The sequence below is a fragment of the Zea mays genome, chromosome 8 (genome assembly GCF_902167145.1).
Source record: "Zea mays cultivar B73 chromosome 8, Zm-B73-REFERENCE-NAM-5.0, whole genome shotgun sequence".
In the NCBI taxonomy this organism is placed as follows: domain Eukaryota; kingdom Viridiplantae; phylum Streptophyta; class Magnoliopsida; order Poales; family Poaceae; genus Zea; species Zea mays.
The window spans coordinates 137,610,205-137,679,680 of record NC_050103.1 but is presented as its reverse complement, the minus strand read 5'-3'; the positions used below and the strand labels follow the sequence as shown (position 1 = coordinate 137,679,680).

The window sequence follows — 69,476 nt, the reverse complement described above, 5'->3', positions numbered from 1 at the left end:
AGCTGGGAAGGACCCTTCAAGGTGATGGAAATATGCCGACCCGGGTGTGTCTGCCTTGCCACAACAGAAGGAGTGCCTCTTCCCAATCCCTGGAATATAGAGCATCTACGTAAATTCTATCCATAATAGCAAAACTGGGGGGTTGAGTTTTCTTCCTTCATAACTAGGTTACACATATGTGTACGTCAATTTGGTGAGGCCCGCCCTTGTAAGCCCGTATGTTGGTCTACACCCATGTATATCGAGTCATAAGGAAAGGATTTACCCCCTGGATGTGCTTTTGTGATGGTTTTATTCTACTTCGGTTTACATGCATTATTTTTATCTAACCCACCCATACAGTTTCCCACCCTTGCTGGTATGATGACATTCGAATTGAGTAGTCAGGCTTGCAGTTCAAGACCCCTTTACTGCTACAGGGGGTCTAGCAACCTGCGGACTAGTTCTAGAGAATGGGCGCTCGCCTCCTAGAGGGGTCCAGAGTTGTGTAGCCACTTAGCATGGTTCCGTACCCTAAGCCTGCACGCTCTACCACTCTGCAACGGGCACCCTAGTATTTGGAACTGTGATCCTATGGGTCCGGGCATACGGCTTGGCTTCCCAGGCTAAATTCTGCAGGTCCTGTTGCATGAATCAAAGGATGGCAGATACCAGACGATGGGTCCTATGGGTGTGCTCCTAACACTTCAAAGCCGAAGTTGTGTGCAGGTCCAGGTCCCAGTCCAGTAGTAGGTAGTCTCAAACTGTAGAGACTACCTCCTGGGGACCGGACCACCAATTTTATCTTTGGTATACTGGTATCCAGCCTTGACACGTCGAGCCTACCTCCCAGGGGACCAAGTACCAAGGGGAAGTTGATGACGCCACACACAGTAAGGACAAATAACATACAGATAAGTTTAAGTTCCAATGCTACCTCATTAGCAGTTCTTAGAATATCTTACAAAATCAAAAGTTATTACAGCCGCTTCCCAGTGGAACCCTTGCTTTGACTCTATAGGTCGTCGACAGGACCGCGCTGGAAGCGCTCGGCCACCAGCTCCACGGTGTCTTGTACACTCTCCCGGGCGGCGTCTTCTGTGGCGGCTACCGGACCAGCGATCACCGGCGCCAAGGATATGGCAGGGTCATGACTCCGGAAGCACGTCAGGACGTATTCAACCACCACCCGGCAGAGCTTGCCGCCCTCTTCCTCCAGGCAGGCCCCGAGGATCTGATCCAGGTGCCGGAGGCGATCGGCAGCAGAGTCCAGCACCGGAAGCGCATCGGAGATCGACGCTGGCAGCTCCGACACTAGGATGGGGCTCATCCCTAGCGGCACCAGTGTCGTGCTTGCCTCGCCGGCCCACGTGACAATACGCTGGACCCCGACGCGGTGCTCTGCTTGGAGATCTTCAAGGGCCTTCCTGGTGGCCTCCATCGCCTGAGGACCCGGCGCCACCTGCGCTGCATTGAACTGGCGGATCTGCTCCTCCAGCTTCCTCTCTTTCTCCTCTGCCTCGAGCTCATGCTCGGCCAGCAACTCGCCCCGCCGGGTGAGCATTTCTTCCCTGAAGAAGAGATCCGTCTCTCGCCTGGTGAGGTCCGTCTCCCGCCTGTCCAAGGACTGCTTCTTCGCCTTAAGGTTCTCCTCGGCGAGGGCGGCGTCGCTGGCCTTGCCCTCAAGCTCTTGCTGCCACTTTTGCAGCCTCTTCACAGCCTTGACCTGCTGGGCCCGCTGGGCTTCCAGAGTCTGGTCCAGGGCGTTCAGCTTGGCCTAGTACTCTATTGTGAGGGCCTCCCGCTGGGTCACGGCCTCCTCCCTCTTGGTCACCTTCTTCTCCCACCGAGATGCCTCTAGCTCCCTGGCGCACACCCTCTGGAGGTCCCTCTTGTACTCCTTGTGGTCCCACTCAAGTTGGGACCGCTCGGAGATGAATTGACGGGACGTCGTCCTGGTGCGCTCCTCTAGTTGGGTGCACCAGTCACTGAGGCGCTGGTGCTCAGCCTCAAGCACCTCCCACTCCCGCAAGATTACTGTCCCAGTGTCACTAAGGACCTGGTGAGCACGGGACAACATGCGAGGGAGGGGGACTGGCGCCGCTTCTTGTTCAGCACCCGACTGGAGTCGCCGCCCGAACACCACCTCCATCTCCTCCGGAGCAAGCGGGGGGTTGGAGCTGGACGCACCTCCTACGTCACCCCCAGGGTCGGGAGTGGGCGCGGATCCCCCAGCTGGGACCTCCTCCGTCGCTGCTACGCCACCCGACGCTGGTGTCGCTGCCACCGGATCCCCGACTAGGGCATGGGAAGCCGCTGGCTGTCTTGGCAGCAGCTGGGGGCGGACCGCCGGCACCACCCTCAGCATATTCTTGTTGCTGAGAGCCATACCCGTCGGTGGGCCTGGTATCTTGCGGAGGAGGTGTAACCTTGGGAGCAGAGGGGGAAGAAGCCCTGGCAAACAGATGATGGGTTAAGACTTGTCGGCATGATGATTAGGCTCAAAGAAAAAGGGACTACACTTACTTGGGGCCCTGGACTTTCCAGTGACCCTAGAAGCGAGGCGATCGCTGCTCCTGCTGCTGCTGCTGTTGCGGCTGCTGCGGCTGTTGCTGTTGCTGCTGGTGGTGTCCCTAGGGGTGATCACCACCAGATGGTGGTGGTGGCGGCGGGACCGGAGGACTTACGCGCCTCTGCGCGTCGTGGGCCTAAGAGTTGGCCTCCTCGGCCCCACCTGCAGTCCTCTGGCGCTTCTATGGGGGCTCCGAAGCGAGCGACTCATCAGCGCGACGCAGCCTGTGTCGCCTCTCCTCCTCCGACCCCCTGGAGCTACATGGGGTAGAGGCACCGCTTGTAGCCCCTTTGCCCTTGTCCAAGGGGCTGGGGGCCACGGCAGGGTTGGCGCTGCGAGCTACACCGGCGGGCTGGGGACCTCCAACTGGTGCATCGGAGATCCGGATCCCGCGGTGGGGGTCCTGGCCTCCGGTCTGGCGAACTGCCACGCCGCTGTCGTCAAGGGTCGGCAGCGTGGCCAAGATCGCCGTCCTCAGGCCTGGGTCGTCGCAGAGCGCAGGGATGTTCTGGGGGAGTGTCAGGGACTCAGGGCAAAAGTTTCCCAGTAATCCCTCCCACCAGGACTGCCAGCTCGTCCTAGGATAGATCGGTGCCCGGCCCGCGCTGGATCCTGTCGATGTCATTCGGGCCGGTGAACCACCAGCACAGGCGCGGTCTCCTCTGCAGCGGCGCGATCCGGTGCTTCATGAGATCGTCGACCACGTGCATCGATGTCAAGCCGCCCGTAGCCAAGCCCTTGATCCTGTCCAATACGGGCAGGAACTCCGGAGAGAGGGACAGCTTGGTCCTCCACTACTTGCGGTCGAGCGCTGGCCATCGCTCGGCAGGACGAGGCGGTCGTTGGCCTCGGCGCTGGCAATCACCCAGTCGCTGCGCCAATTTTCCCACCTCGCACCGCCAAAGGTGGGGATGTAGACGACGGCTGGATCTGGCCTCGTCTGGAAGTAGTAGGCACCGATGTGGTCCCTAGTCTTCCCGGACTTGACCAGCACGAAGAAGTAGCGAAAGAGGGAAGTACAGGGGGCCACACCTACGAACATCTCGCAGAGGTGGACGAAGATGGCTGCCTGGAGGACGGAGTGGGGCGTGAGGTGTTGAAGCTGAAGCCCTAACTCCTCCAGCAGCAACAGAAAGAAGGGCGAGATCAGTAGCGCCAACCCGCAGGAGATGTAGGAGGTGATCAGCACGAACTCCCCAGCGGCGAGATCGCCAAGGGGGACAGTGCCGGCGCGGATTCTTCCAGCGAGCCCTAGCGCGCTCCACCTAAGCAGGTCGTGCACCAGGTTGAGCGCCTCCTCAGACTAAAAGCGATCAGGATGACCAAGCGAAGCCATGGCGCGTGCGGCGGCGCGGGCGTGGAACAGAGGAGCAAGAAGGCAAAGGGGTGCAGGCGATTGGGAGAGAATGCGAAAAGGTAACTGCTGCACGCGGGGTGAATCCTTTTTCAAGGAAACCTGAGTCCTTGTTCAGGGAAACCTTTCCGCACGCCCCTGAAACGCCGCAGGAAATCCCGCCCGACGCGCACCTAGGACCCAGGCAACCCACTTTATGACACAGGGGCCCGGGTCCATAAGTCATACAGGTTGTGTGCCGGATTTTGGGTGCGGAAAGAGCGAACCGTCGCACAAACCTCCACGCGCGATAGCGCACCTCCTCGGGGCCGCTGCAGAAGACAAAACGTTATGCAGCGGCAACGAGGTGTCCCACGCGTGGCCCGACGAAACCACCAGGCGTGGGGCCGAGGGTCAGTCAGTCACGGAGACAGATATGGCAGTTGACGTGACTGAAGGTGGATTGACAGTGGGCGCGTCAGAAGACGCGCTAAAACGTCGCGCCAATCACCGATCAGGTCATGTTGAGGCAAAGTACAAGCTTTGGCCCCACCTGCAGGCTCGCATCCTCCCCTGAGGTGGGCCCGGGGGCCACTGTCGGTACCCTGAAACTAGGGTACCCCTTACTATCGTATAAAGACGCAGTACCCATGCGGCTATCTTTAGTCGCGTGGTAAAAGAGTTGTATGTGGGACCAGGCCATGACTCGCCCCAGCCTCGGGCGACTACTCTGGGCCAGCAACAGCGCATGACCCAACCACATGGGTGGGTCCGGGGCCGCCACGTGTCCAGAGAAAGTGATATACTCCAAGGCATCAACAGTGAGTCTGAACCCCCATGGGAAGGTGTCGAACCCCTGGATATACAGTCTGGACCTCCAAGTTTGGTCTAGGACCCCCACATGTACGGACCGGACCCCTGGAATGGGATCCGGACCCCCCCCCCCCCCCCCCCCCCCCCGTATGGGGTCCAGGCCGCCCACAGCAGGGTCCAAAGGTTCCAGGACAAAACACACCCGGACCTTAATCAGGGCCCAGGCAGGGGTCCGGTGCTGACACGTGTCCAGACCTAGTTTGGTGGGATCCGGACCTATCCGCATACACTCCTGCTCCCCGCTCAGGCGGAGATCCGATGCTGCCATGTGGCATACTGCACGCGGCGTAAGCCAGCGGGCGGAACCTAGCATGACGCCTCTAGGCTACGCGCGCCTTCGCATTCATTACGGATAAGACATGCGCCTGTCCATTCCACTGACAGGCAGCGTGCTCAGTCCATGATACGTGGGCTGTGCAGTTACTCACACGTTACCATATCGAGGGCAATGACTCACAGTTACTCCCGCGTTACCAGGAAAAGGGTTACTACCTACCAATGTTGCATGGACTGCAGCCATCATGACTCCCGCTGATTACTCATACGTTACTCTGTCAGCATTAGTTATTCACATAATGTATTTCTTCCATTATGCTCCTGGGCCCGCATGTCGGGGCTCAGCATCCTTGTATGTGCCTCCCTTAAAATATAAAAGGGAAGGCACACAACGTTACAAAGGACACGCTCTACATACTCAATACAATTTACACACAATGGAGGTAGGGTATTACGCTCTGGCGGCCTAAACCACTATAATCCCTCGTGTCCTCTTGTGTTCACCCCGAATTCACCAAACAGGCAACCGCTTAGGCCCCCTCCTCGTCTTAGGATTAGGGCGGGTGCATTCCGCCACCCGGCCGAAGGATTTTCCCCTCTGACAGTAGCCAAAAACCTTATGATATAAAATACTATGTTTTTTCTATAAACCATGTTGTTCTCTAGAAACTATAAAAGAATACTTTGCTTTCAAATAGGACCTAAGTATATCTAGCCTAGCACTACCTCTACCATAGAAAGCAAAGAAGTTCTTGTAAAAGTTCACCTTTATATTTATCATACCTTGGTGGACTTCCACTTGAACAGACCATCTAGAACTCCAGCTTTTTCTGTTTCTTTGATTTGCTACAACTTGAAAGTATGTTGTGCTTCTATCCCCCCACAAACATTTAAACATACCTAGATCTTTGTCTACCTTTAGTTTCCTCTTCCAATCCCCAAATATTACCAATTTCTTTAGTTGTGTGTTGCATTCTAGTTGTTTCATCCTTAGTTAACTCTCAAATAACTCTTAAAATTCATAGATAATATCTTGACTATTACATTCCTCAACAAAACAAACTTTCTATCTATTTAACTCTATTGATCATCGAACATCTAAATAATATTTTTAGAATTCTTACCTTATATTACCAAATTAAAAGTCCCTAGTTCAGTTTTGGTAATTAAGAGACAACCTAGATGGACTGATATGTGTTCGATATGAGCTATACATGTGTTTAGTCCATAGGTACACTAGTATGAGTAACATAAGCCATGATGAAGAAATGGCTTGGATTTATTGTAATGCGCAACTAGTGTGAATGAGGAGCTCATTGCATATGAGATATGGTATGAAGTTATATGGCTAGGTGGAGAAGATAAAGGGACATGGTTTGGCTATGAAGAACCAGATTGCTAGGTGCAATGATGAAGAGCAAGCAGAGTTACGATTGATGAACCAATAAGAACATGCGATGACATAAAGTGGGTCATGACATCTATGAGGTATCGATCCATGGAAGACTTATGTTGATTACAAGTGGCTTGATGGATGTTAGATGCTTGTGTCGCATCACAAATAGTGGAGATTGAAATGGAATGTGCAATACAAAGATATATTTATAGAGTATTTCATTTCATCGATCAAAGGTTGTACAGAGAAGTGCTTGATTGGATTTATGATAGATCTTTGTACTATTAATACGAGCACATTTATTTTTATATTGGTCATTTAGTGTTACTTGAGTGATCTAGCATTATATATGTTGCTAGGATCGAGTGATGGTTGAACAGTGTACAAAAAACCTTTGTGAAAATGCTAACATACACTTAAGGCGATGGTTGTTCTATGGGTCAATATTTGTGGTTAGCATATTTTCAAATGTCTAAAAATAACTTTTAAATAGTTGAACTTGGAGGCAATCGTGGAAAAAGGTGGTGGATAATGACCATGAAGGGTTGCCCTAGAGAGCTGCCTTTTGAGGGCTTATAGTCCTCTAGTCTAGAATTTTCGAGGCCCGTAGAGAATTTTCGAACATGAATTTATGTTGGGCGCATGGCCTCTAACCTAGAAGTTCCATGTTTGAGGCCCAATTTGCAAATAGGCATTTCTATCATCCGCACATGCCACCCCAAAATTTCTAGCACGCTAATTGGTCGTTGATCAAACCCATTATCCATTCACCGAGCATGCCAAGATGTTCTAAACCTCAAAATTTCCAAGGTTTAGGACGCGTTGGGCTGGATCGTTAACCAAGTGCATGCAGGTGGTGCCTCTACCTTCTCAGGTCAACCATTGGACCAGTGTTAATGAGGGCAGGTAGGTCAGGACAATTTATGGCAGTGCACTAGTTGTGGCAAGACAACTATGGGCACAAGTGTTGTCCCTAAAAGGGTCATGATACCCAAGAGGGTGAATTGAGCTTCTTTAAAATTTATTAAAAACCTTAACTGGTGGTAATCTTGGGTTTGTCTTAATGGAGATTAAGTGGTGATCAAACCACTTAACATCAAGATAAAATTCATTATGTCAATTTATCTTCCTTTTGGTTTACAATTTCATAATACAAGGTTGTATTTAGTTATTTACTTGTTTATATACTTGTCCTTATGTTTTTTCCCTTGTAGCTAGTTTATACTTTTATAGTTAACTAGTTATTTGCCTAGCTTGTGTAGCCAAGTACAGATAGCTCTCTAGTTTAGCTTGTATAGTTTTGTTAGCGAGTAATGTTAATGTGTCTTTGTTCGCTTTGATCACTAATATGTGTAGGAGGTCCTGCCGTGCTTGGAGTGCTAGTTCCTTAACTTCCAAGAGTCTCTGGGGTCCGTCGTAAGTTGCATGTTTTGGTGTTGTGTATGTGTCACACCCGGTTTTTAGAAGGCAAACCGAATGCGAACCATGTACGTGCCAGGATCAGTTATTCACGTACACAGCAGTTACATAATATGGACATCATCACACAGTGCTCAAATAGTATTAAAAGGGGAAATAATAGTCGATTACATCATACGTCTGAGACGTCCATATAGTTCTTACAATAAATCAAAGTGCGGAAAAGAAACGTAGATAACGCGGCCTTCACAGGCAGCCGACTGGGGGTTGCCGCTAACCCACACCTAGAACTCGTCGTAATCTTGGAACTCCTGGAAGTCTCCTTCCACAGCTTCATCTTCGCCTGAGCAGTGGTTGCAATGCTGACAACCTGGGGGGGGTTTGGTGTGTAGAGCAAGGGTGAGTACACATCAACATACTCAGCAAGCATCCCGTTTGGCTGTAGTGGACTAGCTTTATGTGGGGATAAGTCAAGCAGTTGCTTTTAGTTGGTCAGATTATTACTTACTAGTAGAGAGCCAAGTTTTAGCATTAACCCAAGTTATTAACCCAAACGTACTCCTTTCCAAACGGAAAGAGTACCACTTACCAGCACCATAATCATAATCAAAACCATCAATTCTCATATCCACCTGTACCGAAGTATCTCTGATCAAGTACCACTAATCACTGGAGCTCCCTTGGCCGCTCATAACCGTGAGCACGGCTGATATATCAGTTTCATAACACTCTGCAGAGGTTGTGCACTTTACCCACAAGCCGTGATTCCCTCTTGCCTCGGGCCGATCAAACCCTTAAACACTACCAAGGTGAATAGGCAGGGTTTCACTACGTAGCCTTTACAAAGATTCCCCGGGGCTGTAGCCACCCGTTAGGTTTCCTAAATGCACCGCACTCCTCCCCAAGGGGCGAACCCAAACTTGGCAGAGCGAGCCGCATACACCGAGCCCCATTGACGGCACGACGGCTAAGTGAACTACATCCCGGATCCTCTAATTATTCAGCTAAGGGCACCCCATTCCACCCTCATGGTTGCACTGTTTTCCCGGGCGGTCATCCATAGAACAGGTCCTTACGGAGAGGCACTCGAGAAACCGCTCGAGTCCCCTTGAAAACCACAAGTATAATCATAAAGAAGAACGGGAAAACAGCGTATCATAGATAATCACATCATGTTCATTGATTAGAGTTGAGCAATAGCATCAGACTAAGTAGTAATAATCCGACCCAAATAGGTAAACAAGGACATGGATAACAAAAGCTAGTCAATCCTTAGGTATAAATGTGTAATGCGGGAGGTGAATTAAAGAATGAATAGGACAGAGATAGGTCAAAGGACACTTGCCTCCACCAACCGACTGCTGCTCAGGGGCTTCTCCTGCGAATTCCTCGGGCTCTTCGACCGGATCGTTCTCTATGCGAGCGCAAACATACATACATCCATCCACATATTTAATACAAAAGAACAGTACACCATACAAGATAACAAATAAAGTGAATATGCACCAAGTATGACATTCGATAACGCATTTGTTATGGTTAGAAAGAAACGGGAAAGGTCTCGCAGGGGGTTAAATCTTATGCACTAATGACACAATTGGTTTTTTAACAAAATAATTCTGTTATATATATTTATATATACTAATGGAAACCTAATCACTTTTAGTTGATCAACATTGCACAGGGTAAACAATTAACTACGTGAATCAATAACATAACGGAATTTTAAATTAAACTTCCTATTTTCCCATAGCATGAACAGTGATTAGCCTACTTAAAATACAGTAATTATGATCACAGAAAGTAAATAAAATAAAATAAAAAAAATAAAAAAAAACAGAGGGGGGGGGCGGTTGAACCGGCCCTAGGGGCGGTTGAACCGGCCCTAGGCGGGGCGCGCAGGGGCGGCCGAGCCGGGGCGGCTGAGCCGGCGGCGGGCGGCCGGGCTGGCGAGGGCGGGCGGCGCAGGGGGCGGCCGAGCCGGCCGAGCAGGGGGGCGGGGCGGCCGAGCCGCTGGGCGCGCAGGGGCGCGGGGCAGGGCGCGGGGCGGCCGAGCGGCCGAGCCGGCCATGGGGGCGCGCGCGGGGGGGGGGGGGGGGCGGCCGGGCTGGCCAGGCGGCCGAGCCGGGGGCGCGCTGGGGGGCCGGGGGCGCGGCCAAGGGGCCGAGCGGGCGAGGGGAAGGGGAGGGAGGAGAGGGGGAGGGAGGAGAGGGGGAGGGGGAGGGGGCTCACCGGCGGGGATCGACGGCGAGGGGCGGCCGGCGGCAGGGGGCGGCGCGGCGGCCTAGGGTAGGGGGCAGGGGCGGCGGCGGCTTAGGGTGAGGGAGAGAAAATGAGAGAAAATGAGAGGGAGGGAGAGAGAATTGGGAAAAATAGAGGGGGTGGGGGGGCGGCTTGGGCCAATTGGGCCCAAGGGGGGGCGCCAGGGGGCGGCTGGGCCGGCCGGGGTCGGCCCAGGGCGCGGGAGAGAGAGAAAGGGGAGAGAGAAAGAGAGAGAAAGAAAGATAAAAGATTTTCCGCTTGTTCTCGAAATCCGATCTTTTAGATGAATGCGATTGCACTTTCAAACAACCAAAAATGCAAGGGCGGCATGGTGCATCAAACAACATAAAGTATTTAGGGTTTTTTTATACCTACGGGAATTCCAAACCGAATCCCGCTAAACTTTGAAAAAGGTCAAGGTTTAGCGAGGGGAAAAAGAAAAGGGAAAGGTAACGCCCGAATTTTGGCGAGTAAAGAAAAGAAAAAAAATTCAACTGCAAAATTCGGGGCGTTACAAACCTATCCCCCTTAAAAGAATCTCGCCCTCGAGATTCAGGGCTGGCTAGCAAAGAGCTCCGGGTACTTGGCCATCAGATCATCTTCACGCTCCCAGGTTGCTTCTTCCTCAGAGTGGTGACTCCATCTGACCTTGCACATTCTGACGGTCTGCCTTCGGGTGACTCTATCTGCAACCTCAAGGATCTGAGCTGGCTTCTCAATATAGGTCAAGTCCTCCTGGACTTCAAGACCTTCCACTGGCAACTGCTCTTCTGGCACACGCAAGCACTTCTTCAACTGAGACACATGAAAGACATTATGCACAGCAGACAAATTCTCTGGCAGGCTGAGCTGATAAGCCACTTCTCCACGCTTTGAGAGAATTTGATACGGACCAATGTAGCGGGGTGCTAGCTTGCCTTTCACTCCGAATCTTCTGACTCCTCTGATCGGTGACACTTTCAGATAGACAAAATCTCCGACTTCAAAACTCAGCTCTCTTCTTCTTGTGTCTGCATAGCTTCGCTGCCTTGATTGCGCTATCTTCAGATTCTCTCGGACCATCTTGATGTTCTCTTCGGCTTCAAGCAAAATATCTGGCCCAAACACCTGCTTCTCTCCAGGCTGATCCCATTGCAACGGAGTTCTGCAACTCCTTCCATAGAGCGCCTGAAACGGTGACATCTTCAAACTGGCCTGGTAACTGTTGTTATAGGAAAACTCCGCATAAGGCAATCGCTTGTCCCATCCGGACTGATCTTGCAACGCACAGGCTCTCAACATATCAACCGCCCCCCCCCTCTGTTTTTTTTATTTTTTTTATTTTTATTTTATTTACTTTCTGTGATCATAATTACTGTATTTTAAGTAGGCTAATCACTGTTCATGCTATGGGAAAATAGGAAGTTTAATTTAAAATTCCGTTATGCTATTGATTCACGTAGTTAATTGTTTACCCTGTGCAATGTTGATCAACTAAAAGTGATTAGGTTTCCATTAGTATATATAAATATATATAACAGAATTATTTTGTTAAAAAAACCAATTGTGTCATTAGTGCATAAGATTTAACCCCCTGCGAGACCTTTCCCGTTTCTTTCTAACCATAACAAATGCGTTGTCAAATGTCATACTTGATGCATATTCACTTTATTTGTTATCTTGTATGGTGTACTGTTCTTTTGTATTAAATATGTGGATGGATGTATGTATGTTTGCGCTCGCATAGAGAACGATCCGGTCGAAGAGCCCGAGGAATTCGCAGGAGAAGCCCCTGAGCAGCAGTCGGTTGGTGGAGGCAAGTGTCCTTTGACCTATCTCTGTCCTATTCATTCTTTAATTCACCTCCCGCATTACACATTTATACCTAAGGATTGACTAGCTTTTGTTATCCATGTCCTTGTTTACCTATTTGGGTCGGATTATTACTACTTAGTCTGATGCTATTGCTCAACTCTAATCAATGAACATGATGTGATTATCTATGATACGCTGTTTTCCCGTTCTTCTTTATGATTATACTTGTGGTTTTCAAGGGGACTCGAGCGGTTTCTCGAGTGCCTCTCCGTAAGGACCTGTTCTATGGATGACCGCCCGGGAAAACAGTGCAACCATGAGGGTGGAATGGGGTGCCCTTAGCTGAATAATTAGAGGATCCGGGATGTAGTTCACTTAGCCGTCGTGCCGTCAATGGGGCTCGGTGTATGCGGCTCGCTCTGCCAAGTTTGGGTTCGCCCCTTGGGGAGGAGTGCGGTGCATTTAGGAAACCTAACGGGTGGCTACAGCCCCGGGGAATCTTTGTAAAGGCTACGTAGTGAAACCCTGCCTATTTCACCTTGGTAGTGTTTAAGGGTTTGATCGGCCCGAGGCAAGAGGGAATCACGGCTTGTGGGTAAAGTGCACAACCTCTGCAGAGTGTTATGAAACTGATATATCAGCCGTGCTCACGGTTATGAGCGGCCAAGGGAGCTCCAGTGATTAGTGGTACTTGATCAGAGATATTTTGGTACAGGTGGCAATGAGATTGATGGTTCTGGTTATGATTATGGTGCTGGTAAGTGGTATTCTTTCCGTTTGGAAAGGGTACATCGGGTTAATAACTTGGGTTAATGCTAAAACTTGGCTTTCTACTAGTAAATAATAATCTGACCAACTAAAAGCAACTGCTTGACTTATCCCCACATAAAGCTAGTCCACTACAGCCAAACGGGATGCTTGCTGAGTATGTTGATGTGTACTCACCCTTGCTCTACACACCAAACCCCCCCCCCCCCCCCAGGTTGTCAGCATTGCAACCACTGCTCAGGCGAAGATGAAGCTGTGGAAGGAGACTTCCAGGAGTTCCAAGATTACGACGAGTTCTAGGTGTGGGTTAGCGGCAACCCCCAGTCGGCTGCCTGTGAAGGCCGCGTTATCTACGTTTCTTTTCCGCACTTTGATTTATTGTAAGAACTATATGGACGTCTCAGACGTATGATGTAATCGACTATTATTTCCCCTTTTAATACTATTTTGAGCACTGTGTGATGATGTCCATATTATGTAACTGCTGTGTACGTGAATAACTGATCCTGGCACGTACATGGTTCGCATTCGGTTTGCCTTCTAAAACCGGGTGTGACAGTATGTTTATGTGATCTTGCTAACTAAACATGTGTATATAAGCTCTATCTAGTTCGATACATTAGTTGTTTAGTTTATAGTTATTATAAGGTGCTTGTGTTGGATAGATAGATGTAGTATTGACTAGATCAAATAGTTTTCTTTTCATATTTACTAGTCGGTTACCCGTGCGTTGCGACGGCTCACAATATTACCCACCTAAATTATCCACCAAAAAGATCTCAAGATTTTTTATTAATTGTCTCCGGTCTTCACATAATATTTTTTATGAACGCACAGTTATCATAGCCAGCAAATCAGAGCCGCCATCCCTCACTTCCAAGGTTTCGTAGAGCAGGAGGGGAAGGAAAGAGGCGGGCATACCTGTTCGTTACCGGAGAAGGATACGATGAAAACCTGGGCATCTGCAGGCGACACAGGTAGTATACCGCTAGATATATAGGGAGAGAGCACACAAGCGGAGAAAAAAGCCCAGCTGGAGCAGCTCCAAACCGAGAGGCACCCGCACCAGACGTCATTCCGATAAAGGCGATAGAATGCGAGTGTCTTCCCAGCCCTGGACCCGTCGAAGCGACACAACACCACGACCAACTCCGTAACATATGCCGACTGCTGCCATGCTACGAGCCTTGGTTGTCTAATATCTCAGACCTGGACTCCTCATCGCCAAGATAACATAAGCATGGCAGGTGTCACCATGTCCTCCTTGACGGCACGCATAGAGAAAGGACAGGAGAATGTCCGACTCGTCCCGTACCCGCACCGACGAGCGTCGGTCGGCTCGCGGCTGCAACCGTGGGCGGAGGCAGCAGGTTGGGGAGGAAGAACATGGCGAAGGCTGGGAAGATGAAAGGGACATCCGACGACGGCGAAAACGATGGTGCGCGCATGATGTGAAACGTCCTCGTGGACGTGCAATAACCACTGCGCGAGTTGGTGTCGGGGCTGGTGTCAGACAAATATGGGGAGGAGGCGTCTACTCCTACGCCCTCTGCTGAGAATGGGGTGGCGCGAAGGTGGAGGCATGATGGGAGAGAGAAAAGAAGTAGAATGTCGAACGGGATGGTGATAACTGAGGCGAGGATCATCATTATCATGCGGAGGTACAGATGGCCAAATGGGTCATGTCTAGCGAGTCGATCCGAGGCACGACCCATTTAACAGTGCATGAGCCAACCCGGCACGAGCCCCGTGCGGGTACTTGGGACGTAGCCTCGACCCGTAGTGCTGGCCCGGCCCTGGCACAATTATTTTTTTAATTTTACAAAAATTAATATATACATATGTGCAATTTATATTCAACATTATAAACAACTGAGCATGATGTTTTACTGGTTAGACAACTTTGCCTAGTGTTTCCCACTCTTCTTCCATTAGGGTGTGGATTCATTCCCCACCTCCGGCACGGCTTTTTAACATTTTACGTTGAGTTGATTTGGAAGAAATGTAGGGACTTTTTGTAAAAAGATGACGCAGGACAACCGTTGAAACTGGTGATTTAAGTATAGTAGAGATAAGCGAGATTAGTTTTTTTATAAACAGTTAAAGACTGCGGTGGTACGCTGAGTTGATTTGGAAGAAATGTAGGGACTTTTTTTTAAAAAAAATGACGCGGGACGACCGTTGAAACTGGTGCTTTAAGTATAGTAGAGATTTTGATTAGACGTTGTAGTTAGTTGTAGAAAAGTTTATTCATCTCTTCTAATATGTCATTTTGACACCACAAATATCCATTCATACTACTCTCTCCTTCATAAGGACTGTTCTAGTCTTCGATCCCTACTACTTTAAAACCTTATTTTTTTTCAACCACCATTTTTCAAAATCTTCCTAGCAACAAACACAATCACAACCAAATTTTGGGCCATTTCCAGCAACGGAACACATTCCCGTCTGATCCTGACAAAACGAGCACAACTCTAAGTGGGTATGGCCCATGACACATGCGGCTATCCTTCGCGACCAGCGGGCACGAAAGTGATAAGGAGACGGTACTAGTAAACTGACTAACTGCTGCCCACTCGCCGGAGAACCATGGCCACGGCGGCGGCGTGTGTGCGGGTGGCGTCTCCGTTCACGGGCCCACCTATCTGGCATCCCAGACACGTCATCTCAACGAGGCGGGGACCCAGGAGGGCCGGGCTGGCCGTCACGGCGGCGGCTGCCGCCGGTGGATCGCCGCGCACTGTGCTCGTCACCGGCGCGGGCGGCCGAACAGGTAGGTTTCCTGAAGTTCCGCTCATTTGGCATTTCTCATCCGTAGTCAAAGCTCTCGGCTTTTGGCTGTTGATAGAGCGGTTCACATTGTTCATGATTCATGTCAACGTTTGCAAAAAACCAATTTTCATCATTTGTGGTAATCCAGGCCAAATTGTGTACAAGAAGTTGAAGGAGAGGGAAGGACAGTTTGTGGGACGTGGCCTAGTCAGGACGGGAGAGAGCAAAGGCAAAATTGGAGGCGGTGACGACGTGTTTGTCGGCGACATCAGAGACCCCGAGAGCATTGCTCCTGCGATCGAGGGCATTGACGCGCTCATCATCCTCACCAGCGCGGTCCCAAAGATGAAACCGGGGTTTGATCCTAGCAAAGGGGGGCGCCCTGAGTTTTACTTTGAAGAAGGGAGTTATCCTGAGCAGGTGCCTGAAATTATTCGATATACAGTGCTCTTACAGTATTTATCTAAAATACGTGGTGCTCTTACGGTAGCTGTATGTGTCAATTCCCAAATTTGTTTGGAATTGATGTTCTATGTTGTTTGTCTCTGTTTCAAGGTGGATTGGATTGGCCAAAAGAATCAAATTGATGCTGGTAAATGTTACCCCTCGTCTTGCATATACGTTGTTACACATCATAGGCAACCTATTTTTTGTGCTAATCTGTTGAACTACTGATCATTTCAAAGTGACTGTTGGGTGAAACTGCCCTTTTTTCTGCAAACGTAACTTTCTATTTCTGTTTCTCAGCTCTTTTTCGTTGCATTTTTATGCAGCTAAGAGCATCGGTGCAAAGCACATAGTTTTGGTGGGATCCATGGGAGGAACAGACATCAATCACCCGCTAAACAAGTTAGGAAATGCAAATATACTGGTACATAGCATATTTAGCTTTTCTTCCAATTTGTTCTATTCTCTGTCCTTGTGCATGTTTTGTGTGCATGAGAACATCACCTTCGTGTCTGCATTGTTTAGCAACTTCCTAGTCATTTTCTTCTAAATTTTCAGGTGTGGAAGCGCAAGGCAGAACAGTACCTAGCAGACTCCGGTCTTCCATATACAATTATAAGGTTGTAATACAAGGAGAGTTGCTAAAGCCATAACTGTGAATAAGCATGTTGATAATATACTGTTTGTTTTTCTTTTCCTTGCAGAGCTGGCGGTTTACAAGATAAAGATGGTGGCTTGCGAGAGTTGATTGTTGGGAAGGATGATGAGATCCTGAAAACAGAAACAAGAACTATAGCCAGGGCCGATGTTGCAGAAGTTTGCATACAGGTAGCTTCATACAGTGGAAGACACGTAACTGTAGATCCATGCTTTTCTCAAACTCTTGTGAAAGTGCTAACTCTATAGTTTGATTGATCTGTGGCTTTCCTATGCAGGCATTGCTATTCGAAGAGTCAAAGTTTAAGGCATTTGATCTGGCATCAAAACCAGAAGGTGAAGGGACGCCAACTACAGACTTTAGGGCACTTTTTGCACAAGTTAATAGTCGCTTCTAAAGACATAAGATTGTTCTTGCCAAGAAGTTGAGGGCATTCTTTCGTAAAGCGATATGAAATGTGTGTTTAGTAAGGTTAGTTTCCTGTTTACTAAGTTCCTAATATATTACAGTTGTTCCATGTAGCATCCTTTTTTATCTCTTGCTCTCTAGCTACTTTTGGCTTTATTTCCTGTCTAGACAGCGGATTCTGCATAATGCTAATGAACTTTCATATCAAATAAGATTGCTCAGTTATCCATAATGTTCAAAAGATAAGTCAGCGCACATGCTTTCTTTTTTCTTGAACATGCAAAACAGTTGTTTATCATTGTGTTAAGGTTCCAAGTCTCTCTTTCTCTCTTGCACCCTCGCACACGCACATGCACACGGCATACCCACATCTCCCTGGCAGCAGCAAAGTTTGGCCTCGTTGATAATTCCTGCAACATCACATTGACTTTTGGAGGTACTCAGATCCTCCATGCATCCAGAATTACAAGGGAGTTAAAACCTTTTTTTTTTGTTCCTTTTGTCAACTCAACGATGCACCCAATGTTACTGGTCCACAAACACCATGTCATCGTGGTTTGGAGCTAGAGCAGAGGCATGTGCATATAGAAGGCATAAGTGTTCTTTGCGGAAAAACAACTGGAAAGGATGTGCTGAGCTATCTTGTTGCCTTGCTCATGTAATGGACATCAATCTGGGTGAGGAAGACCATGGTGTGCTAACCGATCTGGGGTCCAGCAATGATTGTGGATGGCAAGCCATAGGAAAAACTTGCATCGTGGAGGAACCCATGATTTCCATAGTCGTTTCCATGGCTCAAAGCCAACTGGAACGATGAAGTTTGGCAAGCGGTGGAGAGCTGCCCAGAAGCAAAGTGCTTCCAAATGTGGAAGGTCTGTTAACATGGTTGTATATTTATTTCTTCCACGGGTTAGCACTTCAACAGATAAATATCCTTGTATATCCCTGATCCAACTTTGGTCTTTTATGGCTTGGACAGCAGCTCTCTGATCTAGTGCCCTCATCAGAATCATTGCGACCAAGGCAGGCGCTAGCTCTGTGAGGGAGTGACCCTAGAGCCAATATTCAGTCAAAAACAGTGTGTTACGACCATTGCCTATTTGAGTGGTAATTGAGAAGCGAACAAGGCTGAACTGCTGGCATTAATAGGTAACTGCAGTCCTGCCAAAAGGTCGAGAAGCCTTCCTATTTTACCTGCCACTACTTAAGCAAAAGTGGCACAGTGGTGAGAAGTCTTCCTATTGAGCAAAAGGTCCTGGGTGGGTTCGACGTAGCCTCACTGCAAAATGCAGAGGTAAGGATTGCATCGGTTATTTCTTCCTGAGACCTCACTCATGTGAGAGCTGCCAGCACTGGATCTGTCCTTTACTTAAGCAAAAGCCAGTGTCTTATAATCGTTTCAGTATCAGTTCAGCCAACAAAAGAAGCAATTCGAGGTGCTTTGAACATTTATGCTGAACATTGTGTAACCAGCTTGGAGGTTTCAAATAAACTAAAGTTTATCACATCACTATTACAAGTGTACTTAACTTCCAAACAGAAGATTTTATTCGATCCTACTTGTTAATCTATGAATCTTTAGGTTTCCATGACGACAGCGCATGCATTATCCTTCCTTTCCATCCCTGTAGCAACCAGCCACTGTCTTCGTCGATGACAAAGTCACCATGATAAAGCTCCTTTCTGTCTACTGAACCCTTTAGAATGGTCTGGTCAACAGGAAGTTTCTTGAACCCAGCCTTGAGGATTCTTGCTTGCCATTGTTTGTAGCTCTCTGGCCTCTCAATCCTCTCTGCACCTTCACATGCTACAACATTAAACACATCTGCCCCAAGGAGATCCCTCTCTATCATGATCCTTGCCTCATGATTCTGATGCACAACAGTTGAATTTAGCATGTCAAACTGTGATGAGTAAAAGAACAAAGCCTCTCTGAATCGTGGTAGGAAGAACGGGGAGCTGTGCAACCCATTCATGACACCGGTTATGAGAACATCTGGATTCATCCTCTTCATGATACGCAGTACCCTGTCCCTTGCACTGTCTATGTCTTCTGTCTCATCGCCGAGGTTTTTCATCTTGTGCAAGCAGTTGACTATGAGCACCTCATCCCTGCCAATATTGAGATCTGCTATGTATATGCTTTCCCACCGTGAGGCAACACTTTGATACTGGAAAGGTACATTGAACATTCTTGCATACTCAGCCAACCGCTTTCCTGTCTCCTCAATCTGTTTACAGGGGCGAAAACCTGTCTCGGGCACGTCAATACCTGTGATGCGAAGTTGAGGGGGACCACCTTCTCGCTTTGCAAGCCGCTGGATTAGCGATGGCCACTGAAAGCCAAACATGATGCCAAAATCAATTATATGCACCCTTGGTCGACTCCCCAACACATCAACAATTGTTTTATTGGCGAAGTAGTATGCTACCCTGCCGAAAGGGCATGCTGCGATGGAAAGGCGGTAGGCCTTCAGCATGTCTGTGACGCTTGTTCGCTTCACCACTAATCTCTGGTTTATTTGACTCCCAGTCCCAGCTGCACGTGCCTCAAGAGCATCTGCAAAGTAAACTGCCAGCCTCTGAGAACCATCTCCATATGGTGAAGAATGGTGCCTGATCTTTTTCAGCAGCTCACTGGCAAATGGATGGTTGTTAGATGATATCGCTTGTGCACACTGGATGAGAAGACCCCTGAGATCAACCGCTTCCTTTTCTTGCTTCTTACTTTGTGGCTTCTGTTTTCCTTGGGCAGATCCTGTGTTCTGAACATACTGCAGATTTATGTTTGCTTCTTTTGCCATTTCTCTAAGGTGAGCAACATCGCAAAGATACTGCTCATCAGAGAGCAGAACTCTGTCAAATAGTTCATTCCGAATTATTTCACTGGTTGAGATTGCTGAATACTTACTGTTTCTCCCCTCCACCAACTTCAAGTCCACGTGAGGGTAGCTCCTTATTTTATTTGTTTGATTGCTATGTTGCCCAATTGCTGACCCATTTGCCTCTTTGGAACTGGAAAGGTCATTGCTCTCTGGATCAACCACCAAGTTCCCAATACTTGGAACAAACTTCTTTGCTTCCTCAGCAATTCTGTTGAACTGCAAAGCCACATCGCAAAGTTCAGAACCGCCATCTATGCCTATCGAGCGCACCCCCTTGCGCCCACGAAGAAGATCACTGACAGAGTTACCACTGCGTTCCAGGTCGTGATGACTGTTGTTAATATCATCAGGCAGACCTGATTGACTACCACTGTTGACCATAGTCTGTTTAGATGAGGATGGATATGCCTTTCCAAGAATATCGTAGAAGGGCTTCTCCATGGCCTGGAGTGCATCGTGATGTTTGTATGCGCTAATATTCTCGTCAGCGCTTTCTTCCATCAATATTTGGGTTATATAGTTGAGAGTTATGTCCGAGTTTATCTCACAGTACTCAAGGTTGTCCATCGCTCCAGAGTTTCACTGATTAGCTTTTCATGGAACACTAAGATAGGTCCAATCTTTAATAAGTGTTTCTTGACCACACAATGGGAGGGGGGAGGGGTCCTTTCAAAAGTTATTACGGCAAAATGTGCCAACAAGTTCCACTGGTGTCTGCAGTGGCAAAGAATAAATGCATGAGAACGCTGGTATTTCTTCTGTAAATTGAACTGAACTGAAAGCTCCAGAAACAATTTATATAACACGGAATCGCTCTTGAGGAACAATCCCGAAAAAATGTGTCAAAAGTTTTTGGGATCAACCGAGCTGGAAGCATTTAAACAAAAAGTACAAAACCATACCTTCAAAAGAGGGATGGTTCCACTTTTCTTTCAAGTCTCTGAAGCCCAAGGAGATGGTACGTAGAGGGAGGTCAATGATCAAGATCTCGCTCTCCTAACATGGCGTAGAGAATATGGCCATTGTCTGGTAACTTATAGAAGGGTCTGGAATCTCTTGTTGTGTTGGTGATCAACCTTGTCGAAGTGATCGGGCAAATTGTTTTCTGCTGATCTTGGACTTTCTTCTTGTTCTCTTTTCTTCAACGTCTTCCTTTTTATGGATGGGTTTGTGTAACCTTCTTCATGACTTATTTCACGTTTATGGAAAGTACGATGGCGACATGAAAACAACTGCTCGTTTTCCAAATGGCTTCCTGGGAAATGTTTTCTGTCAGAAACTATGCAACATTGTTGTTCATCCAGACTGGTGTATTTGCTTCCAGGATTTTCGCTCAGGTGCCACCCAGTGTGACCGTGTGATCATACAGATACGCTGTAAACTATTTTCATAGCTGGGAAATGTAATTGTTAGAATATTTCTTAGACCCTGTTTATTTACCCTCTAGATTATAGGTATCTAGTTTATATAATCCAGTTTAAATAAGTTCAAAGGTAAACAAACAGTATAGATTATAGGTATCTAGATTATAATAATCCATAAACAGGTCATTAGATGTTTATTTTAGATTATTGTTTGACATTTTTACCCAATAATAATTTTATGTAAACGAACATTTCTAATAGGATTATATAAACTAGATTATATAATCTGGATTTTATATAAAATAAGCCGAGCCTGCAAGGAAATAAACAGGCTCTTGATCATATTTTTTGAAACGTTGGTTACGAGTACTTTTACTAGGACACTGATGGTTCTTTGCTAGAACATCGGCGCTGCATCGACTCGGTACATTTGGAAGGAGATGAACGCTCTCCGTTTTCAACCATGAAGAAGCTTCAGCAGCAACACAGGTTGTTCGTCCATCTGACTGCTCTTGGCTGCAGCAGCACTTAGGGCCTATTTGGAAGGAAAGTGTTTTTTTATATTTTTCCAGTTAATACCATGGAATACTAGAATATTTTATGTTACGAAGTGTTTGGTTGCAATCCTAAAAACTATGTTTTCAAAAGCATGGTATTTTAGATAACATGGTATGTTTGGAATATTTAAAACTCCGTTTCAATCCAAAGTTTTTATGACATGACTAGCTTTTATCTAAATACTATGGTTTTATGACGTTGTGTCCAAACAACATTGTAAAACTGTGGTATGTTTGAAGCTGACTAAAGCTACGATATTGTTATAACAATTACAAAGTACTCCCTCCGTTTCGTTTTAGTTGTCGCCGAATAGTATAAAATTAAACTATCCAGCGACAACTAAAAAGAAACGGAGGAAGTATAGTGTTATAAGTTATGGTTTTAAGAAACATTGGTAGTGAACGGGACCTTAGTTTTGTTGCCTAGCCTAATTCTTTCTATGCGCATGATGCATGCGTGTGCGTGTGCCTTCGAACCCTATGTAAATCTCTCTCTCTCTCTCTCTACTGGAAACAAAGATACGAACTCTCTTGCGCATTCTTGAAAAGAAAAAAAAAGAGTAGTGGTTCTTTGCTGTGGTTTGTAGACTTATTTCTCTACGAACCTGACCTGACGTATGTGCGTGCTTATACAAAAGAAACGTAGGCGCTTAGAACATCTAAAGAACAATCCATTCATAGAAAATATAAAGGATGACAAAAACAAAGTATTACAGCCATTTTTCTTTCGTCATAGGCCAGTTAAAAACCGAAGAAGAAAATGCATACATTTGGAGTATCAGGCCAGAACCCCTCCTCTCCTTCCATGACAACCTATATATCACCTGACAACAGTAATTTCCAGTCGACGGTGTTCTGGACTCTGTCGTGTTCAGTGTTGCATAACAAAGTACCCTTTTGTTGTTTTCTTTTCATGATGATGGTGATGACGACGACGAAAACTAGAGTGATAAATCGGCAATGGACTGGCGCCACAGTCCACACAGAGGCTGCGTACAAGATGCAGGCACAGCTAAGGTAACGGTGTCAAATGGAGAGTGAGCCAGACTGTATATATACTAGAGTCCACGGAAGCTGCAAGCAATAACAAAAGAAAAAAGAGAGGAAATGTAAACCCTAAAATATTGTTTTTAAGAAGGTTAAGTAATTCCTTTGATATTTATGAAATAATATTCAAATTTATATCGGTATGTGAGTTACTATTAAAGCACAGTCTTCAAAAAAAATGATGAACGATGAATAAATAAATAGATAAAAAATGATTTGCATCTCATGCTGGGATATTGTTTGTTGCATTTGAATTGGTGAGTCAAAACTAAAATTTAAACTTGAAACAAATTTGAAATAAGGATTACCTTCAACGGGTAATCGATGAATTGTGTGTTTAGAAGATCCGTCTCTAAAAAGATTAAAGCGGAAATATCTCTTAATAGAGATTATATACTATAAAGTATTTTCTCCTACAACAAACAATTAATAAATTTTGGATGAACCTTTAAATTGACAAACACATTTAAAACAATATTTTCTCGATGCATGAACCCTCGGTAAGACACCCTTCATAGAATTCACTTTACCTTGATCTTCATTTAGCATTGTTCGGTAGGGTGGTTGGAGCCCTGGAACGCCGGTAAGGCCATCTCCGGTGAGTCCAACATCGTGTGGGGCATCGCTTCGCCGTTGGGCTCTAGTCGGGGAGGAGATGGGCACTGGCCCGTTGATTTGTGGATGTACGGCTCGGATTAGGGCTTCATATTGGTTCGGCCACGCCCCACGCGATCTGATCCCTCGGATCAAGATCTAGCGGTTGAAGTTACTTATCGGTTTAGTTATTTACGTGATGTAATCTGATCCGTGGAAGACAGATCAAACGACAGAGGATGGCATATACCCCTTCGCCCGCGCGAAAAATGGAAAAGGACCCCTGAAGTATTGATTATAGAACCCGCGGTCCATTTTTTTGGGTAAAATTAATAAAAATAATTCTGGTAATTGCAGCTTAGCCCCTGGAAACTATGTTTAGGTATAAATGTAATAATAAAGTATCTAGAAACTTGTTTAATCCATATCTCATCCATTTAAACTCCAATTTAGCCCGTTCAAGTTGTGTACGCAGTAACAACATTATTTGTACTATATCACATAGTTTTGTGATTAGATACTTCTTTAAACCAATGGATAACTTTCTAATCTAAATTGATATAGTATTTTAATTCAATCCATAATTATAATTTGACTATTTTTAATTAAGTTATAATTAAAGTTAAACTAGTTATTTCTTTATCTGTCTCACATGATTCATGTTAACTAATATCAACATAGGACCTAGTTTTAATGTTTAATCGCGTAGATCTTCCGAGAACTTTTAACCATAACTCTGATTTTAGTGATTCTCGAACCTACGGTCTCGTAGCGCAGAATATTCTTACACAGTTTATTCTTATGCTTGGGTGTAATATTACCATATATATTATTTGATTGATTATATGTATTGCTATAAGTAGAGGCGAGGTGACGAGGAACTTGGAGCCCAACTTTTGGATCAGCACCTGGAATCGTAAGTATCAGGCAAGTTGTGCCTTTGATCACTCTTCTTTACCTAATAATGTTCCTGTTAATCATTAGGACATGCTAATGTTAATTTAATAGGACCTAATAGGTTGCCCTAGTTTTGTTTACACCGTACCTTGCAAACAAATGAACTATTAGGTAGACTTGATATTGATCTACCTGGTTTTGGGATTAATGTTATATCTGAATTATGAGCATGTTCTATTATTATTGTTGGTTTAATTATTGTTAATGATTAAATTATCGTGTTAACTGGAACATGAAGCGACCATCCGGGAAAACAGTGCTACCATAAGGATGGAATAGGACGCTCTTAACTGAATAATTATGAAAGCTAGTGTAAGTTAATCCTTTCTCGAAAGGAGCAAGCGGGGTGGAGTGCAGTTGTAGAGAGGTCATCGGGTCGGACTGTCTTTTTAGCTTTTAGGACGAGAGATTCCTACATCGCCTTTGACCCGAAATCCATAGCGGGTTCTCTCCTCTAGTGCAACTTTGTAAAGGCCTCAGGAGTGTCTTAGGGTCTTGCAAACTCTGGCTAAACGGGAAACACATCTTGTAGGTAAAGATGTGCAACCTCTGCAGTGTGTGAATCTGGTATATCAACCATGCTCACGGTCATGAGCGGCTCGAACCCTCACTTGAGTGACTTATGGAATTAAACTTAATCTGTCATATGTATTGCATTGTGAAATTTATTATTAATTGTGATATGTTATTTAATTGAGATGGTATCTACTTATACTTTGAAACTGCTAATAAAATTTTGACCAACTTATTAAAAGCAATGTTCAACCTTAACCTCTATCTGTTGATGAGTCTTACAATTCACATGAGCCCCCACCATAAACGAGTTCATGCAGATTATTCACCATAACTTATTGAGCGATGAACGTATGTGAGCTCACCTTTACTACACTCACCCACATCAAGGATAGGTACCTACTTCAAGGATAGGTACCGCCAAGATGAGGAGCACGAAAGATGCCATGATAAATTCGTGAGAGGTCTAGACCATCGTCTCCCAGTCAACTATAGTTGCGGAAGATCGTTGTCTTCATATAATGTATTTATTTAGTTATTTTGTACAGAACTTTATTATATAATAAAGATGTGACATTGATTTCTATATCATAAATCATCATATGTGTAAAACTTGATCATAGCACACATTTAATTCACGTCCGGATTTACCCTTAAATCCGGGTGTCACACAAAAACAACACCTGCTATATATTTGACACCATACAACAGACCAGGACACGACTCACGAACTCATCATCTAATGACCAGAGTATAACAATATATTACAGGCCAGGTTAGGGTTAATCACTGTACCCGGCCAATTGCCAACCATACACTTCTATAAGTTCCAGTTAGATTAGAAGGGAGAAAAAAGCACCACCCATAAGCAAGGGCAGCTGAATCACCACGGTTTATATGAGCTGATGATGATCGCTTGGTTCAAGATCCAGGGGTCGGAACCTGCTACGGCTACTAACTAGCTCACCGCATTCCCTGCACAAACAATGCAAGAGAGAGAGAGAGAAATTGACTACATCAGTCGACTCTTAGAATCACTGGCCGAGAACAGGAACACATCTAGACATCGACAGCCGACTTGCCTCGAGACGTGGGGAACGACGCAAAACACCAGGAGAAGCTCCTGGCAGGGCTGTGGCGCCTCTCTTAGCAGGAAGTAACCGTGCACTGTTCTTGCTTAGAGATTGGGTTTGACTGTGAGCTTCCCCGCTTCTGCTGTTAACTGACACCACCATGGGAGACGGGAGTGGTGCGGCAGAGGCATCTGGGCTTACAGGAAGTGTCTCTGAGGAACGCAGTGACAAGAGTTAGCCGACAGCTTCCAGAGGAGAACAAGAAGAACACAATCTCATCTTCCATACACAAATCTTTGGTCATAAAAGGGCCCGCTCCATATCCGGAAGGAAGGAAAAAATGAGAACTGGTTTCTAGATTGGAAAGCATGCACCATATTATTTGCATTTTGCGACAACATTAAAAATATGCTTTGGAACTTCCACGCAGCCAAAACTACATAATAACAAGACCATAGAGCCTCTTTAACTGAAACTTGACAGTGTATAGATTGTATGTCTTCAACTGAAACTTGACAGTGTATACATTGTATGTCCTATTGTCCTGCATCTACATATAAAGGATGTATTTGAGGCAAAGTCACATGTTTACTTGCAAGTCTGCTCTGCTTAAACCTATTGCCCCTTGCCAGTATTTTAGGGAAAGAAGATTCGGATTGTTTATATTTGCAGAAGATGTTTATAATAAGTAATTAAGTATGATACTTGGTCACATTATCGTAAAAAGAATACAAAAATTGCTGGTTACCGTTCATGAAGGGAGACTGGAATTTCTCTCTGGCCATTCTTACAAACTCGAATAGATGTTCGTTCAAATCCAAATCCTTCGCCAATTCATCAATGTCCTTGACATGAGGATCACTATCGATGACTGATGTGAAAGAGCAATAACTTTAAGAAAAATATGCATGTGGAAAATGGAGGGAACAAAACGAATTATATAACAGAGGCACATGGCCTGATGGCCAGACACTTGAAGGAGCTTCAACTCACATTGTGATCTCGGACTTACGCGAAACGAGTATTCCTTCTCCGGACGCTGTGGGTCAATCTTGTCGAACACGAACTTCACACCTTGAAGAAAAACAGGATGCTCGTCAGGGAACGGGGTGGCACCACCGCACTAGCATCATAAAACTATGTGTATAGTCAAGCTTGCGCATCGCTTACCTCTTTCTCCTCCGATCACCCGGAAGCCAAGGAACTTATTGTACCAGAGAACAGCTTTTGGTACCTTCTCCGCCATCTCTGCATCTTCATTACTGTTTGCCTCAAGTGATTCGACAGCTGCAACATGCCATAAACAAATAGAATATTACTACTGTTGGCATATTACTTGGTGCATTTCTTATGACTTGTGACAATGATCTGCCACAAGAACAACAACCCAAGAGATAAAAGTAGCTTCGGGATACTAGAGAAGAGCATACACCTTGAAGTTGCTCAAATACGATTGCAGCACCCTTGTTCCTCTTGTCCCTGAAATCCGCAACCCAGCTACGGAGCCGCTCATTCGTAGCTGTGGCCTCCGACATCGGCTCCGTGGCAATCCTGTATTTCCATTCCTTGCACGACTGAACTGCAAGGTGCGGAGGCGGAACCAGATTTCAGTCACCGTAGCAGCACGGCCTCTCGTGAAGCAAAAAGTTTAATGTGGTGGAAGAAAAAGTTTGCTGCTCGTACGTGTAAGAGACTCCCTGAGCTGCGACTGGAGGTCCCGGAGCTGATCCTTGAGTCCCTTCAGCTGTACTGCAGACACAAACACCCAACATCCGAGCGAGTGGGGACGGGATTCCAGCACGCGCGCGCGCGCCTGAACTAAAACGAGGGGACATAAGGGCTAGGGAGGACGGGCGTCGGCGGCAGTACCTCGTCGGCGTGAGAAGGTCTGGTCGGCGAGCGACCGGGCCGACGCGAACTTCGCGTAGAACGCGTCGGCACCCCTGGCGCGTTGCGAGGCCATTCGGCGCTGAATCGCCGCCGCCAGATCCGGCGCGCCTCCACGGTCTACAGCAGGCGCGGCGGCGACGGGGGTCACACGGCGGAGGGCGGTGGCCACCTGCTGCTCGAGGTCGGACGACGACGACATACGCTGCTCGTCTCTCTAGGAGTGGTGGCTTCGCTGCTATAGAACCAAGACAGAGGTAAACTTCTCTCGTCAGTCTCTAGGAAATAGGAATAGGGAGACATTTGGTTTTTGTCCACGCTGTTTAACGTGCTCTTGGAAGACGTCGTCAGTCTCTGATCTCCCCCGCCGGCTGCGCACAGGTTGGAGCTCCTTCGCCGGCGAGTTCTCCCCGCCGCTGCTTGGAGCTCCCTCGCCGGTGAATTCTCCCGCCACTACTTCTCCATAGCTAAGGTACGTTCTCCGTCGAACAACTATTGGAATTGTGCTCTTTTGTTTGTGAACATGTTTCAGTGATTGTTTACTGGTCCGGGCTGTTCTGGGCTGCTGTTTTGCTGATCTCAAACTGTGCTGGGCTGTGCTGATTTGGTGAACCGTTCAGGATACAACACTAGTAAACTGAACGGAGAATGGACCAATCATAGACTAATTTGCTGTGCTGAGCTGCTATTCAGAGCTCAAACTGCTGCGTTGAGCTGCTGTGATCGATCTGTGATGGGTAACTGAACCTGATGTGTGAACCTAAACTGAACTTGTGAACCTGATGTGTGAACTTGATGGCTCGATCTATAAACCTGAAATTTCACAACTGAAATTGTTGTGCTAGAACTAGGGAGGGTAATAGATCGCAATCCAAATGTTTCTTCACAATTTCTCAGGGCCCTAAATTAATTTTAGTTCATAAATGAATAGAAATATAGCTCGATTCTAATTCGATCCGATCTTTAAATTTTATAGTGTAAAATTTAGAACTCATTTTCACCCCTAACTAAACCTATGAACCTGAAACTGAACCTAAAGTGTGAACATGAACTGTGTGTCCAAACTATGAACCTGAAACTAAATTTCACAACTGAAACTGAAACTGAATATGTGCCCAAACTGAATCAAACAGAATCAATCTCTAAATCAACTGAATAAAAGTGAATCAACCCAAAACTGAATCAACATAACATATATTTCGACTCAGTTGATAAGCAAATATGCCAAACACATATTTCGACATCCATAGAAATATACAAGGTTCGTACAGCACAACGGTCGTTCTCCATCCTGACCGTGGTGAGATCAGTGTTGCGGCGACATCCTTCTCCATCACCATAGCATGGGAGTAGGCTGTGACGAGGAGATCTCGACAGCCTCTGTGACAACAGGAAAATGTAGGGAGATGGTGAGCTCGGCTGGTGGTGGGAGAGGTGTAACACCCAAAATCCTGATTTTTTGTTTAGTAAATTTTTTTCTAAAAGAAATCAAATTAAAATGTCATCTGATGAAGCGTTATACATTGAAAGTGACCCTTTCTAAAAACATCATAGGTAGTTCAAAACTTAGATTTAAACTTTTGAAACCGAAAATTTAATTTGAAACTCAAAAAGTAGAATAGAAAGGTCCTCAATTATTTAATTAATGGATATATTCTTTTAGGTATTTGGAAATTTTATTTAAAAGGATTGAGTTAAAAGACTTTTGATGGAAATTATATATTAGAAAGTATTTTCTCTTCCAACAAATAAGTAATGAATTTTTTAAAGAACTTTTAATTTGCCTTCACATCCAAAATAATATTTTTCTTGAAATAAATAATGTGTGTGCTGTATGTTGAAGACATTTTGCCTAAATAAACGAATAAAGTACTTAATATAAAAATAATTATAGTTGCATCTGGTTTTTTATTTGTGTATTTGAACTTAAATTTTAAAATTCAAAACAGACTTGAAATTGTAATTTGAATTGAACTAGAAAATAAAACAGAAAACAGACATTTGAACTTAGGTTTTTCATTTATATGGTTTTATTGTAATGTTCCTATATATTTGACATGTATAAGTTTTATACATAGATAATATACAAGTTAGTTGTGTCTTTAAGTGGTGTTTTTTTTTGTTAATTATAGATTTTAATTAGATTTGAGTGATGTAGTCTATTGAAAACTAGTTTTTGATGGGTTTAAGCTGTGAGTTGCTTTTCGTTGCATTCAAAGATGGTGCTGAAGGTCTACCTATACATTCAAAGACGGTGATGAACCTCATTTATGTGTATTAACATTTTTATCTCTACATATAAGGTTAAATGGCATAAAAATATCAGAATGTATGTACCACCTATAGAGGATGCCACACTTTACATAAGACATGACCAAATTTGTTGCCATGACTCAAAAGCGTGATTTTAAGTATGAATCGACAAGAAATTGTATGTGCATGTTCTCACTGGAAGAACGAGTGTGTTTGCCTGTTGCTAGAGGGTGGTGATGACAAATGTCACTTGATTTTGGTAGTTTTTGATGAGTTTTGTCGAGGATACACACATTCCAAAAGTTGTACGATGAAGGAGATATCAGTGTATAAATACACATATTCCAAGAGACTCTATATATTATTTCTAATCTATATAAATAGAGATTTTTATAAAAACAATACCTTTCGACAACTTTTTAAATGGCTATTTAGATATAGTCATCTTTTATTCTGGGTTTCTCGCTAGCTAAATATATTAAACATGAATGACTCTTTAGAGTATAAACAAGATATAGAAAGACCGTTAGAGATTAAAAAGATATAAAAAGTAGTTTTTATGTAAATGATTCTATTGAAGTCTTGAATATACTTAAATAGAGGATCTAGATAGTTAGATAATAAACATCTTATAACTACAAATAAAAAAAAACCGAAGAAGACTGCGATTTTGGATAAGGTGGGAGAAAGGGAGGCTATACGTACGTATGGAACTCTACTCCTGGTTCCGTCTGACTCGTAGCCATCCATGTCCATCCGTCTCCTCTCCCTGCCGCTGCGCAAAAAAGATCTGTCCGGACCCTGAGACGCCGCCGTCGTCCCGTGGAGCGGAGCCACACGTTGTCCTTCCTTCGCCCCGCCCTTCTCGGTCGCGGCTGGTTGGTATGTGTTCTCCACGCAACCGCCACTCCCTCGATGACCTGCTCGCAGGCGCAACACGAGGATGCCCAGCTGATTGCCCGATTTGGTTGTCCTCTCCCTCTGTAGCCTGTTCCCTCTCCGCGCCATACGGCCATACCCAGAGCAAGTAGGTCGTCAAGTAAGTCCGACGACGAGAGAAACAGCCGCCGCTCGGCCTCATCATATGGCGGCCGCCGCCCCGGTTGCGTCCGGGAGCGGCCGCCTCAGCCGCCCGCGCCCGCCCCGTGTGGGGCTGCGCGGCGCGCGGGTCGCCGCCGCGGCGCAGGGGCCGTCCTGCCTCTACGTGGGGCCAATCGAGACCGCCAGCCAGGAGAAGCTCGAGGCGCTCTACCACCAGGTGCTTGCTTCTGCTTCCCCCCTCCATCTCCATGCCAGAAAGAAGCTTCTTTTTATATATTCTTCGGTACTCTGTGCCACAACAATCTACATGCGCTGGCTCCATTTCGCTTGTTCCTGCTTCAAGTCCACTAGCTGCCAGCCATTAGCATGTTTTTCAATCATGTGCTGTGTGTGCTGTGTGCAGGCCAGGGATTCTTACTACAGTGGTCAGCCATTGATCATCGATGACATGTTCGACAAAGTCGAGGTAAAGCAAAATTCAAGCTGCACTTTGCCAGATTAGCTGATAGCTAGCTCACCACATACATATGCAGACTCCAAATTCCTAGTAAAAACCAGATTCCAGCACCTCTTCTTCTGACAAACCATATACCATTGGCAGCTTAAGCTCCGGCTTTATGGCTCCAAATCCGTCGTCAAATACCCCCGTTGTAGCCTCATAAGGCATTCAACCTACGCCGACGCCGAGGTAACCTTTTTGCAATTGTTTCCCTACCCAAACCTAACCCCATTCGCTCGGTGCTAAGGCTATTGGCTTACGCTTCGACGTTGCTGTATCGGCCTTTGGGTATAGGGCAGGAGGACCAATCGATGTTCATGGCGTTATCAAGCATCTGGATGCTGCTCCTCCTGTTTGGTACCTCTGCAGTTCTTGTTCCTACTCTGTACACTCTGAGCATCGCGTTCGGGGATGTGTTTGGGGCAAGGCACCTTCTGTACGGTGAAAAGTCCCTCGATGCGGTAACAAGAGTTAACGACTTGGCTTTGGTTGGATTGGGGTATCTGGTTGGTTATCCCATCGCATCTGCGTCCGGTGAGGATGCTGATATGTTGTTAATCTCACTTCCATCATCACGTTTGTGTATGTCATATCTTAATTTCTAGACATGGTAAACTTAAACTGTCTGGTTGGTTGTTTCAGTTGGCGCGCTGCAAGGCTTATTGTCAAACAATTTGGTTGCCCTAAAAGGGTCCTGCCCAAATTGTGGCGAGCAGGTCAGGTTCAGTTCTAGTAATGTAATAATGACAGTAATCAGTTGCCATTCTGCTTATCATTTATTTGTAATCATCTGGTGATCTGAGAAGCTCAAGCATGTGCATGTCAGGTATTTGCATTTGTCAAGATTGAAAAAACCGTGAGAGCACCTCATCGAGCAGAATGCCATGTCTGTCAGTGCCCTTTGGAGTACCGCACGAAAATTGAGGTACACAGAACACCTGTATTTTTCATGCTACTTCGCGGTACCAAAATGCCGGCAAAAGAAATGAAGTCAAATTATGATTTTCGCATAATTTTCTTTTTTTAGAGTACAATGACATCTGCTGATCAGCACCAAGATTGTGTTGTATGTAAAATAAAATTGTCCTCCCTTAGCATTGTACATGTTCAGCTCCTTAACTGTGACAATTCGCATTCAAAGCCGATGCTGCAATGCACTAGTGAATCACTTGTGCTTAATAAAGCTAGTCACTATTTATGCACTTGATTCCCAAGTTCCATAGGGTTCACAAGTGGGCAAATTCACTGCAGATTTTTTTTTCCACTGCAGTTCATGGCATCTTAGTTTTTTCCCCTTTGTCGTGGTGTTCTGCAGAAATCTTCGTCAGGGCCTAGAAGAAGTTGGGTCTACGGCCGGGTTTATCTAGTGAAGCAAGGGCATCCTGAAACGGAAATGGATAAATGAAAAATTCTAATTGATTGAGACTGCTGAGGGAAGTTTAGATAATCCCATGAGATGGCACTCTTCTGGTCGACTGAAACATTTTTCAGATGCCACTTATTTTGATCAGAAGGGCTTACTGTGTACGAATCATTTGAAAGATTTGATCCAGCCAAGTGCTTTGTAATACAGATACATTTCTGAGATGTCCAGACGCTGCAGATGAACCCCATGCTGCATTGTATTCTTTTCTGTTTTCTCTTTAGATGAATCCATGATACAGTTTGGATGAAGAACTACTGAAGAGGCTACGAAGGTGCCATTGCTATCAGGAGGGAGGGTCACTGAAAGGCTCACAGGAGGGAGGGTCACTGAAAGGCTCACACTCTGCACCAAACATGTTTAATCATTTGATCAAAGATGCCCACACTCAGCATGTATACAGACTTGCTCAAATGTGATGTGTTATACAAGTGTGTGTGTGTGTATATATGAAGTTTTCAGCTTTATTGTATGTATGTTTTCAGATTAATTTGCCTGAATCTGGAACCCGTCTTGATGCCTGTTAACACTTGATCAATTGCATCCGTTCTATGCTCAGCAGCTTGCTAAGTTTTAACAGCGGTTGAGCTGTTGGCCTGGACTAAAATTCATCGCACTCCGAACTGGATGTCATTATGTATTTACATAGCGTACTTTACAGAGACTTGAAGATGTAAAAAAAACTACATAATAGACAGAAAACATCCAGAACTCTGCCTGCCTCTTTACAAATCCCTCTAAGAACCCTACTATATTACCTACACCTACAAATGGATGGGAAAAAAAAAGAGAGATACTCTGGCATATAAAATCCAATCACTCAAACTGGTTTTACATGAGGAGCAGGCTTCCCCTTCCCTGCCGCTTTGCCGCCATTGTTATCCAAGCTCCGGCTGCCTGGCCTCTTCTGTAGGTGATGGTTACCTCCTTCTTTGGTGTCCTGGAGCTGCTCTAACGCTGTGACCACCTCGTCCATGCTGGGCCTGTGCCTGGACTCCACCGAGAGGCATTGCAGGGCGAGCGCCGCAGCCTTCTGCGCCCTGGCAAGGGAGTACTGCCCGCCCAGCCGTGGGTCCAGGATGCGAAATATGCGCCGCTTGCTTCTCAGGTATGGCCTAGCCCACTCCACCAGGTTGTGCTCCCCGTTCGGGCGGTTCTTGTCCAGCGCCCGCCGCCCTGACAGCATCTCTAGGAGCACCACCCCAAAGCTGTACACGTCGCTCTTGGTGGTCAGATGACCTTCGCGAGGGGAAAATGGCACTTGTTAGGTTCAAAATGACTCCTAAGAATGGCAAGCAGTATGAGAACAGCGAACATAGTGTGAATGAAACATTTGCTAAAATCTAATCATGCATGCTTGAGATAGATTTGGTCAGATTTCAGCAATGTAATTGCAACAATTTGAGTGTGATTCATGGCTAGTGATTATTTGGAATCTAGAACCACCACCACGCCAGTACCTGTCGCAAGGTATTCTGGAGCTGCATACCCGTGAGTCCCCATCACCCTAGTGGAGACATGGCTCTTGTCGCCGGTCGGACCATCCTTCGCCAGCCCGAAATCAGAGAGCTTTGCATTGAAGTTCTGCAGAAAAAAAAACATCCACCTCTATGATGAGCTCAACCAAAAACAAGGGAGCTACTACTACTACTACTGTCTGTTCCAAAGAACAAGACTAGTGAATACTACAAACCGCATCTAGAAGGACATTAGATGTCTTGAAGTCACGGTAGATGACTTTAGCCTCGTCGCTGTGGAGATACGCGAGGCCTTTAGCTGCTCCGAGCGCAATCTTCATCCGTAGGTTCCAGGACAGCGGCTGGAAATAGGAGCTCCCTGCACCAAACATGAGTGAAGCATTTTATCGCCATTCCTTCAGATGTGAGGAAGAGCAGCGAGCAAAAAAAGGGTGGGCAGCAGACGCTTACTCCTGAACAGATGGTTCTCCAGACTCCCGCGTGGCATGAACTCGTAGACGAGGAGGCGCTGTTCGTCCTCGAGGCAGTAGCCAACGAGCTTCACAAGGTAGGGGTGCGACAGCGTTCCAAGGTAGTTCACTTCAGTCTGCATGCACATCAGAGGAAACATCGTGTTATATATACGAAAAAAAAAACCTAAACTGGCACGAAATACAGATACAAGCAATGAACATACAAACAAGACTCTCCATACAGATACAGATACTAACCAGCCACTCCTTGTGGCCCTGGTATCCATCCTGGTTGAGCTTCTTGACGGCAATGACCATCCCCGTGCCGGGCCTAGCCGGGGCGAGCGTCTTCTCGTCGACCCAGCCCTTGAAGACGGATCCGAACCCGCCCTCGCCCAGCACGCTGTCCGGCCTGAAGTTCCTGGTGGCGGTCCTCAGCTCGTTGAAGCTGAAGGCCCTGACGTTGGCCGACTCCAGGATCTCGTCCTCGCTGCGGGGCGTCGGCAGCATGGACGCGGACGACGCGTGGCTGCTGCACCCGCTCAGGGCTGCCGCCGCCCCGTTCCTGCTCGCCAACTTGGACGCCGTCCCTGACGATCATCAAAAGGAAGAAACTTTGAGAATTCCGCGCATCGTGGTATTTATATTCCTTTTTGTTTGCCCAGTGTTAATAAAGTGAGAAAGAAGAGGGAAATGACCCATGGGCCGCCAAGTTAGAAGCCAAAGACTGAAGCTTCCTCTTCGCTTCCTTGGCTTGGCTTATACAAAGAAAACACGTAAAACCTTTCTTCGGCGTGCGTTGGGGTCGGGGGAGGAGGGAGGGCAGTCAAAAACATTGAAAAATAAAAACAGGGCAACCCTGGATTTAGGCCTAGCTGAACAAAAATCTGAACGTTCGATCCAGCTAGTGCCGTGAGTGGCATGGCATGTGAGGGGAAAAAGTCCTGTAAATTAAGTGAGCCGTGCTAGCAAAATATATTGTATCGGTTATCATAGACATAGCACTGAAATGGTGCTAGAAATCATCGTGATCCAAAAGAGTGGAAGACAAAGCCTGTGATGGACGGCTAACGTGATCGAAGGTGGAATCAATTAAACGAAGCGATCCAAAAGAGAAGAGACAAACCTGACGGGGATGAGGCGCCGCGGGACGGGCTGTCGGAGCTGATCTTGGCGCCCCAGCAGTTGCCCATGGCGACGCGCCGCGCCGCGGAAGGAACCCTTGCTGAATCAGAAAGGGGGTGGGGGAGCACGAGCAAACGACAAGCAGGGGCAGAGGAGAAGAAGAAGAAGAAGAAGAAGGCGGGGACCTTTTTGGTGATGGTGCCTGCGGGGTGCGGGCGGGGGCGGATGAGGTTGAGGAGGGATTGGAAAAGCGGGGCGGCAGAAGAGAAAAAGCCGGCGGTTTCCCTTTCTGGGTCACGCACCCCGCGTTGGCCTGCACGGATCGCTCCACCCTAAACCTGAAGAGCGAGGGGGGCTGAAGACCACCACCAACCAACTCTCGCGCCAGCGCCAGCGGCCGGGATACCGCCTGCCCTGCCACCAGCGCTTCTAGAAGTAGCAGCAGTGGGAGGGGGGCGAGGGGGGAGTGGATGGAGATGCCGCCGCCATTAATGGCTGGCGGGCGGAGGGGAAAGGCAAAGGCTCCCTCGGAAAGCGAGAGGGCGAGGACTGAGCACTAGCAGGGGGAGAGGTGGTGGTTGGCTCCCCACCCCTTTTCCTTCCGTCTAGTATTATATATTTATTTATTTTTCTCGTTGCCGTCACCCTACGTGAGGGCTCCACGGCCGTCCGCTGCGCATCGGACGGCGGCGACGGCCTTCCGTGGTGGGTAGGAAACGTGAACGAAATAAATAAATAAAATAAAATAATTAGATGGGTGGATCGAATCGCCGGCGCACGGCTCTGCCCGCTGCTACGGAGTCCAAAGAGGCGCGACGCAACACGGCCTCGCTGACTAATAAACGTTTTTTTATAAAAAAATAATACTATTCAATTTGGTTTGAATTTTAAAGCCTCGGGCGGCGGCGGCGAGTCAGCTGGCAAAATGTATATAGGGAGCGTGTGTGTGTGTACACGGACCGATGGGTCGGACAAAATGTGCTAGTAGTACTTTTTTTTTAATGGCAGCCGGTTTGATACTTGTGATGCGCTGCAGTGATTGATTGGAGAAGGACAAGTTGAGCACTGCAGGTAGTAATAGTAGTAGTAGTAGGTTAGCAGGTTGGTTAGATCTCCGTTGAATTGTATGCACGTCGCCGGCTGCGTGTGTGCGCGTGCACACGTGATCCAGGGATCTTTTGCCTTCCTTTTCTTTTCGGTTCGCTCCTCCTAGTACGTACTACTACTGTCTCGGCTTCAGGGAACACGTACGCACCCGCAGAGTCCAGGCCCTGCAACGTGATGGCCCATTGCCTGCTCGCCCACCGAGCCCAAGAAGGATGCACAGGGCCCAGCTGCCTCAGTTTTACTAGTACAGTCGGCCCATATACTCCGTGCCTACTTTGTACTTTGGGCCATTTCGCTTCTGCCAAAATCCCATATGTCGTCAATACACCGGCCATTTCAGGGGGGATGTTGTGCATCCGGCCTGCAAACTCCGAACGCTGCAGCCCCTCGGAAACTGGATGATGGGCCCAACGAAGGACACCACCGCTTGGCCGCTGGCTCTTCGGCTCTGTTTTCACGCGTTCGGCTCCGTGACGTGTGAGCGAGCAGGCACGGCTCCGCTGGCTGCAACGTTGGATGTTGACGCATATGTGTGTTGGTTGTTGACGGCTTCGTTTGGGGATCACTCTTCTGCTCTTATTCCTTTTGACATTAGTAAAACATTGGAAGAAATCAGAAAAGGCAAGTCCAGAATTGGTTGTATCTGGAGCATACTCGAAGCCTGTTGATCTGTGATCGACTGGTAATAAAGGAGATCACAATTTTCTAATTTATATATGGCGAACAATAACAGTAACTGGAATATTCTCAACTGGTAACAAAACTTCTCTATTCCCAAATGTTGTATCATTTACTGGTTCATCAAAATGTAGTTTTCGTGCAGTTGAGGCTTCTTGATCAAGACCAAGCAAAAGACTCGTATATTCTCCGGGCATGAAACATGGCACAGTGCTTGAAAAGTTGACCAACATATTGATGGAATTGTTTGGTGCTGACATATTGTCACATGTGTTACCTGGTCATTCTTCTACAATTCACATATATAAGAAAGAACATTATACCTTAAATATATTTGCAACTATTAAAAATGAGTTTGTGACTAAATAAATTAGTACATGCAACAATGAGTACCTCGCTCCTGAGAACTTTTATTTTTTTCTTCTTCGTCTTCTTTTCAACTACATTCCTTGCTGGTTTAGTTTTGTACATCTCATAAGCATCTTCCTCGGACTCAAACGTAATTCCAACTTTAGGTATAACAATAGGCTGCAGTTCTTTTTCATCAACCTATCGTAAAATGTGTTTGAATGAAATCACATTACTAGTGAAAGGCAAATAGGCTTACACATTTTCCTAAATGATTTTGGTGGTTGAATTGCCCAACACAAATAATTGGACTAACTAGTTTGCTCTAGATTATATATTCTACAGGTGCCAAAGGTTCATCTACAGCTATACTAAATCGACTGTCCGGAATACCGTCCGAACAGGAGAAGCTTTTTGGAAAATCAGGCCAAGCGCGGACCGTCCGGGCCCTTGTGGTGGACCGTCCGCGACACCTAAATAACCCTCAGACAGAACCAATGCAAAAACATGTGTCTCTACTGCGGACCGTCCGATGGAAGAGCAAGCACCGTCCGAGACCACGCGCGGACCGGCCGGGCTCAGGCGCGGACCGTCCGGTAGGTGAGGAACCGAAAAACCCGAAGGTGACAGGTTCGGCCAAATGAATTATAGCGTCCTCGCGGACCGTCCGGGGTGCACGACCGGACCGTCCGTGACTGGCTGTTGGGGCGAAGGCAAAGACGCCACCCTTCGCTCGTCGCCTTTCGCTGCAGTCGCTGGTCTGACAAAGACAAAACGGGCAGGGACACCCTTCGCTTCATTCAGCACCAGACGAAGGCCTGCGGTGACGTCTCCCCGCAGCACGGCCTCGTCCTGCTCTGAGGCCCACGTGTGATCTGGCCCATTGTAACGGGCCCCGCGTGGCCGCCTTTGTGTTACGGGCCTAGTTTGTAAAGGCATTCTTGTAATTACAGCTTGTAACCCTGCTTTATGGGAATATTCTGGGGACAAACTAGGTGTCTGAGGGCACATGCGTCCTTAACACAAGGCGCTGGGCACTCAGATACCTATAAATACCCCCGCACAGTGCCCGTGAGTGGCTAGATCAACAGAGCTATTGCCCCCGAGCACGTAACCCTGTTGTCACCACCGTTCACCCTTGTTGGCCTCCTTGCTGCTGAGTGCAAGTTCCAACATTTGGCGCCCACCGTTCGTGCTACGACAAGACCACCCGCGATGGCACCCAAGAGAGCTAACCCGAAGGCTGACGAGGCTGCGAAGGCAGCACTGCTGTCCGCAAGAAAGGGCAAGGCCCTCGCCCTCACCCAATCCACCCACCAAGAGCCCACTGAAGACAACATTCCCCGCACCTGCGAAGACGACACCTTCCGCACCTGCGGGCCCGAAGGACAATCGCAGCCGCCCCCAGGCTTCGCCCCACTGGAGGGCGCGGATCTCACCGAGGACGACGAGGTCCTCGGCGTCTCAACAGAAGAACAGTTACAGCTGCGCGCCCTGCGCCTCAAGAACCGCAATCTCCAGAGGCAGAAAGAGATACTGGAAGCCAAGCGCCAGCGTGTGTCCGCACTAGCCAAGGTGCGGCAAATGATACGCGACGAGGAGCAGAAGGCCCAAGACCTCGAGCGCGAGATCGCGCTGATGCCGCGCAAAGGCCACCTCGGCCTGCAGCATGGCCCACCCCTGCAACACCGGGCGCAGCCAGAGAACCCGCGTTTCCCCCAGCATGACTACGCCTTCCAGCACGGCGCGCCATTCCAAGGGGTCAACTACCTCGACGAGCGAAGTCCCCTGGCGCCACACCTGCAAGTGACGCCTTGGCCAGCTAACTTCCGAGCAGGGGCATATCCCAAGTACAACGGCAGCACCGATCCGGCGCAATACATAATGAGTTATCAAGTCGTCGTTGCATCCGCCGGAGGGGACGACGCCACAATGGCGAAGTCTTTCATCATCGCCCTAGAGGGCCTAGCACTCACCTGGTTCACCAGATTGCCTCCGCTGTCCATTGATTCGTGGAGAAGTCTCAGGGACAAGTTCCTTCTCAACTTCCAAGGGTACCGTCCAGACACCGACGCTTTGGCCGAGCTCTCGCTCTGCAAACAGCTGGAAAAGGAGACTCTGCGGGAGTATTACCGCAAATTCTTAACACTCAAGTCACAGCTGCCCTCCGTCGATGATCAGATCGCTATCCACTACGCCATCAGTGGCCTTCGGGCCGGTGTCCTCTACAGCCACTGTATCAGAGATCCACCCAAGAACCTTCAGGAGCTATATCAGCTCTTTGAAAAATATGCCAAATCCGAAGAGCTCCACCAGCGCAAAGTTGAGTCACAGCGGAAGCCCAAAGATGCCCCGCAGTCCAGCCGCACATGGACAAGGACTCCGCAACCAGACTCCGGTCGAGATGGCCGCAGTCAACAGCAAGTGCACAACATCACAAACCAGCAGCCTGCTGCTGACCCCCCTCGTCGCCAAGAATATCCCCCCCCAAGGCCGCGGAAACGGAACTCGTGGCAGGGGCCGAGGGCGCGCGCAGCCGCCGCGCCGGTTCTACTGCCTTTTCCACGGCGAAGACTGCGCCCACCAAACCAAAGACTGCCCCGAAACGAAGGCCACCAGAGACAGAATGGCGCGGGCGCAGCCAGCCGACAATCCCAGAATTATCGCGCATAATTACCAGCCACCCCCTCCACCATATATCCACGCTCCCGCTCCGCATCCACCGCACCACGCTTACCAACACCATCAGGAAGTACAAATCGTACCTCCTCCACCCCCACCACCACACCAGCAACACCAAAACATCCCCCATGCCCCAAAGCAGGAAGACTTCGCCGATCAACCATATCGCGGAGTCATTCACATGATAACAGGGGGGTCCAGCACTGACTTCGACACTAAGCGGCAGAAGCGGGACCACTACCGCAGCATCAACCATGTCGCGGTCACCGGCCCAGTCGTGCAGACGAAGTGGTCCCACATACCGCTAACCTTCGATGCACGAGACGTCGACCTGCGCAGCGCCCCCCACATCGACGCTATGGTCATCAATTGCAGCGTGGCAGGCTGGGACCTACACAAAGTCCTAGTCGACAACGGCAGTCAGGCGGACATCATCTTCCTCCACGCCTTCGACCGCATGGGTATAAGCCACAGCCTGCTCAAGCCTTCGGACAATCCGGTGTATGGCTTCGGCGGCAAAGGCACCTTTCCCGTTGGCAAAATAGAGCTTCCCCTCTCCTTCGGTGTAGCACCCAATGCCCGAAGTGAGCAAGTAACCTTCGACATTGTCGACATGGTATATCCGTACAACGCCATCATGGGCCGGGGCTCCATCAATAAGTTCGAAGCTGCCATCCACGGACTGTACCTATGTATGAAGATATCAGGTCCGCTAGGCGCTATCACGATCTACGGCAACCAGCAGACGGCGCGCAACATAGAGCGGGACTTCGTGCCTGGTCAGAGGAACGTACACTGTCTCACGACCCAGCGCGAGGTCCCTGCGCCCGCCAGCCCAACCGACAAGCAGCACGAGAAGGCACAGTTGCAGAGCCAAGACGGAACCAAGACTGTTCCCCTTGATCAGGCCACACCCAAGCAGACAGTCACTATCAGCGAAGACCTTACGTCACATGAAGAAGAGAAGCTTCTCTGCTGCCTGGCCAAGAATAAAGATGTCTTCGCCTGGTCCGCCCTAGACCTGGTCGGAGTCAGCCGATCCATAATTGAGCACAGCTTGGGAATTGACCCTTCGGTGCGACCAAAAAAGCAAAGGCTCCGCAAAATGTCCGACAAAAAGACAGAGGCCGCCAAGGCGGAAGTGCACCGCCTCCTAGAAGCTAAATTCATCGAGCCAGTGGCTTACCCCACGTGGCTCTCCAATGTCGTAATGGTGCAGAAAAAAGCGGGAAATGGCGAATGTGCATAGACTTCACCAGTCTCAATAAGGCCTGCCCGAAGGACAATTTCCCGTTGCCGCGGATCGACAAAATAGTCGATAGCGCGGCCGGATGCGAGGTCATGTCACTCCTCGATTGCTTCTCCGGCTATCACCAGATATACATGAAGGAGGAAGACAAGGCTAGCACCAGCTTTATAACACCCTTCGACACTTATTGCTTCATCAGGATGCCGGAGGGACTCAAGAATGCGGGGTCCACCTTCTCCAGACTCACCAAAACAGTACTCGAAGGGCAGGTCGGTAGAAACATATTTACATATGTGGACGACATCGTCGTCGCCAGCAAGAATAAGGAGGACCACCTCGCCGACCTCGCCGAGACATTCGCGAACATGCGAGATGCACGACTCCGCCTGAACCCGGAAAAGTGCGTCTTCGGTGTTCGCCAGGGCAAGATATTGGGTTACCTGGTGTCACACCGCGGCATCGAGGCCAACCCAACCAAGATCCAGGCCATCGTCGACATGTCGCCTCCGCAGTCCGTCAGGGACGTCCAGCGTCTGACAGGCAGATTGGCCGCTCTCAACAGATTCATCTCCAGGTCCGCCGAGCGAAGTCTCCCCTTCCTCAAAACACTTCGCGGTGCGAAAGACTTCGCTTGGGGGCCAGAGCAAGCAGCGACCTTCGCTTCATTAAAACAGTACTTATCGGAGCTGGCCATCCTCACAAGCCCCGACTCCTCGCTCCCCCTATTGCTCTATGTCGCGGCTTCGCCACACGCGGTCAGCGCGGCACTAGTGCAGGAGCAGACTGTTGAAGGCACAGTCAGACAGTGCCCTATTTACTATGTCTCCGAAGTCCTGACACCGTCCAAATGCAACATGACAGAGCTGGAGAAGATCGCCTACGCAGTTGTTATGTCCTCGCGCAAACTGCGCCATTACTTTGAAGCATTCAAGGTCCGAGTCACCTCTGACAGGGGGCTCGGCGAACTATTCAGAAACCCAGAGGCATCGGTGAGGATTGCCAAGTGGGCAGCCGAACTCTCCGGCTACCACATCAGCTTCGAGCCCAGGACAGCCATCAAGTCGCAAGTCCTGGCAGACTTCGTCGTCGACTGGACTGGGCCAGTAGCACAGCCGGACCCGTCCACAGAAAAGGTCTGGACTATCCATTGCGACGGCGCATGGTGCCATGCGGGGGCAGGCGTCGCTGCAATCGTCACCTCACCAACCGGAGTCAAACACAGATATGCAGCACGCCTCAGCTTCGCTCTGGAATCCGACAGATGCACAAACAACATCGCAGAGTATGAAGCGGTTATCCTCGGCCTCCGCAAGCTAAGGGCCCTCGGAGTCACCACATGTATCATCAAGACAGACTCCAAGATAGTTGCCGGCCAGATCGAGAAAGACTATGCAGCAAAGGACCCCGCGCTCATGCAATACCTCGCGGCTATCCGAAGTCTCGAGAGACAGTTCAAGGGATTCACCTTGCAGCATGTGGATAGGGCCAAGAACGAGGAGGCCGACGCATTGGCCAAGGCTGCCGCCAGGGGCGAGCCCTTGCCCTCCGACGTGTTCTTTCACACCATCGGCACGCCTGCCGTCCGGAGCCCCGAAGGGCTCCAAATAACTAATGATAGCGAGGGCCACCGTATAGTCAACCTAATCATGACCGAAGACTGGCGGGCACCAATAACCCTGTTCCTACAGGGGTACTATCATCCAACTGACGTCAGTGAGGCAAAGCGCCTTAGACATCGAAGCCGGGACTTTGCACTGATTGAGGGCCAATTATACAAGAAAGGGGTCAGTCAGCCAATGCTTAAATGCGTCACCGAAACTGAAGGCATGCAGATCCTACGCGAAGTCCACAGTGGCATGTGCGGCTCGCACGCAGGGCCAAGGGCCCTGGCTGCCAAGGTGATCCGACAAGGGTTTTACTGGCCCGCAATGATCTGCGCCGCAAATCGGGTCACAAGGTCCTGCGAAGCCTGCCAGAAGTTCTCTCCTCGGTCAGGCAACCCCTCGCAATATACAAAGCTGATTGCCCATACATGGCCTCTCCAGCGCTGGGGCCTGGACATCGTCGAGCCCCTGCCCACCGCTCAGGGGAACCTTAAGTTCGCCTTCGTAGCCGTCGAATACTTCACCAAATGGATTGAAGCGAGGGCTGTTTCCACAATCACATCAAAGACTGCCCAAAAATTCTTCTGGCAGAACATCGTTTGCCGCTTCGGAGTACCGTTCGAGCTAACAGTTGACAACGACAAGCAGTTCGACAGCCAAGATTTCAAGGATTTTTGTTTCTCCATCGGCACCAAGCTTGCCTTCGCTTCAGTCTATCATCCGCAGTCCAACGGGGTCGTGGAGCGTGCCAATGGGAAAATATTCACAGCTGTCAAAAAGATGCTCCTCGATGAAAAAAGGCAGATGGACCGATTTATTACCGGAGGCAGTCTGGGCGCTAAACACAACTGAGTGCAGGGCGACCGGGTTCACTCCTTTCCGCCTTCTATACGGATCGGAGGCAATGACCCCGCAAGAAATAAAGCATGGGTCCCCGCGTACAGTTCCGCCAGCCGTCCCCGACGTGGACGAGCCAACTTCAAAAGATCTCATTGACGGAGACCGGGTCTTCGCCCTACAGGCCCTAAACAAATACCAAGCCCAGACCAAAGCATGGCGCGACCACGCAGTCATCCCGAGGGAGTTCAGCGAGGGGGACCTCGTACTCGTCCGAACAGCTCGGACGGAGTCCAAGGGCAAGTTGGAGCCCAAGTGGGAGGGCCCCTTCATAGTCAAGTCAAAAGCTTCCCCCAGCGCTTACAGGCTCACAACGCCAAATGGCGAGGACCTGGAGCACTCCTGGAACATCGACAACCTTCGCAAATTTTTTGTTTGACCCATTTAGGGCTGATTTCGCCCTTGTAATTCGCCGCAAACAATCTTGTACCGGCCCGCACTCTTTTCCTCTCGGGGGGTGAGGTTTTTAACGAGGCGGAGCCATGTAATATATGTGAGAAAAATCCCCCGCAAAAACATGTGTCGAAAAAAGACCGCGACAACGGTCTTCGGCATTCGACCAATTCGAAGTCACCGCGAGGCTAAGCGCTAGCCACCCTCGTGTGCGACAAATCCGCGCAGAAGTCGCCTAAGGGTGCAGCCGGACTAAGCACAACAAGTGCGAAAAAATCCGATGTCTATCGCAAAGACTATCCGCACAGAAGTCGCCTAAGGGTGCAGCCGGACTAAGCACAACAAGTGCGGAAAAATCCGATGTCTATCGCGAAGACTATCCGCGCAGAAGTCACCTAAGGGTGCAGCCGGACTAAGCACAACAAGTGCGGAAAAATCCGATGTCTATCGCGAAGACTATCCGCGCAGAAGTCGCCTAAGGGTGCAGCCAGACTAAGCACAACAAGTGCGGAAAAATCCGATGTCTATCACGAAGACTAACCGCGCAGAAGTCGCCTAAGGGTGCAGCCGGACTAAGCACAACAAGTGTGAAAAAATCCGATGTCTATCGCGAAGACTATCCGCGCAGAAGTCGCCTAAGGGTGCAGCCGGACTAAGCACAACAAGTGCAAAAAAATCCGATGTCTATCGCGAAGACTATCCGCGCAGAAGTCGCCTAAGGGTGCAGCCGGACTAGCACAACAAGTGCAAAAAAACCCGAAGTCTATCGCAAAGACTCCGCGCAGAAGCCGCCTAAGGGCGCAGCCAAACTAGTACAACAAAAGCAGAAGCGATAGCATCAAACCATCCGTGCTAAGAACGACTATAATCACAACAGCACAGCATAACCAACCATACCAGACAAAGGCACACAACATCCTCGCAGGCACAGGCACGCGAGAGCACACAACTTCACCGTACAAACCTCTACACATATACAAGCGAGGGCACCACACTCTACATCGGCTCAACCTTAGGAATAATTCCCATCTCTCTATAATTAAATAACATTATCCTAAGCTCCTCACCCGCAAAAAGACTTCGCAGTTCCCTTTCCCCTGTACTCGCTGCGGCCGGCAAAGACAACAGTTCCTGACGACCAGCCCTACTCACACGAAGCCGAGCCCCCTCCTCCGCGCTAACCCTACGTTTTGCAACCGCCCTTCGTCGGCGGCGCCCGGTGCTAGGGCCTGGCACGTCTGGCGCGTCCGCGGCGTGTGGCGAAGCCTCCGCCGCAGCCACGTCCAAGGCCGCAAAATAATCCAAGTCCTCCTCCGACGACTCCTCAGTCCACTCAACCGAGCTCCCAGAGTCGGTAAAATCAAAAAACTCAGATGTAAACCCACCATATTCATTCCCACCTTCCGCGGTCGAAGCCGCCAAAAACTCAGTAGTAGCGGTTGCGTGCGCAGGCCCAAAATCTTGAACCTGCGCAGCAACCAAAATTCAGCACAGCATCCAAAAATTCCCCAACCCTAAACAACCACTACGCCACCTGCGAAGGCCCTGACGCTGCGGGAGCCTCCGCCGTTGGCTCCGCCGTTGGTCCCGCCGCTGCCTCCGCCGTTGTTTCCGCCGCCACCGCCGCGGGATCTTCAGCACTCGGCACAGCAGCTGCGGGGGCATCAGGGGCGCCTTCGGCCACCTTCGGGGGCAGGTCTTCGCCGGCCGCAGCGGATGTGGAGGCAGCCGTCGTGATCGCTGCGGTCTCCGGGGTTGGCTCCAGGGCGACCCCAGTCACAGCCTTCGCAAGGGTCGGCTCCGGGTCTGGCAGCGCGCTGTTCAGAGCCCCGAAGTCGTCCACCCGCTCGCCGCGCTCCGCCTAGGACAAGACACACAAATTCAGCAAACACACGCACAGCCCGCATACAGCAAACGCCAAGCAAACAACAACGTTACCTGAGCCCTCGCAGTCTCGGCCCGCTCCCTGACCACCTCACAACCATGCAGACCCCACATCCGGTCGTAGAGGGCCCCGGCAGATTCCTTCACAACAGGGTCTTCGACCTTATAGACATCTCGCTCAAAATCTTCATCTGCCTGGTCGAAGACCTCGAAGTGCCGGCACCCTTCGCGGGAGAGTGCGTTCATCGCCCCCTCGCAGGTGACCAGGGAGGCGTACGACATCAACCCCCCCACAACAGTGGGGAGTTCCTGCAGCTCCTCCTGCACCCATTGCAGACAGCGGAGCCCGGGCTCTCGGTCCGACACCTCGAAGTCGCCGGTCCGCGCGCCCAGCTCGCGATATGTATCCGTAAGCTGAGCGCGCGTCCGTTCAGCCTCCGCACGCATCGCGGCTTCGGCCCCCTTCGCGCGGCTCTCCAGGGCGGTAAGCCGCTCCTGCAGATGTTCGGCGAGCTCCTTGGCAAGATTGCCCTCCGCCCGCGCCAGTTTGGCCTCCGCCTGCGCAGCCTGCTCCTTGGCGATGGCCTCGTTTGCCTCCCTCCTCTCCGCCGCCAGTTGGCGCCAGAGGTCGGCCTTCTCCCTCTCCAGGGCGGCCACCCTGTCCGTCAGCTTACGACACTTGCTGTCGGAGGCCGATTTCTCACGGACAGCATCAGCATGTTGTGTCCGAAGTCTCTCGACTTCGGCGGACACAGCTGCCGTGAGGGCCCCCGATGCAGTACGGCTGGCGAAGTCAGCCACCTGCAGAGCACACGTAAGGCCGTTGCCCCAAAAGAAAGAGGTGGGGGAGAGAGTATAACTCAGCGGACCTGACTCAGCGCCTCCGTCGCCTGACTCAGCGCCTCCGTCACTCCCTTCAGCCGGCGGGTCGCTGCGCTCGCCTCGTCCCTAACCACCGCGAGGGCCGACACCTCGCCTCCGGCGCCAAGGGCCTCGCCCCTCGCCCTCGGCACTATGGCCGCCGTCGCGGTCTCCGCGCCAGGCGCAACCATAGCAAGCTGCCCCTCGTCCGACCCTGCAACGCATCTTCGAATTAAAAATATATATATATATATAATAATAATAGGCCAAAGACTTACCACCAAGATAGTCATCTACAGTAATATCGGTGCCGAAGTCGGCAACGCGCTTGCCCGACAACGGCAACGCTCGGGCCGCCTTCGAGGCCTCCGCCACTCCGCTGGCCGGCGGCACCACATTCGTTGACTTGGAGCCTCCAGCGCCCGCCGTTGCCTCCGGCGCCTTGCTAGGTGCAGAGGCGCCCGCCTTCGCCGCCAGCGGCGGCTTGCCTCCGCCGGAGGCCGCAGCCTTCGGAGCCCCCCGCTGCCTCTTCGGCCTAGCTTCATGCAGCCTGACAGTCGCCTGGCGTTTTTGCGCCGCAGCTTGGCGATCCTTGTCCATCACTGCCCACACAACAGCACCGATATTTCGCCCGTAAGGAAAAACTCTCCACTGATGAACCATACGAGATGTAAAACAGTCCTCCTCAGCCGCGCAGGGGATAGGAACATTTCTAGGCCAGCAGCCCCCGGTAACCCTCAGCATCCGAGCTGAAGACTCCCGGAGCTCGGGCGAAGACATCCTTTCCCCCGGGGCCGCACACGTCCTCATCAACTCTCTAGCAAAACTGTCAGACACCCCAAGTCCTCCCATCGCGGTACCTAATTTTCTCTTTTTCGAGGAAGGGGCGGCCGCCGGCGCAGGGTCGTCTCTAGCCTCCACCGCCGGTCTCTTCCCACGGCGGTCCGCTTCGTCTTGACCGGGATAGCCGTCGTACGGCAATTGATTTAATTCGAAGACCCTGTTCAAACGGTCATTTGACCCGCGGATATCAAAGTTGCGCTGGCCTTCCGTCCTCGGCACGTAACGTCCCACGAGCCGCACCGCCAAGTCCTCCGCATCACGCACAAAGGCGGCCGGGTCGCGGTTTCGCAAATTCAGTGCGAAGGCAGGACTTTGCACCACCCTTCCTCCGTGAAAAGGCATCTGGCGAGGGCACACTTCGCCCAACGCCCAGCCGTGCGCCAAGGGCCAGACCCCGTACGCCACGAACTCTTCAACTAAATTACGCCCACTGCTCTGACCGGCGGCGCACCGAAGGGCCCCTTCGTCTGCATCCTCTTCTGCCACTTCAAAGGGCGGATACGCAGAGTAATAATGAGAGCACATCTCAGACACGGGGAGTCCCTCATGGTCTTCGATAGCACCCTCAGCAACGTAAAACCAAAATTCATTCCAATTGCCCCACTTGTTGCGGGCGCACGGAACCAACTCCACTACTGGCATTGTGGTCTTGCCGGTCTTCGGCGTGAATGTGCATGACCCGAACTGGGCAACTCCGTCCCCAACCATCCTCTTCTGCCAATGCAAACAATAATTCTTCGCAAAAACTTCAACCGACGGCTGTCCGCCGTACGAAGTCGTCGCCCAGACATACTTCGCCAGCGCCACCATGGCATTCGGTGTCAGCTGATGTATTTGAACGTTGAATCTACGCAGGACTTCGCCAACAAACTGGTGCGCAGGCAAGCGGAGACCGGCGGCGAAGAACGCCTCGAAAACGACCAACTCACCCTCCGGCTCGGGGACTTCCTCCGTCCCCGGAGCACGAGCAACTCCGCCGCCAAAGTAGCCCAACCGCTGCATATCTTCGACGCGGGCTGACGTCATCCGTGACACACCAAAATCAATAGAGTCGCCGGCGCGCAACTCCTCCACCATCAAGCTACTCAACGTCTCCTCAGACGAGGCGGCCGCCGGCGGCGTGGTGTCGGCGGAAGAAGAAGAGGACGGCATTGCTACGTACCGTCGGCGGCGGCGGGCGGTCTGCTTCACTCGAGCCAGATCTCCGGCGATCAAGAGCACGGCGGGCAGACGAGCAGCAAGACGGCGGGTGGCTAGGGTTTTCGCGGAGCGCGGAAGGCAAAGTTCAAAAAGCACCGGCCCCCGCCCCCTTTTATAGGCAGGGCGCGGCTCTTCGGGAAACCCGCAATCCGACAGGGCGCGGCGCTGCGGGAAACCCGCAATCCAACAGTACGCCGTCCATCAACGGTCACATCGAAAACCCCCGTGGAACCACTTCGAGCGAGGGCAGCGTCTCCGCCATCTAGCGACGTCTTCGGCACCAGGTGACTTTGTCGAACTGGTCCCTCGGAGGGCAAATGTTGGGGCGAAGGCAAAGACGCCACCCTTCGCTCGTCACCTTTCTCTGCAGTCGCTGGTCTGACAAAGACAAAACGGACAGGGACACCCTTCGCTTCATTCAGCACCAGACGAAGGCCTGCGGTGACGTCTCCCCGCAGCACGGCCTCGTCCTGCTCTGAGGCCCACGTGTGATCTGGCCCATTGTAACGGGCCCCGCGTGGCCGCCTTTGTGTTACGGGCCTAGTTTGTAAAGGCATTCTTGTAATTACAGCTTGTAACCCTGCTTTATGGGAATATTCTGGGGACAAACTAGGTGTCTGAGGGCACATGCGTCCTTAACACAAGGCGCTGGGCACTCAGATACCTATAAATACCCCCGCACAGTGCCCGTGAGTGGCTAGATCAACAGAGCTATTGCCCCCGAGCACGTAACCCTGTTGTCACCACCGTTCACCCTTGTTGGCCTCCTTGCTGCTGAGTGCAAGTTCCAACACTGGCTTTATCTGACATCTGACGACGCATTAAATGCAATATAGCCGTTGATATAGCCATTACTGCTGATCGTTGCGTTTTCAGCCGTTGATCTGCAGGGGCGGACCGTCCGGTCCAGGCGAGCGGACCGTCCGCGGTTGGCATAATGGAGCAACGGCTAGGAAGTGGTTGGTGGCTATAAATACAACCCCAACCACCTCCATTCACTTCACCCAAGCATTCCAATCTTCAACATTCAATACAAGAGCTAGCAATCCATTCCAAGACACAATCAAAGCCTCCAATCTCTCCAAGTTCCACATTTGAGACAAGTGATCATTAGTGATTAGTGACTTGAGAGAGAGAGTGATTCGTGTGTTATTTGTCGCTCTTGTCGCTTGGTTTTTGCAATCGTGCTTTCTTCCTTCCCATTCTTATTCTCAAGGCACTTGTAATCAAAGCAAGAGACACTAAGTTTGTAGTGGTCCTTGTGGGGTCTAAGTGACCCGTTTGATTAAGGAGAAAGCTCACTCGGTCTAAGTGACCGTTTGAGAGAGGGAAAGGATTGAAAGAGACCCGGTCTTTGTGACCACCTCAACGGGGAGTAGGTTTGCAAGAACCGAACCTCGGTAAAACAAATCATCGTGTCTCGCTCTTTATTTGCTCACGATTTGTTTTGCGCCCTCTCTCTCGGACTCGTTTATATTTCTAACGCTAACCCGGCTTGTAGTTGTGCTTAAGTTTATAAATTTCAGATTCGCCCTATTCACTCCCCCTCTAGGCGACTTTCAATGGTATCAAAGCCTGGTGCTTCATTAGAGACTAACCGCTCGAAGTGATGTCAGGAGCATCCGCCAAGAGGGAAATCGGGACCGACGAGAAGTCCGCCACAAGCCATGGGAAGGCTCCATCCGGGGAGTCCGCCAGCAAGTTGAAGGGATCCCCTTCACACAACAAGTCGCGTCGGAATGGTGACAAGAAGAAGATGAGGAAAGTGGTCTACTACGAGACCGATTCTTCGTCGCCATCCACCTCCGGCTCCGACACGCCGTCCGTAACTTCTAAGCGCCATGAGCGCAAGAAGTTTAGTAAGATTCCTAGAGATGGCAATGGGTAAATACCCACTGGGTATTACTACCCCATACCATACCCACGACACAAAAATAACCCCATCGGGTCACCCATATACACTGGCGGGTATGGATTTACCCCCATACCCATACCCATGTGGGTATGGGTCACCCATCGGGTCACCCGTACCCACAAAAGCTAAACATATATCAAAATATTATATGATACAAATGTCAAGTATATCCATCTAAATATCATTACAAAATTTCTAGCATCATTTAACCATCCATTCAACACACCAAAGATAATTGGATAAAGTAGTAACACTATGATAGTACTACATAGCACATTACATGGTCATTAAATTGTCGTTAAGCCTTCTATAACATTATGGCCTAAAAGGTTGTTAAATGGTAAAAAAGATGGATGACTAAAGTCAAAGTTCATACTCGGGCTAAGTTTATATTTGGTATTTTATACCCACGGTTAACGGGTATGGGTGGAGGCGGAACGTTCTAATACCCGTTTACCCATTGGGTGAAGATTTTTGCCCAATAACAGACCCACGGGTAGAATATTTAGCCCACATACATACCCTAATAGAGTAAATACCCATCGGGTATCGGGTCGCGGGTACCCATTGCCATCTCTAAATAGATTCCCCTACGCTATCCTCGCATTTCCAAACGTACTCCATTACTTTCCGTCCCATTAGGCAAACCACCTATGTTTGATGGTGAAGATTATAATATGTGGAGTGATAAAATGAGACATCACCTAACCTCACTCCACACTAGCATTTGGGATGTTGTTGAGATTGGAGTACAGGTACCATCACCGGGGGATGAAGACTATGATTCGGACGAGGTCGCCCAAATCCGACACTTCAACTCCCAAGCCACCACTATACTCCTCGCCTCTCTAAGTCGAGAGGAGTATAACTAAAAGTGCATTCATCCCTTTTATGAGTTTTGGTGATTTGGATAACAACACATTTAAAGGTCTAACAAGTTTGCTAAGTGTTGAACAGGGAATTCAGTATGATGAACATACTTGAATAGTGTATAATGATCAGTGAACAAGGTTCAACACAAGGTCAAATAACCAGTGAGACAATGCAAATGGATATAATATGGTCTCTATATTGGTTTGAATATATAGACAAGTCCTGAGAAATCACTATGCATAAATATGATCATAATAGAGGTTGAAGTGATTAAGAGGATTGGTCAAGCCAAAGTGAATAAGATATGAGGAATCGTGAATTGGCTTGACCATATTACTATTAGTCCATATATGCTTCTATGAGAATCAAACTAAAGCTTGATTGATCTTAGCATTTATATCTAGATGACATTCAAGCAAGGTTCACAATATTGAAGAAATGATTCTCTCAATGGATGCTCAATAGGATGTGACTCAAGAATGGCTTGATAGGGTGAAGATAGCAAGGAAAGGGCTTCGAGGAACTAAGCGAAGGTGAAGGCCAAGCGACGACTTGTAGACTGAGGTACCATGGCTAAGGTGAAGAAGAGAGTACTTGCACTAAGTCGATGAACTAATCAGCTATAAAGAGTTACAACATGTTGATGCATCAGTAAGGTGACTTGAAGCCATGATTTGAACTCATATATGGTGAAATGGTACAAGTCACAGGTTTTGTTTTGTGTTTGCTTCAAAAGGTGAGACAAGGATGTTTGTGATCCTTATGAAGCAACGCCATGGAGAAATCACACATGAGACACCAATTTCTCAAGGAGTTTACTTAATTATATTTTATTTAACTTGAGTATAGGAATCGTCGTACTATCAAGGGGGATCCAAAAAGAAGGTTGGTGTTGGTACTAAAGCTCAAAAATCCTTGATCCAAAACTTCCATTTTACCCTTGTTAATCCTTAGTGAAAGTATGTAGTACAACCTTTTAAAGTCTATCTTGGCCAAAATTGCTTTTTGGAAAAATAGGTTCAACCGGTTTTTGCATTGTTCACCTTTTTCAAAATACTGGTTCAGCCGGACACTCAACCGGTTTTTGTCTGGTGGAAACCGGTTCAACCGGTTCTAAAACCGGTTCAGCCGGTTTTTGCACTGTTCACTTTTTTCTGCCAGTCTGCTGTGTCAGCCAAAAAGCTGTACGCAGCTTTTTGAAAACCGGTTCAACCGGTTTTGGGATCGGTTCAACCGGTTTTTGGGCAGAAAAGTCAAAAACGGCTAGTTTTGGAGCCCCACCTATATATACTCACTCCTACCTCTCTCCCCACAGTAGAGCACACACAAAACTTCATTCCCAACCTGAGAAACACCTCCCACTCTCTCTCACACACCTCTTGCCTCTCCCATTTCAAATCTTTGGAGAGAAATCTTTGAGTGAGTTTGAGAGCTGCGGTTTTTTGTGCTTCATCTCCAAATCTCTCTTACTCTTCTTCATTCGAGCTTTGGGTACTACATCGAGTTCTTTGTGGATTCATTACTCTTGGAGCTTCTAGCTCCTAGACGACTAGGTGTCTCTTGTGAGTCTCCAAATCTTGTGGAAGACCACAAGGAAGTTTGTATTACCCGCTCGTTTGAGCAAAGATTAGTGTGTGGGCTTGACCTTTGTGGTCGGCAAAGGGAGGATTAGGGTTGAAAGAGACCCGGCTCTTTGTGGGCGCCTCAACGAGGAAGTAGGGCACCTTGGTGGTGTGACCGAACCTCGGGATAAATCTTGTGTCTCTTGTGTTCTTGTTCATTGTGCTTATTCGTGTTCTTCGTTCTCTCACCATTCCGTGAAAGATTTGTTTATATCTTTTTGGTGTGTGGATTTTGAGAAGTGCCCTTCTCAGATCTACTACTTTGAACCCTGTGGATCATTTAGAACATCTCATTTCCAAAGTTAACTGGGTGAATTTCGAGATCAATTCAGTTTTACCCAATTTGCTTCTAGTTTTTGTTGAAAAAGTTTTAACTTGCCTATTCACCCCCCCTCTAGGCAACTTTCAATTGGTATCAAAGTCTAATCCTCGTTCTAACGCTTAACCGCGTGAGGAAAAGATCATGTCGGGGGGACTAAGAAACGAAAGTGCTTTTAAGCTTGAAAAAGTTGAGGTTGCCTCGACTTCATCTTTTGTTGCAGATGTTGATCCTAGGGCAATAGATCTTGCCATGAGAATCGCCGAAAGGATGTTCCTCAAAATGAAGGAAGATGAGGCGAAGAACAAAATTGAAGAAGAAAATGATCGATGTAGACCAAACGACGAATCCACCTCTTCACAAGGTTCGTCTTTCAAATCCACTTCTCATATGTGCTTTGTCGCTAATGGAAGTGACAGTGAAAGCGAAAGTGAGGATGAGGATGAACATGAAAGTGATAGTGAAGATGAGGATGATCTTCAAAAATTCTTCGCTCAGCTAAGCAAGAAACATCGGATGAGCTTGCTCAAACTCATGAAAAGAGCGGAAGAACAAAAAGAAATGCTTCATAAGCAAGAAGACTTCCTCATCAGAAAAATTGAAGACTTAGAGAAGTTGACCAAAGAGCATGAGAAGCTAAAGTGCTCTCATGATGATTTGGTCCAAAGGTATGAAGACATTTCAATTGAGCAAATTAAAGTTGTTAATCATTCATCATATATTGCTCAATTAGAAAATAAAAATGCTATGTTCAGGAACACGATAGAAAGGCTAAATATTGAAAATCTAGCTTTGCAAGAAAAACATGATATGCTTGTGTGCTCTCATATAAAATTTATGGATTCACATATCATGTTAGAAATGGCTCATGAGGTTGTGTTAACTAATTTGAAATCATACCAACCTCACTTATGCACATGTACTCAAACAGAAACTATATTATCATGTGCTAACAAATGTTGCTCTCAAGAAAGCCAATCTTCCATTGAGCTAAAACTTTCAGGAACAAGTAATGTTTCCTATGCAAAAGAAAACAATGAGCTCAAGGAAGAAAATGAGTGGCTAAAAAGGAGCTTGATTCAATTGAAGGGAAAGTGTCATGCTCAACCTTCTCAAGATAACCGTGATAATATGGTGAAAAAGCTTGAGAAGGGGACAATAGTAGCATGCACAAAACCCCTTCAAAAGAATATCAAGCTTTCCAAGAAGGACATGAGCAAACATCAAGAGAAGAAAGCCAAAGCTCATGACAAGTGTCTCAACCACGCCTCCACATGCTCCACACAAGGTAACAAACAAGTCACTCTTCCAAATAAGAGAAGATGCGCTAGAAAGTGTTATCAATGTCATGAGAAGGGACATGAGATTAAGTCATGTCCCTACACAAAGGATAGTGGCTTAACTTTAGAAAGAAAGAGGCTCACTAACCATGCAGCAAACAAGAAGCAAGGAAAGAAGGAGTCTTGCAAAATAAAAAATCAGATTTGCTACACTTGCCGAAGAAAGGGACACCTATGCAAGGATTGTCCCATGAGTAAGTATCCTAAGCCTACCATGTCAATTCATTCATATTCGCTTAGGAGACCCAAAAATGACATTTGTGCTAGAAAGGTAATTAGTTCACCTAAAACTAGCACAAAGGCCATTTGGGTGCCTAAGTACTTATTAGCTAACCTTGGTGGACCCATCCAAAAATGGGTACCAAAATGTACTTGATAAGTTTTGCAGGTACCCAGAGATGATATAAAGCTTTGGGGGTGCTTGAGCGGTTTAACTCAATTCTTATCTCAAGCTATCAATCTTACATTGTCTATCCTTTAAGATTGACCCAAAGATGAATTGAGTTGTTATATCACTAACTTCATATTCATCTCTAGCAAGAACTTGTGTTGTAGGGAATAAGGATTAACCTTTGTGGGAATCAAGCAAAAGGCCTACAACCAAGTGATATCCAAAGGATGGTAACAATTAATTCTTAAGTGCACATTGCTTTTAATTGGTATATTCCTTTGTGTCTTTTGTAGCCACATAGGAAAAATGAAGCACTTGAGAATGAACTTAAGAGATTTTACCTTGCTTTGGAAAGGATCTAATTATATGGTAGATTGCAAGTTCATATTTTTATATTGTGACAATCTACATGCTTTAAATTGATTATATGTATCTTGTGGCATATTTCAAATTAATTATCGTGTTATTGCCATGACCTAGACATAAAGAGGATTATCCCATATTCTTAAATGAATAGAGTGCTAAGTAAGAAATTCAAATTCTTAAAGCACTTACCAAAAGGGAAATTCTCTATATGACTAGAGTTGTGAGACTAATGTTTTTATCTAAGTGATTTATGTAGTTTCACAACATGAGAATGTGTTTCCCAAATTGAGTGTGTCATTCAACATTCAAAGAAGATTGAACCAATACTATGTGAAGTATTCATTCTTGTTTAAATTGGTTTTGAGTCTTCTACATTAATCACTCACCATGTTATGAATTAAACTTGCCATGTAAACTTAATTAAATAATCATGCTACTTTCATCTTTTTTTACATTTGATGTTATGCATGATGCTTGTAAGGGTAATTTAGTTCATATCATGAGGTTTCCTTGTTTTAGTAACCTTCTTGTCATTCATATACTAGAGGTTGCTAAATAGGAAACTATTGCTTGTGTTACTAATACAATCTCTTTTAAGATATTTCATGGAAATTCATAAGTAGAGATTGTGCTCTTTCAATTGGTAAAATCACAAGCTTTAAAGGTTAATCTTCACCTAAAAGAAAGATTAGGAATGCTCAAGGCAAAGGTATGGAACAAATTGCTTCAATTGGTAGTTGATCAATACTAGTTCCTTCCAAGTGGCATTCTTTCAATTGGCAATAATATATTCTATGGAAAGGAATGTCAATATGAAGGTTAAATTCCTTTTGGCTTAAATTTGTAAATTAGTGCATATTGTGAATTCACTGCTCCATGTGCATTAACTTAGAAGGAATTTAATTTATACCTTTATGCCTCATAAATGATGATTTATTTGCCATTCATATATAAATATCATCATTCATTAAATACTTCCTTGTACTACTAATACCTCTTTTCAAAGTGCTTTTTGACTAGTTTTAAAAGGAAAAGAGATAACAAGCTAAAGAAGGAAGTCTCCACGAATGAAGACAAGAAGAATACTTAGATGACACCATCTCATATAGCAAGACCTTTCAATTGGTATAACAAATGGTACATTCTATATGGTGGTAAGTATTCTTAGGCATAAGTTAATTCATTGCAAATTTTTCATGCCTTGACCAATATATGTAATGTACTCCTCTTGAGAATCTTCATTGAATTGAAAGTGCATTTGATAAGTCATTCAAATACTTGATGCACATATCTAGTGGGAGCACATTATATATATCTTGTGTCGTAGAGAATAAGTTTCCCTTGAGTAAGCTATACTAAGACAATCCAAAATGGTAAATTTGTATCTCATTCATATGGATTGTAATCTTTGTTTTCTAAATAGCTACTCTTGATGCAGTTTAAAATTCCCTTATCGTTAAATCTAAAAGTGCATAAGAATCTTTTTGTTGATATTCATGACATACATATGCACTAACATGGATATGATTTTTAAACTGTAAAAGGTACAATTAGTGATCCATACTCTAAATTTTGGAAACCCATATTTTGATATGTTAGAAATCTACTTCAATCGATATCCATATGCTTCACATTGAATTGGATCACTAAGTTGTAAATTCCATGCATAACTTGTATTTGTGATATGAATGCTTGTGCGACTAACCTTGATAAGCTAGGTGCACCCAAAGTCAAGGTAGGTTCATCATCAAGAAGACAACACAATGATGTATTAATAAAAGGAGAAAAGGCTCCTATTCTTAACTCTAGTTTTTATCTATGTGATTAAATACTGACTTGAAACCATGTAAGATGGTTGTCAAGTATATGTGGGTGCCTACACAAAGAGAAAGGCCACAATAAGGACTGTGTGGGTACTCAAGGCTCTTACTACTAATCTCAAAAGGACCCAATTCAAATTGGGTACCAAGATATGTAGCTTAAACTTGTTTTGCAGGATCACTCCTTCAATGGATCAAGTTGGGTGCTCGATAATGAATGTATAAATCATCTTTGGAGATAGTAGCAAGGTGGTAACAACTGAATCTTAAGTGCATATTATTTTCAAATCTTATCTCTTTTGTGACTTGTGTAGCCACTAAGGGAAAAGAAGCACTTGAGGATATACATCAGTTGTTGATTATGAAATAAAGGTCAAATTGGAAGATGAATGAATATTATCATATGGTGAACAATCCAAAAATATGTGACGTATTCTCTATCTAGTTAATTTGGATTTGATTCTTCTCTATTAGACACTCACCATAATATGGATTAAGTCAACCCTTTAGACTTCATTGAATAACCATGCATATTATCCATGTCATTCAAAATATATTGTGCATGAGGGCTCAAGGGAAATTTAGTTCATATTATGAGGTTTCTCTATTTTAGCAACTCGCTTGCCTTCCACATATAAAGGGTTGCAAAATAAGAAACTAGTGCTTGTGCTACTAATGCCATCTCTTGTGTTGAGTTTATCCATAGAAAATCTATATTGAGAGATGGTGCTTATTATTAAATTGGATAAATCACAAGCTTAAAGGATACTATTCAACTAAAGTAAGATGGAGTTGATAAGAGGCCAAGGTATGAAAACTTCCTCTCCTTCAGTTGTTTTAATATTCTATCCTTAGTGGGATGCACCATAGTATAGGTTAAATTCCTTGCAATATAAAATGTTCAATAGTGCATATAACTTTGACATCAACTATATGTGTCCACTAATTTAAAGGAATTTAGTCTATCCTTTTGGGTTTCAATAATGATGATTCATTTGCCATCCACATATAAGGATCATCATTTGTGAAACCCTCTCTTGTGTTTTTAATGCTCTCTTTTCTAAGTGTTACAACGAGGTCCTTCCAAGAGCTTTCAAGATGGATTCAAAATCTACAAAAAATGAATGAAGTTCAAGATCATTTGGTTGGATGAAATCACAAAAAGAAAAGAGATCACAATGAATCAAGAAGGGAGTTATATTTTTTTTATCAACCAAATAATGAAGATGTAGTGACATATTTATATGATATCCTTCATTATGAGGTTGAGGTTCATATTAGCATGCTTTACCCTTCAAGATTTCAATTGATATACTTTTAGTTCTTAAACTTTTAATTGGTTTAATTTTCATCATCTATGTAAAGCATGTTATGTTAAACCAAGATATAGTGCAAACATCTCCTTTAACCTCGTATTGTTAATGTGCATAAGTGTACTTTGTGTACTCTTGCATGCACAAATTGAGGAAGAGTTTAGCCTATATCTTGTGAGGCTAATGATTTCTTCAAGTTCATGTTTTGTAGTCTCACACCTTGGAGAACATCAAATGAGGATGAGTGGTTCCAATGAAATGATCAAATATTTACCACATGTCACCCCATGGATTAGTTCTATTGGGGAACGATATGTGTTCTCTAGCATAATTTCAATTGTTTCACATATATTATGCCTTGACCAAGATATATGATGAACTCCTCTAAGAATCTTAATTGAATCAAGTGCATGTTACAAGTAATTCGAGTACTTGATGCATACATTTAGGGGGAGCTCATTCTATATCTTATGTCCTTAAAAGACTAACATTTTCTTTTAGTGAATTTGTGTAGTTCTTTGAAGAGAATGAGTTTCTGTTGATTTTTGAAGAGGATAAGTTTCTCTTTGGCATGCTAAATTGACTCAATCCAAGTCATGATGAAGACTGATGGACATCAATGAAAACTATGTTGTTTTGTAAAGAAATGTCAAGCCAATCAAAAGCTATGATGGAAATTCATGATTATAATGGAGACCATGTGGCGTAGAACAAAGGTGTGTCACTCCATGAACTATTGTATTGCATTTTTGTATCTAGGCTCTTACATGCTAGTGTGTGCATGTATATGCAATATCTTAAGTCACACCATAAGGTTGCACTTGTGGTGACGATTAAAGAATCTTTAGATATTTGATTAATACCTCTTGTGGTGATGTCATAAGTTAGTCTTGAGTCATCTTAGTGAGGTATGAGTCAAACATGCTAACTTCTCAAGAATCTTGGCTTAAAATATTGCATATCATGTCTATTAGTATACCTTTTGATTATGAGTAATTCCTTCAATTGGTACAATTTCACATTTTCATACTTTATTTGTAACAAGGTTCAAATTGTAGAACTTAATCCCCGGGCCTCACAAGTCCAAGTGCATAAGCTAAACAAGTATTCATCACTTGTATGTATACATTTAGGGGGAGAATGGTCTATAATTTGAATCTTTGAGACTAACTTCATTTTCAAGTCTATTATGTGTGTAGTCTCAAATTAGAAAGGAATCTTCAAGCAAAGACAATCGCTTCCACTACAAAATTTGATGGGTATCAAAGATTCTTTGCTCCAATAAATGTATCTTCCATACATTTCATAAGAGAATGAGTTTCTCTTGTATATGCTACTCCAACGTCATCTAAAATTGGTAAATATGTATGACATCCTTTTGGATTGCAAATGTCTGAAGTAGCATAGCTTATAAATTCTCTTGTCTAGAACTTAATTGATTAAATAGTGCACATGTTCCTTATGTTGCATGATTATGTTCAATTGATACTCCTTGTATGCCAATGGTACTTTAAGTTGCAAATAAGTACTCTCAACAGGTATCAATTGAATTCATATATATGTGTGCACTAAAACTTGAGGAGAACTTAATGTAATATGCAATTAGTGATCTGATTATCTATCAAATTGTATCAGTTGGTGGTTTTCAATTGATATTTTTCGAACATGATCACTAGTTGTATAATCCATACTTGTGCAATTTTCATGCTGCCTCTTGTTATGATAAGAAAATGCTAGGTGACATCTAGACTCCAGGTATCAAGATTTATCTTTCAATTAGTATGACAATATTCAGTTGATATCTTGGACCTATGTCACAACTATACCAACAAGAGCTTGCAAATGAATTGTAAATCCAACACAAGTTTGGAACTCCCCTTGAAAAGGTAAAATGCAAAGGTACATCACTTTATGTCACTTCTCCATTACCTTTGTGCCATCTAAGGACCCTTTTCATAATAGTGTGTTCCCATCTTGCTTAATCATAATTTCTACCCTTTATATTCTTTGTATCTTTTTGGAGATTTATGACAAAGGGGGAGAAATTTTGTATTAAAGCTTACCTTTAGTCTTATGTAACTAAGTATTAGAAGACTTTAAAAAGGGGAGAAATAATTAAAAAAAGGGAAGTCATAAGAAAAACATAAGATGTAGAAAGTTGATGAGTGCATACTATGTCATGAGCATCACGTTTATTTTATGACGCACTGCATCCTATGAATAGTATGATATAAGTTGTCTCCATACTTTGACCCAAATATGTGCTTTTGGCATTTGAGTACAAAATTGGTATTTTCTGAAATGCACATATTTAGGGGGAGGAAACTATATCATAGGATTCAAAATCTTATTTACCAAATCTTATGTAAGCTTTAAATGTGTTATCATCAATCACCAAAAAGGGGGAGATTGAAAGTGCATTCATCCCTTTTATGAGTTTTGGTGATTTTGATAACAACACATTTAAAGGTCTAACAAGTTTGCTAAGTGTTGAACAGGGAATTCAGTATGATGAACATACTTGAATAGTGTATAATGATCAGTGAATAAGGTTCAACACAAGGTCAAATAACCAGTGAGACAATGCAAATGGATATAATATGGTCTCTATATTGGTTTGAATATATGGACAAGTCCTGAGAAATCACTATGCATAAATATGATCATAATAGAGGTTGAAGTGATTAAGAGGATTGGTCAAGCCAAAGTGAATAAGATATGAGGAATCGTGAATTGGCTTGACCATATTACTATTAGTCCATATATGCTTCTATGAGAATCAAACTAGAGCTTGATTGATCTTAGCATTTATATCTAGATGACATTCAAGCAAGGTTCACAATATTGAAGAAATGATTCTCTCAATGGATGCTCAATAGGATGTGACTCAAGAATGGCTTGATAGGGTGAAGATAGCAAGGAAAGGGCTTCGAGGAACTAAGCGAAGGTGAAGGCCAAGCGACGGCTTGTAGACTGAGGTACCATGGCTAAGGTGAAGAAGAGAGTACTTGCACTAAGTCGATGAACTAATCAGCTATAAAGAGTTACAACATGTTGATGCATCAGTAAGGTGACTTGAAGCCATGATTTGAACTCATATATGGTGAAATGGTACAAGTCACAGGTTTTGTTTTGTGTTTGCTTCAAAAGGTGAGACAAGGATGTTTGTGATCCTTATGAAGCAACGCCATGGAGAAATCACACATGAGACACCAATTTCTCAAGGAGTTTACTTAATTATATTTTATTTAACTTGAGTATAGGAATCGTCGTACTATCAAGGGGGATCCAAAAAGAAGGTTGGTGTTGGTACTAAAGCTCAAAAATCCTTGATCCAAAACTTCCATTTTACCCTTGTTAATCCTTAGTGAAAGTATGTAGTACAACCTTTTAAAGTCTATCTTGGCCAAAATTGCTTTTTGGAAAAACAGGTTCAATCGGTTTTAAAACAGGTTCAACCGGTTTTTGCATTGTTCACCTTTTTTCAAAATACTGGTTCAGCCGGACACTCAACTGGACACTCAACCGGTTTTTGTCTGGTGGAAACCGGTTCAACCGGTTCTAAAACCGGTTCAACCGGTTTTTGCACTGTTCACTTTTTTCTGCCAGTCTGCTGTGTCAGCAGCTTTTTGAAAACCGGTTCAACCGGTTTTGGGACCGGTTCAACCGGTTTTGGGGCAGAAAAGTCAAAAACGGCTAGTTTTGGAGCCCCACCTATATATACTCACTCCTACCTCTCTCCCCACAGTAGAGCACGCACAAAACTTCATTCCCAACCTGAGAAACACCTCCCACTCTCTCTCACACACCTCTTGCCTCTCCCATTTCAAATCTTTGGAGAGAAATCTTTGAGTGAGTTTGAGAGCTGCGGTTTTTTGTGCTTCATCTCCAAATCTCTCTTACTCTTCTTCATTCGAGCTTTGGTACTACATCGAGTTCTTTGTGGATTCATTACTCTTGGAGCTTCTAGCTCCTAGACGACTAGGTGTCTCTTGTGAGTCTCCAAATCTTGTGGAAGACCACAAGAAAGTTTGTATTACCCGCTCGTTTGAGCAAAGATTAGTGTGTGGGCTTGACCTTTGTGGTCGGCAAAGGGAGGATTAGGGTTGAAAGAGACCCGGCTCTTTGTGGGCGCCTCAACGAGGAAGTAGGGCACCTTGGTGGTGTGACCGAACCTCGGGATAAATCTTGTGTCTCTTGTGTTCTTGTTCATTGTGCTTATTCGTGTTCTTCGTTCTCTCACCATTCCGTGAAAGATTTGTTTATATCTTTTTGGTGTGTGGATTTTGAGAAGTGCCCTTCTCAGATCTACTACTTTGAACCCTGTGGATCATTTAGAACATCTCATTTCCAAAGTTAATTGGGTGAATTTCGAGATCAATTCAGTTTTACCCAGTTTGCTTCTAGTTTTTGTTGAAAAAGTTTTAACTTGCCTATTCACCCCCCCTCTAGGAAACTTTCAATAACAAGGTGCAAGGGTTAAAAAGCGCCAAGGAGATTTGGGACGTTCTCAAGACCGCACACGAAGGAGATGAGGTGACCAAAATCACCAAGCGGGAGACGATCGAGCGAGAGCTCGGTCGCTTCTGGCTTCGCCAAGGGGAGGAGCCACAAGACATGTACAACCGCTTGAAGACCTTGGTGAACCAAGTGCGCAACCTCAGGAGCACCAAATGGGATGACCATGAGATGGTCATGGTTATTCTAAGATCCCTTGTTTTTCTTAATCCTACGCAAGTTCAATTAATTCGTGGGAATCCTAGATATACACTAATGTCTCCCGAGGAAGTAATAGGAAACTTTGTGAGCTTTGAGTTGATGGTCAAAGGCTATAAGAAAATCATCGAGCTAGATGGCCCCTCCACGTCCGAAGCACAACCGGTCGCATTCAAGGCGACGGAGGAGAATAAAGAGGAGTCTACATCAAGTAGACAACCCATCGACGCCTCTAAGCTCGACAATGAGGAAATGGCGCTTATCATCAAGAGCTTCCGCCAAATCCTCAAACAAAGGAAGGGGAAAGATTACAAGCCCCGTTCCAAGAAGGTGTGCTACAAGTGTGGTAAGCCCGATCATTTCATCGCTAAATGTCCTTTATCTAGTGATAGTGACAGGGGCGACGACAAGAAGGGCAAGAGGAGAGAAAAGAGGAGGTATTACAAGAAGAAGGGCGGCGATGCCCATGTGTGCCGCGAGTGGGACTCCGACGAGAGCTCCTCCGACTCCTCATCCGACGAGGATGCCACCAACATCGCCGTCACCAAGGGACTTGAAAGGGAATTAGGCTTACACCTATTTTCCTAATTGATTTTGGTGGTTGAAATTGCCCAACACAAATAATTGGACTAACTAGTTTGCTCTAGTCTATAAGTTACTCAGGTGCCAAAGGTTCACAAAAAGCCAATAAAAAGACCAAGAAAAGGGTTCAACAAAAAGGAGCAAGGGATAACCGAAGTGCTCCCTGGTCTGGCGCACCGGACTGTCCGGTGTGCCACCGGACATTGTCCGGTGCACCACTGGATAATGTCCGGTGCACCAGGGAACTCCAAGCTAAATTCAACACCTTCGGGAATTCTCAGAGGCGCTCCGCTATAATTCACCGGACCGTCCGGTGTACCACTGGACAGTGTCCGGTGCCCCAGGGGAGAGCGGCTCTGAACTCGCCAGCTTCGGGAATCCGCTCCGCTATAATTCACCGGACATGTCCGGTGCACACCGGACTGTCCGGTGAGCCAGCGGAGCAACGACTACTTCGCGCCAACGGTCGACTGCAACGCATTAAATGCGCGCCTACGCGCGCAGAGGAGCAGTGCACGCTCGGGTGGCACACCGGACAGTCTACAGGACTTGTCCGGTGCGCCACCGGACAGCCAGGCGGGCCCACACGTCAGAGCTCCAACGGTCGGAACCTAACGGCCAGGTGACGTGGCTGGCGCACCGGACAGTGTCCGGTGGCGCACCGGACTGTCCGGTGCGCCCGTCGACAGCAGCCTTCACCAAACGACTAGTTTGGTGGTTGGGGTTATAAATACCCCCCAACCACCCCACATTCAAGTCATCCAAGTTTTCCACCTTCCAACTACTTACAAGAGCTCTAGCATTCAATTCTAGACACACCCAAGTGATCAAATCCTCTCCCAATTCCACACAAAGCTTTAGTGACTAGTGAGAGAAATTTGTTGTGTTCTTTTGAGCTCTTGCGCTTGGATTGCTTTCTTTCTCATTCTTTCTTGAGATCAAACTCACTTGTAATTGAGGCAAGAGACACCAATCGTGTGGTGGTCCTTGTGGGAACTTTGTGTTCCAATTGATTGAGAAGAAAAGCTCACTCGGTCCGAGGGACCGTTTGAGAGAGGGAAAGGGTTGAAAGAGACCCGGTCTTTGTGACCACCTCAACGGGGAGTAGGTTTGCGAGAACCGAACCTCGGTAAAACAAATCCGTGTGTCATACTCTTTATTCGCTTGTGATTTGTTTTGCACCCTCTCTCTTGGACTCATTATTATTTCTAACGCTAACTCGGCTTGTAGTTGTGATCAACTTTGTAAATTTCAGTTTCGCCCTATTCACCCCCCCTCTAGGCGACTTTCAATTGGTATCAAAGCTCGGTGCTTCATTAGAGCTTAACCGCTCAAAGTGATGTCGGGAGATCACGCCAAGAAGGAGATGGAGACCGGCGACAAGCCCACTACAAGCCACGGGAAAGCTTCATCGGAAGAGTCCTGCAACAAGGAGAAGGGGAAGGAGAAGAAAGCCTCTTCCCACAAGTCGCATCGGAGTGGCGACAAGAAAAAGAAGATGAGGAAGGTGGTCTACTACGAGACCGATACTTCATCACCTTCCACCTCCGGCTCCGACGCGCCATCCATTACTTCTAAGCGCCATGAGCGCAAGAAGTTTAGTAAGATCCCCCTACGCTATCCTCGCATTCCTAAACATACGCCTTTACTTTCCGTCCCATTAGGCAAACCACCAACATTTGATAGTGAAGATTATGCTAGGTGGAGTGATTTGATGCGATTTCATCTAACCTCACTCCACAAAAGTATATGGGATGTCATTGAGTTTGGTGTACAGGTACCATCCGTAGGGGATGAAGATTATGATGAGGACGAAGTGGCCCAAATCCAACACTTCAACTCCCAAGCCTCAACTATACTCCTCGCCTCTCTAAGTTGAGAGGAGTATAATAAAGTGCAAGGGTTGAAAGGTGCCAAGGAGATTTGGGACACGCTAAAGACCGCGCATGAAGGAGACGAGGTGACCAAAATCACCAAGCAGGAAACGATCGAGGGAGAGCTCGGTCGCTTTCGACTTCGCCAAGGAGAGGAGCCACAAGACATGTACAACCGGCTCAAGACCTTGGTGAACCAAGTGCGCAACCTGGGAGCAAAAAATGGGATGATCACGAAATGGTTAAGGTTATTCTAAGATCACTTGTCTTCCTTAACCCTACTCAAGTTCAATTAATTCATGGCAATCCTAGATATACTCTAATGTCTCCCGAGGAAGTAATCGGGAATTTTGTGAGCTTTGAATTGATGATCAAAGGCTCAAAGAAGATCAACGAGCTTGACGGCCCCTCCACGTCCGAAGCACAACCGGTCGCATTTAAGGCGACGGAAGAAAAGAAGGAGGAATCTACTCCAAGTCGAACACCCATCGACGCCTCTAAGCTCGACAACGAGGAAATGGCGCTCGTCATCAAGAGCTTCCGCCAAATCCTCAAGCAAAGGAGGGGGAAAGATTACAAGCCCCGCTCCAAGAAAGTGTGCTACAAATGTGGTAAGCCCGGTCACTTTATAGCAAAATGTCCTATTTCTAGTGACAGAGACACGGGCGACGACAATAAGGGAAGAAGAAAGGAGAAGAAGAAATACTACAAGAAGAAGGGTGGTGACGCCCATGTATGCCGTGAGTGGGACTCGGACGAGGGCTCCTCCGACTCCTCCTCCGACGAGGACGCCGCCAACATTGCCATCAACAAGGGCCTTCTCTTCCCCAACGTTGGCCACAAGTGCCTCATGGCAAAGGACTGCAAAAAGAAGAAGGTTAAATCCAAATCTTCCACTAAATATGAGTCCTCTAGTGATGATAATGCTAGTGATGAGGAGGATAATTTATGTACCCTTTTTGCCAACCTAAACATGCAACAAAAGGAAAAGTTAAATGAATTAATTAGTGCCATCCATGAGAAGGATGACCTCCTGGACACCCAAGAGGACTTCCTAATCAAGGAAAACAAAAAGCATGTTAAGGTTAAAAATGCTTATGCTCTAGAAGTTGAAAAATGTGAGAAATTAACTAGTGAGCTAAGCACTTGCCATGATGTTATCAACAACCTTAGAAATGAAAATGCTAGTTTAATTGCTAAGGTTGATTCAAATGCTTGTAATGTTTCAATTTCCAATCTCAAAAATGATAATGTTGATTTACTTGCTAAGATTGAAGAATTAAATGTTACTCTTGCTAGCCTTAGGATTGAGAATGAGAAATTAATTGCTAAGGCTAAAGAACTTGATGTTTGCAATGTTACAATTTCAGATCTTAGAGATAAAAATGATATATTGCGTGCTAAGATTGTTGAACTTAATTCTGGCAAACCCTCTACATCTACCACTGAGCATGTCACTATTTGCACTAGATGTAGAGATGTTAACATTGATGCTATTCATGATCACATGGCTTTAATTAAACAACAAAATGACCATATAGCAAAATTAGATGCTAAAATTGCCAAGCATGACTTAGAAAACGAAAAATTCAAATTTGCTAGAAGCATGCTCTATAGAGGGAGACGCCCTGGCATTAAGGATGGCATTGGCTTCCAACAGGGAGGCAATGTCAAACTTAATGCCCCTCCTACGAAATTGTCCAACTTTGTTAAGGGCAAGGCTCTCATGCCTTAGGATAACGAGGGTTACATTTTGTACCCTTCCGGTTATCCCGAGAGCAAAATTAGGAGAAATCATTCTAGGAAGTCTCACTCTCGCCCTAACCATGCTTTTATGTATAAGGGTGAGACATCTAGTTCTAGGCAACCAACCCGTGCTAAGTTGCCTAAGAAGAAGACTCCTAGTGCATCAAATGAACATAGCATTTCATTTAAAACTTTTGATGCATCTTATGTGTTAACTAACAAATCCGGCAAGGTAGTTGCCAAATATGTTGGGGGCAAGCACAAGGGGTCAAAGACTTGTGTTTGGGTACCCAAAGTTCTTGTGTCTAATGCCAAAGGACCCAAAACCATTTAGGTACCTAAAGTCAAGAACTAAACTTGTTTTGTAGGTTTATGCATCCAGGGGGTCAAGTTGGATCATCGACAGTGGGTGCACAAACCACATGACAGGGGAGAAGATGTTCTCCTCCTACGAGAAAAACCAAGATCCCCAACGAGCTATCACATTCGGGGATGGAAACCAAGGTTTGGTCAAAGGATTGGGTAAAATTGCTATATCACCTGACCATTCCATTTCCAATGTTTTTCTTGTAGATTCTTTAGATTACAATTTGCTTTCCGTTTCTCAATTATGTCAAATGGGCTACAACTGTCTATTTACTGATGTAGGTGTCACTGTCTTTAGAAGAAGTGATGATTCAGTAGCATTTAAGGGAGTGTTAAAGGGTCAGCTATACTTGGTAGATTTTGATAGAGCTGAACTCCA

General features: G+C 46.6%; 6 protein-coding genes across 11 annotated transcripts; 2 read left to right on the top strand and 4 right to left on the bottom strand.

Annotated features, from left to right (window-relative positions):
* Window positions 1-15,122: 15,122 nt before the first annotated feature.
* Window positions 15,123-21,928, top strand: LOC100194029 (uncharacterized). Of its 5 annotated transcripts, none has more exons than XR_556689.2 (8): window positions 15,123-15,448; window positions 15,596-15,867; window positions 16,003-16,039; window positions 16,221-16,318; window positions 16,453-16,514; window positions 16,599-16,722; window positions 16,830-17,023; window positions 21,647-21,928. XR_556689.2 is itself a non-coding variant. In NM_001139092.1 (7 exons), the coding sequence occupies exons 1-7, from the start codon at window positions 15,265-15,267 to the stop codon at window positions 16,947-16,949; spliced, it is 897 nt and encodes a 298-aa protein (NP_001132564.1). In that variant the 5' UTR covers window positions 15,210-15,264; the 3' UTR covers window positions 16,950-17,196. The 5 variants fall into 5 exon arrangements, 1 of the variants encoding a protein (NP_001132564.1); XR_556687.2 differs by having other exon boundaries at window positions 21,611-21,928; XR_556688.2 differs by having other exon boundaries at window positions 21,589-21,928.
* LOC103635972 (scarecrow-like protein 9) lies at window positions 18,416-20,853 on the bottom strand. The gene is made up of 2 exons (XM_008658334.3): window positions 20,748-20,853; window positions 18,416-20,559 (listed from the first exon to the last, which is right to left on the bottom strand). Exon 2 carries the CDS (start codon window positions 20,410-20,412, stop codon window positions 18,529-18,531), a length of 1,884 nt encoding a protein of 627 aa, XP_008656556.1. The 5' UTR covers window positions 20,413-20,559; window positions 20,748-20,853; the 3' UTR covers window positions 18,416-18,528.
* A 3,536-nt stretch (window positions 21,929-25,464) lies between the features above and the next one.
* Window positions 25,465-28,287, bottom strand: LOC100191249 (uncharacterized). Its single transcript, NM_001136683.1, has 8 exons — window positions 27,820-28,287; window positions 27,634-27,699; window positions 27,383-27,529; window positions 27,121-27,237; window positions 26,944-27,024; window positions 26,699-26,821; window positions 25,960-26,162; window positions 25,465-25,852 (listed from the first exon to the last, which is right to left on the bottom strand). Exons 1-8 carry the CDS (start codon window positions 28,037-28,039, stop codon window positions 25,841-25,843), a joined length of 969 nt encoding a protein of 322 aa, NP_001130155.1. The 5' UTR covers window positions 28,040-28,287; the 3' UTR covers window positions 25,465-25,840.
* A 643-nt stretch (window positions 28,288-28,930) lies between these two features.
* LOC118473143 (uncharacterized) lies at window positions 28,931-31,118 on the bottom strand. The gene is made up of 2 exons (XM_035961817.1): window positions 30,796-31,118; window positions 28,931-29,217 (listed from the first exon to the last, which is right to left on the bottom strand). Exons 1-2 carry the CDS (start codon window positions 31,096-31,098, stop codon window positions 29,020-29,022), a joined length of 501 nt encoding a protein of 166 aa, XP_035817710.1. The 5' UTR covers window positions 31,099-31,118; the 3' UTR covers window positions 28,931-29,019.
* LOC103635973 (PGR5-like protein 1B, chloroplastic) lies at window positions 30,839-33,567 on the top strand. 2 transcript variants are annotated; one of them, NR_182183.1, is made up of 8 exons: window positions 30,839-30,972; window positions 31,078-31,348; window positions 31,535-31,597; window positions 31,733-31,819; window positions 31,925-32,164; window positions 32,273-32,346; window positions 32,457-32,555; window positions 32,946-33,567. NR_182183.1 is itself a non-coding variant. In NM_001413643.1 (8 exons), the coding sequence occupies exons 2-8, from the start codon at window positions 31,175-31,177 to the stop codon at window positions 33,033-33,035; spliced, it is 822 nt and encodes a 273-aa protein (NP_001400572.1). In that variant the 5' UTR covers window positions 30,839-30,972; window positions 31,078-31,174; the 3' UTR covers window positions 33,036-33,567. The 2 variants fall into 2 exon arrangements, 1 of the variants encoding a protein (NP_001400572.1); NM_001413643.1 differs by having other exon boundaries at window positions 31,930-32,164.
* Window positions 33,568-33,570: 3 nt separating this feature from the next.
* On the bottom strand, window positions 33,571-36,702 carry LOC100285589 (uncharacterized). Its single transcript, NM_001158480.2, has 6 exons — window positions 36,110-36,702; window positions 35,242-35,573; window positions 34,982-35,117; window positions 34,747-34,889; window positions 34,514-34,637; window positions 33,571-34,292 (listed from the first exon to the last, which is right to left on the bottom strand). The coding sequence occupies exons 1-6, from the start codon at window positions 36,174-36,176 to the stop codon at window positions 33,874-33,876; spliced, it is 1,221 nt and encodes a 406-aa protein (NP_001151952.1). The 5' UTR covers window positions 36,177-36,702; the 3' UTR covers window positions 33,571-33,873.
* Window positions 36,703-69,476: the final 32,774 nt, after the last annotated feature.

What these genes read in the sequence shown, in the direction of transcription:
- LOC100194029 (NM_001139092.1), top strand. Translation starts at nt 15,265, where the DNA reads ATGGCCACGGCGGCGGCGTGTGTGCGGGTGGCGTCTCCGTTCACGGGC. An exon ending in AAAGAATCAAATTGATGCTG is followed by an intron (nt 16,040 to 16,220) that starts GTAAATGTTACC and finishes ATTTTTATGCAG; the next exon opens with CTAAGAGCATCGGTGCAAAG. An exon ending in TTGCAGAAGTTTGCATACAG is followed by an intron (nt 16,723 to 16,829) that starts GTAGCTTCATAC and finishes TTTCCTATGCAG; the next exon opens with GCATTGCTATTCGAAGAGTC.
- LOC103635972 (XM_008658334.3), bottom strand. Translation starts at nt 20,412, where the DNA reads ATGGACAACCTTGAGTACTGTGAGATAAACTCGGACATAACTCTCAAC.
- LOC100191249 (NM_001136683.1), bottom strand. Translation starts at nt 28,039, where the DNA reads ATGTCGTCGTCGTCCGACCTCGAGCAGCAGGTGGCCACCGCCCTCCGC. An exon ending in CGTAAGTCCGAGATCACAAT is followed by an intron (nt 26,822 to 26,943) that starts GTGAGTTGAAGC and finishes CTTTCACATCAG; the next exon opens with TCATCGATAGTGATCCTCAT. An exon ending in CCAGTCTCCCTTCATGAACG is followed by an intron (nt 26,163 to 26,698) that starts GTAACCAGCAAT and finishes TGCGTTCCTCAG; the next exon opens with AGACACTTCCTGTAAGCCCA.
- LOC118473143 (XM_035961817.1), bottom strand. Translation starts at nt 31,098, where the DNA reads ATGGCGCGGAGAGGGAACAGGCTACAGAGGGAGAGGACAACCAAATCG. An exon ending in CCAGGAGTAGAGTTCCATAC is followed by an intron (nt 29,218 to 30,795) that starts GTACGTATAGCC and finishes CTGTTGTCACAG; the next exon opens with AGGCTGTCGAGATCTCCTCG.
- LOC103635973 (NM_001413643.1), top strand. Translation starts at nt 31,175, where the DNA reads ATGGCGGCCGCCGCCCCGGTTGCGTCCGGGAGCGGCCGCCTCAGCCGC. An exon ending in TCGAGGCGCTCTACCACCAG is followed by an intron (nt 31,349 to 31,534) that starts GTGCTTGCTTCT and finishes TGCTGTGTGCAG; the next exon opens with GCCAGGGATTCTTACTACAG. An exon ending in ACATGTTCGACAAAGTCGAG is followed by an intron (nt 31,598 to 31,732) that starts GTAAAGCAAAAT and finishes TACCATTGGCAG; the next exon opens with CTTAAGCTCCGGCTTTATGG.
- LOC100285589 (NM_001158480.2), bottom strand. Translation starts at nt 36,176, where the DNA reads ATGGGCAACTGCTGGGGCGCCAAGATCAGCTCCGACAGCCCGTCCCGC. An exon ending in CGGCGCCTCATCCCCGTCAG is followed by an intron (nt 35,574 to 36,109) that starts GTTTGTCTCTTC and finishes GATGATCGTCAG; the next exon opens with GGACGGCGTCCAAGTTGGCG. An exon ending in CTAATGTCCTTCTAGATGCG is followed by an intron (nt 34,638 to 34,746) that starts GTTTGTAGTATT and finishes TTTTTTCTGCAG; the next exon opens with AACTTCAATGCAAAGCTCTC.